The sequence below is a fragment of the Scomber scombrus genome, unplaced genomic scaffold (assembly GCF_963691925.1).
Source record: "Scomber scombrus unplaced genomic scaffold, fScoSco1.1 SCAFFOLD_26, whole genome shotgun sequence".
In the NCBI taxonomy this organism is placed as follows: domain Eukaryota; kingdom Metazoa; phylum Chordata; class Actinopteri; order Scombriformes; family Scombridae; genus Scomber; species Scomber scombrus.
Window position 1 is genome coordinate 376,875 of NW_026910277.1, and position 72,089 is coordinate 448,963.

Consider the following 72,089-nt stretch of genomic DNA (forward strand, 5'->3'; position numbering starts at 1 on the left):
CAAGGGACTCAAACCCATCAACGCACTTGCCCTGCTTTCATGGGGACTGAAAACCCCAAAGGTGTTTAAACCTGTGCGTTGTATACCTATTAACCAACAGTTTTTATTCTATGTTTTAATCATTCACTTTTACTAAGACACTTGCAGTATAATGACAACACTCAATTTGGTATATCCAATTGCAGAACTTTTGATAAAACAGGCGTCTGCTTACCTTATTATTTGCGGCCGCTGATTGATGTCACCACACGTCAGTTGTCTGTTGTCGTTCAATTCTTTGCTGTGGTCCGTCACTTTCTCCTCAAATCATCACGAAGTCAGGGTCACCATTTGTTTCGACTTGAGCTAATTCTACTTGCTAAATCTTACGCTATGTGTTAGCTCAGTCCGTGTGTTCGTTAAATGAAAGGATAGGAGAAGATGAGCGGTCTCACAGGCTATTTTATTTAGCAGTAAATGAATAAAACATACAGAGCTCTGGGTCGAGATCTTCCTGTCCCTGATGAACAACAGTGGTTTGTCAGTTCATGAAGTCTGACTCCTATGCTTTCCCTGACCCATTTATACACAAATACAGAATGTTGATGCAATGTGTGAGGTGCTGTCTTCTCCTGATTGGCTGTTGATCTCACTCCATCCTCCATCGTCTCACAGTCCAGGATATGTGACTTTCCTGTGACCTCCTTAAACAGGCGCAATAGTGACTTCCATGTGACCCCCTTCTTCTGAAACTACACAATCACCAGACATCCTGTGGGGGTTTTTAAGGGTTAGTTCTGCATCGTTTAACACAGGATGGTCAGGGCTCTGACTGAATGTTTGACCCCGATCTCCTGTTAATAATAAACCTTTAACCTATACAAGTGGGACGTGTCAACGCTGGTTTCCTTCTTCATCCACACATCAAGAACCTACCTATTTAATTACACTTCAGGGTAAACTGTCTTCCAGCTGGGATGCATTCTTATTACACAACAAGCTTACTGCTTTCAAATTGTTACACATAGGACCACATATTTATATGAAACAAACAATAAAGTAATTAATCCACTTATCTGATATTTTAGCAGTGGCCAATTCATAGCATATATCTACAATTGTCTGTAATGTAATCTCATATATTTTGAGGTGGAGACAAAGGAAATGAAGGACTTTGCAGTCTCTTGAGGAGAAGAAGCTCAGAGGTGTCAGAGAGGTTGCAAGTGGTCCTTCAAACATACAAGACTGCTTTAGGTCCTGAGGCCTCTCTCAGTTTACATATTGAAGAGGAAGATCAAATGGTCTACAGCAGTCCAGACACCAGTGAGGATGAAGAGGAAAACATAACTTAGGTAAAGTGTGTGTGTGTGTGTGCCTGTGTGCGCATTCACATATCTATACAGATTAGTGTTACTCTTTAATGATTATTTATGTATTTATTTATGCTTGTTCATTCTAAAACAGCTCAACTTTAGCTTTTGATCTTACCTTTTGTTTTTTTCCCCCAGATTGACCCCCTTCCAGTTTCACAGATTATCAATCTTGGTGATGGAGGCACTGGCATTTTGGTGTGTTGTTATTTAGTTAATGTATGTAAAAGATGACTTCCTCAAATGTCTTGTTTTGTTCGGAATTCAAAGATATTCAGTTGACAGTCATAGCAGTATTAAGAAACCAGAAAATATTGCATTTGAGAAGCTGGAATCAGATCATTTTGAATTTTTTAATTTTTTAGAAATGACTCAAAATGATTAATCGTTCATCAAAGCAGTTGGTTATTAATTCAAAGTAAATTGTTGCAGCTCCAACATGTCATGTAAAATGTAAATATAGGTGACATACAGTGTAACTTGATTCTATGTTCTGTTGTCAGTGCTTATGTAAATCTAACCCCACAGTTCATTTTTAAGAAATACAGCCCAATTGTTTGTTGGACAGATATGCATTTGGTGTATTTTCTCCAGTATTGTTGTAAAAGATGAATAAATTATTGCCAAAAATGACCATATTTACTTTTCCATCATGTGACAGTTTTGTGTTTTATAAAAAAGATAGCCTACTAGCAAGAGAAAATATGGGAAACAAACATAAATAATGCATAATTATATTTGGAATTTAGTTCAATTTAACATCACAATACATTATTATTCAAGTGGGATTACATTAATGAACTGATATCCTCGTGATATATTTCACCCAAATCATCTATATACAGTATAATGTAGCCTATGTTTTTTTATTTAGTAAAGATACATTTTTATAAACTTAATTACAACCCTCTTCTTGGTGGAAGAACTACAAGTATCCCTTCTCATTTGTATGCTTCCTAACAAAAAGGAACTATCGTAATGGCCATTGTATTTTTAAATACATTGCATTGATGTATTCCCAATGATTAGAAGTTTGCAGTATTAAACTGATGGAGGGAGTTGGGAAACACATTACAATGTTATTAATATAAATGTAGTATTGTTCACTCTATTATATTGGGTTATATATATATATATATATATATATATATATATATATATATATATATATATATATATATATATATATATATATATGGTACTTAGATAACCTAAAATGTCATGTTAATATCAAATTCAAGTTGGGGTTGACTGACGTCTTGAAAACCTTGGGGTGTGTTCGCTAGCCAGTAAGGCTAGTTATATATTGTCCGGTCAGATCACTGTAGATAGTTGCTCTGACCTTTCTCAGGCCTTGGAACAGTCAATCATGCTACCGTATCAATGTATCCTAACCTCCAAATACTGATGGACAAATCAAGATGGGCTTATAGAGGCAAATTCTCATTAAGTAAACTGAGGGCAGTCAGACAATTTCTGTTGTGTATAAGGAAAAACAATTATTAAAAGCTACTAATTTAACAACTCTGTAGAGCAGTATATGTATTGTATTTTCCTTCAATACAGAGGTACACATTTCAGAAATGCTGATACTTACATTTAGTTCTCTGTAGAAAGACATTGGCAAACCTGAATGAAGTGTATCACTGCTGTGGATGAAACTAGTGGCCCTTTGCATGTAGCAATGACGTAATCAGTAACAACATTCACATAATGTGTTATGATGAAACAATTTTTTAAAAAAGTTATATTTTTTAAACAATCTGAAACAAATAATAATCCACCACAAATATCTAGTCCACTTTTATGTATACAAAATGTAAATACATAAGCATGTAATATATACTGTAGTACAGTATACTGTATACCAGGGGTATAGGCAACCTTTTTTGAAATGAGTGCCAGTTTTAATTTTCTTGTTAATGAGTTTGCCATAACCTTAAGTTAAATTATGATACAATATACAAAAACATCCATATAGGCCACGTGGAAGAACATTTTAAAGATATATTCCCCATTATTTACAACAAGGGTTTAGGAATTATGTATGGATCCCACTTTCAACCTTATTATTACAAAGATGCTGGAACTTTGTTCTCTATAACAGTTGATCAGTAATTAATTGCAGACAGCTGGAGCCCGCAGCTCGTGCCTGACACCGCTGATTTCAGGACGTTATAGTTCAAGTGCAGATGCTCACATCGTTACAGTCATTGTTACAGACATCCCAACTCACCCAATATTGATAGCGGCTCCCTGTCGCCCGCAAAGAAGATCTCCCGGAATCTGGTGTGAGCGAGCAAGAGAGTGCGCTAGAGAATGACTGCGCGTGTCTTTATGACTATAAATGCAGCGCGTGAGAGCAAAGCATCCTTATAGCTCTGTGTTGCCACTTATTAGACCGTACGCATCGCACGCCCGCCCCCGCCCTGGGACACCAAGCGGGGCCCTTTGTGGGAGATGTGTGTAGGACAGCGGCCCGTAGCGCTGTGGGAAATGTGGGTGGGAGGTGTCAGTCAAACTAATGAAGACAGGCCACGCATAGAGCAGGTGCCATGGTTAGCAGGTGATTTTGAATGCTGCCGAGAGGGTACTTCTTTTGCCAGTGTGCCAATGACTATGCTCACGCGTGCCAACCGTGGCACGCTTGCCTAAGGTTGCTGACCCCTGCTGTATACTGTATGATCTGGGTGAAAGAAATAACGGATGTTGATTCATTAAGGTAATCCACTTAAAAAGTGAAATAATGCGATGTAATTGCAAGTAAAAAATAAAATATAAATTGCAAGTATAATCATGGTGTATTTATGGTTATTTTCCTCATCTTCTTTAGCTATTACCTTTCATCAACTAACACTATCACATTGTGTTTTTAAATAAGATGATGTATGGAGAAGTAAAACCAAAAATGTTCATCTTTGACAATTTATTTATCTTTCATAACAACAGAAAACAAAACAATCAAATAATATGTCACTTTATTAGCAAACAACAAAAAAACTAAAAACTATGAATTCATTCATGAAGAATCCTTTGGTTGCCAGGAATGGGCCCACTCCTTACCACTGAAAACAGAAGGGATTTTTGTCTGTTACTGGTCCTTGTTGAGTCTTTCCAATGAACTTTAAACATGAGTCAAGCACACATCAACACAACACAATCAAAACAAAATCTTAAACACACTCTGAAGTAAATCAATTATGCATAAACATATGAGTCGCTTTAACTGAAGCAACAGTGAAAAAAATTAGACTACTGGTGGTAGGTTAGCGTGTAGGTGTGGACATTTGTAATGAATTTGTAAACTCTCGTGTTTGTTCTCCAACATGGGACTAGAAGAAGCAGAAAAATAGCTGAATATATACCATACTGGACAGGGCTCCCAGTCAACCAAGATTTCTTTTTTGCCCTATAAAGAGAAAAAAATCATTAATTCCATTCTTAGGATTAAGCTATTATTTTTAGCAGTTAATCATCGATTTTCATTGATACAGTGGGATGTAGTTGATATTTACAGTGTTTTTTAATTAATTTTTCCAGTATGAAGTTTTCAGAATGAAAACCTCTTGTTTTGGGTGCGCACCCTTGTGGTTTCAACAAAGAGGCCAAACGAAAAAAAGTGAACCACTTTCAAACTCCCCATTTTCAGGCAAGTTTCAACTGAGGACCAACTACAATATACATGTATTAACAAGGAACAATGTGTTTTCCAGGTGATGACTCCTTTAATGTAACTCACAAGGAAGTTTTCACAATTCCTCGTATTATTATTTTATTGCTGTCTTACATTTCTCACTCTTTCTTTTACAATTCGTCTGATGGGGAAAGCCTCTAGACGAGAGTGGTAGGAGCAGTCTGTGAACATCAAAAACATGTACATATATTTTTAGATTAGTAACACAATAATACAACCCTGATGACTTAAAGCAGAAATAAGTGATATATTTTTGTCAATATAAGTGTTAAATAATTCTATAGTCCTACAGTCATCAGTGATTTAGAGTGTTTGGTCATTGACGTGGGTCTACCAGTCCCTCTGCTCTGCAGTAAATGGAAAAGAAATGTGTAGAGTTCTCCCTCCTGATTGGTTGAAAGAGGGAACAGAACACCAGAAAATGTCTTTTCTGTTTACTGCAGAGTGGAGGACCCAATGTTAACTGACCTGTCTGTGCCATGATGATTAAAAACATAAAACATTTAAACTTACTTATCTGTGTCTTTTTCCTCAAAGGCAGATGCTTTGGTGCCTCTGTGGAATAGAAGATTACAGTCCAGTCATATGTCCACACCAAAAAACAAATAACAAAAATACTATCGCACATATCACACAATTCTTAATTCTTTCTCGTTCTTTTTGATTAATTAAATCCCATGAGAGAATCAGCTTGACAAATGAGCTATGGTTATAAATAGTAATCAGAATACCAATTCAATTCAATAAAATATTATAACTACCCTAAAGACAATATTTACGTACCTGACGTTTTCTTTTTTTGTCTGTGATTAAGCGCTGTGCCCGTGTCTGACCCTGTGGAGACAGATATAGGTTTGGAGAGGGAAATTACTCATTTACCAAATGAAACTTTAACTAATCATTTCAAAGACCACAACACAGGCATCACACCACAACTCAAATGCAGCAGTACAAGTAGGTAAATTAGTAGGTGTCCATACTGTATTTGGTTATCCCAATTTGTTTCAACAATTAACAATTTCTTAATTTTCTTTTCTTAATTAATTTCTGGCTTGGTCAGGGAATGCAAGGGGTGAGTAAATGGGTCAAAACAGACAGGGCTGATCCTGTGGTGAGTATACCAGATATACAGATTTTCAGTACTCTACCCACCTCTGCTCTGCTCCTCCTCAACAGTCTGCACCTCCTTAGCAGTCTGCAACTCCTCAGCAGTCTGCAACTCCTCAGCATTCTGCACCTCCTCAGCAGTCTGCACCTCCTCAGCAGTTTGCACCTCAGCATTCTGCACTGGGCTTAGGCTTAGGGCTCGCTCTTCATGAGCCCTGATCAGATCAGAGCTGTAGGCTGCAGCAAAGAGAAAAGACACTTGTAATGCAAACACTGACAATGTTGAACATTTTATTTTATGTGTAAAATAAAAGTTTAATGATTATTCAGTCATTATCTACTGAACCTCAAGCTGTTGAGAAATACAGTGTAGTTTTTTAATACACAAAATCCTTTTACAGGAAAACAGCTTGCAGCCTTTTTCCAAACAACAGAAGTTTACAGAGACCAGCAGTATAACATAATTACTCAACCGCCAAAACCTTAAAATGCCTACGAAATACTTTTATTCCTTCCACCAAGTCTCCTGAAGCTGCCACATGCTGAGATGATTTGACTTTTAACAAAAATTGTCACTGTTGCAGCACAGCTACCTGTAAGAGCTAGCTTAGAGATGCAGTCACATGCGTGTGTGAGGAACACGCACATGACCGTAGCTCTAAGCTAACTCTTCGCACGAAACACAAAGTAAATGATGTTTTTTCAAGTCAGCTCTGCATGAGGCAGCTTCAGGAGACATTTTAACACTAGTCTCACACTGTTGAGTGTATTAAAAAAATACACCGGAAGGAAAATTATGTATTTTTGATGTAGAACTGCCCTTTTAAATCTGTGTGGCTGTAGACAGGGGCCAGGGGGCGGGTTGAGTGAAAAACGGGCAAAATCAAGCACAGTTGGGGCGTTTTGTGAAAATTGTGAAGGATTTTCCAAAGTGGGCAAAAATCGAAAAAACGACAGGGCCAGTAGTGTCGAAAAAGTCAAAAATGGGGATTTTCCCAAAACTTGCTAAAAGGGGCCAGGGGGGCGGACTGAGTGAGAAAGGAGCAAAATCAAGCACAGTTGATGTGTAATGTGAAAATTGTGAAGGATTTTCCAAAGTGGGCAAACATTTTAAAAAACGACAGGGCCAGTAGAGTCGAAAAAGTCAAAAATGGGGAAGGGTGGGCGATTGTCCCAAACCTTGCTAGAAGGGGACAGGGGGGCGGGCTGAGTGAGAAAGGAGCAAAATCAAGCACAGTTTGGGCGTTTTGTTAAAATTGTGAAGGATTTTCCAAAGTGGACAAAAACAGAAAGAATCGACAGGGCCGGTAGTGTCGAAAAAGTCAAAAATGGGGATTTTCCCAAACCTTGCTAAAAGGGGCCAGGGGGCGGGCTGAGTGAAAAACGGGAAAAAATCAAGCACAGCCGGGGCGTTGTGTGAAAATTGTGAAGGATTTTCCAAAGTGGGCAAACATTTTGAAAAACGACAGGGCCGGTAGGTCAGTAAAAAATGGGGATTTTCCCATAACTTGCTGAAAGGGGCAAGGGGGACGGGCTGAGTGAGAAAGGAGCAAAATCAAGTACAGTTGGGGCGTTTTGTGAAAATTGTGAAGGATTTTCCAAAGTGGGCAAAAATTGAAAAAACGACACGGCCGGTAGTGTCGAAAAAGTCAAAAATGGGGATTTTCCCAAACTTTGCTAAAAGGGGCCAGTGGGGCGAGCTGAGTGAGAAAGGAGCAAAATCAAGCACAGTTTGGGCGTTTTGTTAAAATTGTGAATGATTTTCCAAAGTGGACAAAAACAGAAAAAATCGACAGGGCCGGTAGTGTCGAAAAAGTCAAAAATGGGGATTTTCCCAAAACTTGCTAAAAGGGGCCAGGGGGACGGGCTGAGTGAGAAAGGAGAAAAATCAAATACAGTTGGGGCGTTTTGTGAAATTTGTGAAGGATTTTCCAAAGTGGGCAAAAATCGAAAAAACGACAGGGCCGGTAGTGTCGAAAACGTCAAAAATGGGGATTTTCCCAAACCTTGCTAAAAGGGGCCAGGGGACGGGCTGAGTGAAAAAAGGGAAAAATCAAGCAGAGTTGGGGCATTTTGTGAAAATTGTGAAGGATTTTCCAAACTGGGCAAGAATTGAAGAAAACTACAGTGCCGGTAGTGTCTCAAAAATGGGGATTTTCCCAAACTTTGCTAAAAGGGGCCAGGGGGGCGGGCTGAGTGAGAAAGGAGCAAAATCAAGCACAGTTTGGGCGTTTTGTTAAAATTGTGAAGGATTTTCCAAAGTGGACAAAAACAGAAAAAATCGACAGGGCCGGTAGTGTAGAAAAAGTCAAAAATGGGGATTTTCCCAAACCTTGCTAAAAGGGGCCAGGGGGCGAGCTGAGTGAAAAACGGGAAAAATCAAGCACAGCCGGGGCGTTGTGTGAAAATTGTGAAGGATTTTCCAAAGTGGGCAAACATTTTGAAAAACGACAGGGCCGGTAGAGTCGAAAAAGTCAAAAGTGGGGAAGGGTGGGCGATTGTCCCAAACCTTGCTAAAAGGGGCCAGGGGGGCGGGCTGAGTGAGAAAGGAGCAAAATCAAGCACAGTTGGGGCGTTTTGTGAACATTTTGAAGGATTTTCCAAAGTGGGCAAAAATTTAAAAAAAACGACAGGGCCCGTAGTGTCGAAAAAGTCAAAAATGGAGATTTTCCCATAACTGGCTAAAAGGGGACAGGGGGGCGGGCTGAGTGAGAAAGGAGCAAAATCAAGCACAGTTGGGGCTTTTTGTGAAAATTGTGAAGGATTTTCCAAAGTGGGCAAAAATTTTGAAAAAAACAGGGCCGGTAGTGTCGAAAAAGTAAAAAATGGAGATTTTCCCATAACTTGCTAAAAGGGGCAAGGGGGACGGGCTGAGTGAGAAAGGAGCAAAATCAAGCACAGTTGGGGCTTTTTGTGAAAATTGTGAAGGACTTTCCAAACCGGGCAAAAATTGAAAAAAATGAGAGGGCCGGTAGTGTCGAAAAAGTCAAAAATGGGGATTTTCCCAAACCTTGCTAAAAGGGGCCAGGGGGCGGGCTGAGTGAAAAAAGGGAAAAATCAAGCAGAGTTGGGGCATTTTGTGAAAATTGTGAAGGATTTTCCAAACTGGGCAAGAATTGAAGAAAACTACAGTGCCGGTAGTGTCGAAAAAATTCAAAAATGGGGATTTTCCCAAACTTTGCTAAAAGGGGCCAGGGGGGCGGGCTGAGTGAGAAAGGAGCAAAATCAAGCACAGTTTGGGCGTTTTGTTAAAATTGTGAAGGATTTTCCAAAGTGGACAAAAACAGAAAAAATCGAGAGGGCCGGTAGTGTAGAAAAAGTCAAAAATGGGGATTTTCCCAAACCTTGCTAAAAGGGGCCAGGGGGCGAGCTGAGTGAAAAACGGGAAAAATCAAGCACAGCCGGGGCGTTGTGTGAAAATTGTGAAGGATTTTCCAAAGTGGGCAAACATTTTGAAAAACGACAGGGCTGGTAGAGTCGAAAAAGTCAAAAGTGGGGAAGGGTGGGCGATTGTCCCAAACCTTGCTAAAAGGGGCCAGGGGGGCGGGCTGAGTGAGAAAGGAGCAAAATCAAGCACAGTTGGGGCGTTTTGTGAACATTTTGAAGGATTTTCCAAAGTGGGCAAAAATTGAAAAAAACGACAGGGCCCGTAGTGTCGAAAAAGTCAAAAATGGAGATTTTCCCATAACTTGCTAAAAGGGGCAAGGGGGACGGGCTGAGTGAGAAAGGAGCAAAATCAAGCACAGTTGGGGCTTTTTGTGAAAATTGTGAAGGATTTTCCAAAGTGGGCAAACATTTTGAAAAACGACAGGGCCGGTAGAGTCGAAAAAGTCAAAAATGCGGATTTTCCCAAACCTTGCTAAAAGGGGCCAGGGGGGCGGGCTGAGTGAGAAAGGAGCAAAATCAAGCACAGTTGGGGCGTTTTGTGAACATTTTGAAGGATTTTCCAAAGTGGGCAAAAATTGAAAAAAACGACAGGGCCCGTAGTGTCGAAAAAGTTAAAAATTGGGATTTTCCCAAAACTTGCTAAAAGGGGCCAGAGGGACGGGCTGAGTGAGAGAGGAGAAAAATCAAGTACAGTTGGGGCGTTTTGTGAAAATTGTGAAGGATTTTCCAAAGTGGGCAAAAATTTAAAAAACGACAGGGCCGGTAGAGTCGAAAAAGTCAAAAATGGGGAAGGGTGGGCGATTGTCCCAAACCTTGCTAAAAGGGGACAGGGGGGCGGGCTGAGTGAGAAAGGAGCAAAATCAAGCACAGTTTGGGCGTTTTGTTAAAATTGTGAAGGATTTTCCAAAGTGGACAAAAACAGAAAGAATCGACAGGGCCGGTAGTGTCGAAAAAGTCAAAAATGGGGATTTTCCCAAACCTTGCTAAAAGGGGCCAGGGGGCGGGCTGAGTGAAAAAACGGGAAAAAATCAAGCACAGCCGGGGCGTTGTGTGAAAATTGTGAAGGATTTTCCAAAGTGGGCAAACATTTTGAAAAACGACAGGGCCGGTAGGTCAGTAAAAAATGGGGATTTTCCCATAACTTGCTGAAAGGGGCAAGGGGGACGGGCTGAGTGAGAAAGGAGCAAAATCAAGTACAGTTGGGGCGTTTTGTGAAAATTGTGAAGGATTTTCCAAAGTGGGCAAAAATTGAAAAAAACGACACGGCCGGTAGTGTCGAAAAAGTCAAAAATGGGGATTTTCCCAAACTTTGCTAAAAGGGGCCAGGGGGGCGAGCTGAGTGAGAAAGGAGCAAAATCAAGCACAGTTTGGGCGTTTTGTTAAAATTGTGAAGGATTTTCCAAAGTGGACAAAAACAGAAAAAATCGACAGGGCCGGTAGTGTAGAAAAAGTCAAAAATGGGGATTTTCCCAATCCTTGCTAAAAGGGGCCAGGGGGCGAGCTGAGTGAAAAACGGGAAAAATCAAGCACAGCCGGGGCGTTGTGTGAAAATTGTGAAGGATTTTCCAAAGTGGGCAAAAATTGAAAAAAACGACAGGGCCCGTAATGTCGAAAAAGTCAAAAATGGGGATTTTCCCATAACTTGCTAAAAGGGGCAAGGGGGACGGGCTGAGTGAGAAAGAAGCAAAATCAAGCACAGTTGGGGCTTTTTGTGAAAATTGTGAAGGACTTTCCAAACCGGGCAAAAATTGAAAAAAACGACAGGGCCGGTAGAGTCGAAAAAGTCAAAAATGGGGAAGGGTGGGCGATTGTCCCAAACCTTGCTAAAAGGGGCCAGGGGGGCGGGGCTGAGTGAGAAAGGAGCAAAATCAAGCACAGTTGGGGCGTTTTGTGAACATTTCCAAGGATTTTCCAAAGTGGGCAAAAATTGAAAAAAACTACAGGGCCCGTAGTGTCGAAAAAGTCAAAAATGGGGATTTTCCCATAACTTGCTAAAAGGGGCAAGGGGGACGGGCTGAGTGAGAAAGAAGCAAAATCAAGCACAGTTGGGGCTTTTTGTGAAAATTGTGAAGGACTTTCCAAACCGGGCAAAAATTGAAAAAAACGAGAGGGCCGGTAGTGTCGAAAAAGTCAAAAATGGGGAAGGGTGGGCGATTGTCCCCAAACCTTGCTAAAAGGGGCCAGGGGGACGGGCTGAGTGAGAGAGGAGAAAAAATCAAGTACAATTGATGTGTAATGTGAAAATTGTGAAGGATTTTCCAAAGTGGGCCAACATTTTAAAAAACGAAGGGCCGGGTAGAGTCGAAAAAGTCAAAAATGGGGAAGGGTGGGCGATTGTCCCAAACCTTGCTAAAAGGGGACAGGGGGGCGGGCTGAGTGAGAAAGAAGCAAAATCAAGCACAGTTGGGGCATTTTGTGAAAATTGTGAAGGATTTTCCAAACTGGGCAATAATTGAAAAAAACTACAGTGCCGGTAGTGTCGAAAAAATTCAAAAATGGGGATTTTCCCAAACTTTGCTAAAAGGGGCCAGGGGGTCGGGCTGAGTGAGAAAGGAGCAAAATCAAGCACAGTTGGGGCTTTTTGTGAAAATTGTGAAGGACTTTCCAAACCGGGCAAAAATTGAAAAAAACGAGAGGGCCGGTAGTGTCGAAAAAGTCAAAAATGGGGATTTTCCCAAACCTTGCTAAAAGGGGCCAGGGGGCGGGCTGAGTGAAAAACGGGAAAAATCAAGCAGAGTTAGGGCGTTGTGTGAAAATTGTGAAGGATTTTCCAAAGTGGGCAAAAATTGAAAAAAACGACAGGGCCGGTATGGTCGAAAAAGTTAAAAATTGGGATTTTCCCAAAACTTGCTAAAAGGGGCCAGGGGGACGGGCTGAGTGAGAGAGGAGAAAAATCAAGTACAATTGATGTGTAATGTGAAAATTGTGAAGGATTTTCCAAAGTGGGCCAACATTTTAAAAAACGACAGGGCCGGTAGAGTCGAAAAAGTCAAAAATGGGGAATGGTGGGCGATTGTCCCAAACCTTGCTAAAAGGGGACAGGGGGGCGGGCTGAGTGAGAAAGAAGCAAAATCAAGCACAGTTGGGGCATTTTGTGAAAATTGTGAAGGATTTTCCAAACTGGGCAATAATTGAAAAAAACTACAGTGCCGGTAGTGCGAAAAAATTCAAAAATGGGGATTTTCCCAAACTTTGCTAAAAGGGGCCAGGGGGTCGGGCTGAGTGAGAAAGGAGCAAAATCAAGCACAGTTGGGGCTTTTTGTGAAAATTGTGAAGGACTTTCCAAACCGGGCAAAAATTGAAAAAAACGAGAGGGCCGGTAGTGTCGAAAAAGTCAAAAATGGGGATTTTCCCAAACCTTGCTAAAAGGGGCCAGGGGGCGGGCTGAGTGAAAAACGGGAAAAATCAAGCAGAGTTAGGGCGTTGTGTGAAAATTGTGAAGGATTTTCCAAAGTGGGCAAAAATTGAAAAAAACGACAGGGCCGGTATGGTCGAAAAAGTTAAAAATTGGGATTTTCCCAAAACTTGCTAAAAGGGGCCAGGGGGACGGGCTGAGTGAGAGAGGAGAAAAATCAAGTACAATTGATGTGTAATGTGAAAATTGTGAAGGATTTTCCAAAGTGGGCCAACATTTTAAAAAACGACAGGGCCGGTAGAGTCGAAAAAGTCAAAAATGGGGAATGGTGGGCGATTGTCCCAAACCTTGCTAAAAGGGGGACAGGGGGGCGGGCTGAGTGAGAAAGGAGCAAAATCAAGCACAGTTTGGGCGTTTTGTTAAAATTGTGAAGGATTTTCCAAAGTGGACAAAAACAGAAAGAATCGACAGGGCCGGTAGTGTCGAAAAAGTCAAAAATGGGGATTTTCCCAAACCTTGCTAAAAGGGGCCAGGGGGCGGGCTGAGTGAAAAACGGGAAAAAATCAAGCACAGCCGGGGCGTTGTGTGGAAATTGTGAAGGATTTTCCAAAGTGGGCAAACATTTTGAAAAACGACAGGGCCGGTAGGTCAGTAAAAAATGGGGATTTTCCCATAACTTGCTGAAAGGGGCAAGGGGGACGGGCTGAGTGAGAAAGGAGCAAAATCAAGTACAGTTGGGGCGTTTTGTGAAAATTGTGAAGGATTTTCCAAAGTGGGCAAAAATTGAAAAAACGACACGGCCGGTAGTGTCGAAAAAGTCAAAAATGGGGATTTTCCCAAACTTTGCTAAAAGGGGCCAGGGGGGCGAGCTGAGTGAGAAAGGAGCAAAATCAAGCACAGTTTGGGCGTTTTGTTAAAATTGTGAAGGATTTTCCAAAGTGGACAAAAACAGAAAAAATCGACAGGGCCGGTAGTGTAGAAAAAGTCAAAAATGGGGATTTTCCCAATCCTTGCTAAAAGGGGCCAGGGGGCGAGCTGAGTGAAAAACGGGAAAAATCAAGCACAGCCGGGGCGTTGTGTGAAAATTGTGAAGGATTTTCCAAAGTGGGCAAAAATTGAAAAAAACGACAGGGCCGGTAATGTCGAAAAAGTCAAAAATGGGGATTTTCCCATAACTTGCTAAAAGGGGCAAGGGGGACGGGCTGAGTGAGAAAGAAGCAAAATCAAGCACAGTTGGGGCTTTTTGTGAAAATTGTGAAGGACTTTCCAAACCGGGCAAAAATTGAAAAAAACGAGAGGGCCGGTAGTGTCGAAAAAGTCAAAAATGGGGAAGGGTGGGCGATTGTCCCAAACCTTGCTAAAAGGGGCCAGGGGGACGGGCTGAGTGAGAGAGGAGAAAAATCAAGTACAATTGATGTGTAATGTGAAAATTGTGAAGGATTTTCCAAAGTGGGCCAACATTTTAAAAAACGAAGGGCCGGTAGAGTCGAAAAAGTCAAAAATGGGGAAGGGTGGGCGATTGTCCCAAACCTTGCTAAAAGGGGACAGGGGGGCGGGCTGAGTGAGAAAGAAGCAAAATCAAGCACAGTTGGGGCATTTTGTGAAAATTGTGAAGGATTTTCCAAACTGGGCAATAATTGAAAAAAACTACAGTGCCGGTAGTGTCGAAAAAATTCAAAAATGGGGATTTTCCCAAACTTTGCTAAAAGGGGCCAGGGGGTCGGGCTGAGTGAGAAAGGAGCAAAATCAAGCACAGTTGGGGCTTTTTGTGAAAATTGTGAAGGACTTTCCAAACCGGGCAAAAATTGAAAAAAACGAGAGGGCCGGTAGTGTCGAAAAAGTCAAAAATGGGGATTTTCCCAAACCTTGCTAAAAGGGGCCAGGGGGCGGGCTGAGTGAAAAACGGGAAAAATCAAGCAGAGTTAGGGCGTTGTGTGAAAATTGTGAAGGATTTTCCAAAGTGGGCAAAAATTGAAAAAAACGACAGGGCCGGTATGGTCGAAAAAGTTAAAAATTGGGATTTTCCCAAAACTTGCTAAAAGGGGCCAGGGGGACGGGCTGAGTTAGAGAGGAGAAAAATCAAGTACAATTGATGTGTAATGTGAAAATTGTGAAGGATTTTCCAAAGTGGGCCAACATTTTAAAAAACGACAGGGCCGGTAGAGTCGAAAAAGTCAAAAATGGGGAAGGGTGGGCGATTGTCCCAAACCTTGCTAAAAGGGGACAGGGGGGCGGGCTGAGTGAGAAAGAAGCAAAATCAAGCACAGTTGGGGCATTTTGTGAAAATTGTGAAGGATTTTCCAAACTGGGCAATAATTGAAAAAAACTACAGTGCCGGTAGTGCGAAAAAATTCAAAAATGGGGATTTTCCCAAACTTTGCTAAAAGGGGCCAGGGGGTCGGGCTGAGTGAGAAAGGAGCAAAATCAAGCACAGTTGGGGCTTTTTGTGAAAATTGTGAAGGACTTTCCAAACCGGGCAAAAATTGAAAAAAACGAGAGGGCCGGTAGTGTCGAAAAAGTCAAAAATGGGGATTTTCCCAAACCTTGCTAAAAGGGGCCAGGGGGCGGGCTGAGTGAAAAACGGGAAAAATCAAGCAGAGTTAGGGCGTTGTGTGAAAATTGTGAAGGATTTTCCAAAGTGGGCAAAAATTGAAAAAAACGACAGGGCCGGTATGGTCGAAAAAGTTAAAAATTGGGATTTTCCCAAAACTTGCTAAAAGGGGCCAGGGGGACGGGCTGAGTGAGAGAGGAGAAAAATCAAGTACAATTGATGTGTAATGTGAAAATTGTGAAGGATTTTCCAAAGTGGGCCAACATTTTAAAAAACGACAGGGCCGGTAGAGTCGAAAAAGTCAAAAATGGGGAATGGTGGGCGATTGTCCCAAACCTTGCTAAAAGGGGACAGGGGGGCGGGCTGAGTGAGAAAGGAGCAAAATCAAGCACAGTTTGGGCGTTTTGTTAAAATTGTGAAGGATTTTCCAAAGTGGACAAAAACAGAAAGAATCGACAGGGCCGGTAGTGTCGAAAAAGTCAAAAATGGGGATTTTCCCAAACCTTGCTAAAAGGGGCCAGGGGGCGGGCTGAGTGAAAAACGGGAAAAAATCAAGCACAGCCGGGGCGTTGTGTGGAAATTGTGAAGGATTTTCCAAAGTGGGCAAACATTTTGAAAAACGACAGGGCCGGTAGGTCAGTAAAAAATGGGGATTTTCCCATAACTTGCTGAAAGGGGCAAGGGGGACGGGCTGAGTGAGAAAGGAGCAAAATCAAGTACAGTTGGGGCGTTTTGTGAAAATTGTGAAGGATTTTCCAAAGTGGGCAAAAATTGAAAAAACGACACGGCCGGTAGTGTCGAAAAAGTCAAAAATGGGGATTTTCCCAAACTTTGCTAAAAGGGGCCAGTGGGGCGAGCTGAGTGAGAAAGGAGCAAAATCAAGCACAGTTTGGGCGTTTTGTTAAAATTGTGAAGGATTTTCCAAAGTGGACAAAAACAGAAAAAATCGACAGGGCCGGTAGTGTAGAAAAAGTCAAAAATGGGGATTTTCCCAATCCTTGCTAAAAGGGGCCAGGGGGCGAGCTGAGTGAAAAACGGGAAAAATCAAGCACAGCCGGGGCGTTGTGTGAAAATTGTGAAGGATTTTCCAAAGTGGGCAAAAATTGAAAAAAACGACAGGGCCGGTAATGTCGAAAAAGTCAAAAATGGGGATTTTCCCATAACTTGCTAAAAGGGGCAAGGGGGACGGGCTGAGTGAGAAAGAAGCAAAATCAAGCACAGTTGGGGCTTTTTGTGAAAATTGTGAAGGACTTTCCAAACCGGGCAAAAATTGAAAAAAACGAGAGGGCCGGTAGTGTCGAAAAAGTCAAAAATGGGGAAGGGTGGGCGATTGTCCCAAACCTTGCTAAAAGGGGACAGGGGGGCGGGCTGAGTGAGAAAGAAGCAAAATCAAGCACAGTTGGGGCATTTTGTGAAAATTGTGAAGGATTTTCCAAACTGGGCAATAATTGAAAAAAACTACAGTGCCGGTAGTGTCGAAAAAATTCAAAAATGGGGATTTTCCCAAACTTTGCTAAAAGGGGCCAGGGGGTCGGGCTGAGTGAGAAAGGAGCAAAATCAAGCACAGTTGGGGCTTTTTGTGAAAATTGTGAAGGACTTTCCAAACCGGGCAAAAATTGAAAAAAACGAGAGGGCCGGTAGTGTCGAAAAAGTCAAAAATGGGGATTTTCCCAAACCTTGCTAAAAGGGGCCAGGGGGCGGGCTGAGTGAAAAACGGGAAAAATCAAGCAGAGTTAGGGCGTTGTGTGAAAATTGTGAAGGATTTTCCAAAGTGGGCAAAAATTGAAAAAAACGACAGGGCCGGTATGGTCGAAAAAGTTAAAAATTGGGATTTTCCCAAAACTTGCTAAAAGGGGCCAGGGGGACGGGCTGAGTTAGAGAGGAGAAAAATCAAGTACAATTGATGTGTAATGTGAAAATTGTGAAGGATTTTCCAAAGTGGGCCAACATTTTAAAAAACGACAGGGCCGGTAGAGTCGAAAAAGTCAAAAATGGGGAAGGGTGGGCGATTGTCCCAAACCTTGCTAAAAGGGGACAGGGGGGCGGGCTGAGTGAGAAAGAAGCAAAATCAAGCACAGTTGGGGCATTTTGTGAAAATTGTGAAGGATTTTCCAAACTGGGCAATAATTGAAAAAAACTACAGTGCCGGTAGTGCGAAAAAATTCAAAAATGGGGATTTTCCCAAACTTTGCTAAAAGGGGCCAGGGGGTCGGGCTGAGTGAGAAAGGAGCAAAATCAAGCACAGTTGGGGCTTTTTGTGAAAATTGTGAAGGACTTTCCAAACCGGGCAAAAATTGAAAAAAACGAGAGGGCCGGTAGTGTCGAAAAAGTCAAAAATGGGGATTTTCCCAAACCTTGCTAAAAGGGGCCAGGGGGCGGGCTGAGTGAAAAACGGGAAAAATCAAGCAGAGTTAGGGCGTTGTGTGAAAATTGTGAAGGATTTTCCAAAGTGGGCAAAAATTGAAAAAAACGACAGGGCCGGTATGGTCGAAAAAGTTAAAAATTGGGATTTTCCCAAAACTTGCTAAAAGGGGCCAGGGGGACGGGCTGAGTGAGAGAGGAGAAAAATCAAGTACAATTGATGTGTAATGTGAAAATTGTGAAGGATTTTCCAAAGTGGGCCAACATTTTAAAAAACGACAGGGCCGGTAGAGTCGAAAAAGTCAAAAATGGGGAATGGTGGGCGATTGTCCCAAACCTTGCTAAAAGGGGACAGGGGGGCGGGCTGAGTGAGAAAGGAGCAAAATCAAGCACAGTTTGGGCGTTTTGTTAAAATTGTGAAGGATTTTCCAAAGTGGACAAAAACAGAAAGAATCGACAGGGCCGGTAGTGTCGAAAAAGTCAAAAATGGGGATTTTCCCAAACCTTGCTAAAAGGGGCCAGGGGGCGGGCTGAGTGAAAAACGGGAAAAAATCAAGCACAGCCGGGGCGTTGTGTGGAAATTGTGAAGGATTTTCCAAAGTGGGCAAACATTTTGAAAAACGACAGGGCCGGTAGGTCAGTAAAAAATGGGGATTTTCCCATAACTTGCTGAAAGGGGCAAGGGGGACGGGCTGAGTGAGAAAGGAGCAAAATCAAGTACAGTTGGGGCGTTTTGTGAAAATTGTGAAGGATTTTCCAAAGTGGGCAAAAATTGAAAAAACGACACGGCCGGTAGTGTCGAAAAAGTCAAAAATGGGGATTTTCCCAAACTTTGCTAAAAGGGGCCAGTGGGGCGAGCTGAGTGAGAAAGGAGCAAAATCAAGCACAGTTTGGGCGTTTTGTTAAAATTGTGAAGGATTTTCCAAAGTGGACAAAAACAGAAAAAATCGACAGGGCCGGTAGTGTAGAAAAAGTCAAAAATGGGGATTTTCCCAATCCTTGCTAAAAGGGGCCAGGGGGCGAGCTGAGTGAAAAACGGGAAAAATCAAGCACAGCCGGGGCGTTGTGTGAAAATTGTGAAGGATTTTCCAAAGTGGGCAAAAATTGAAAAAAACGACAGGGCCGGTAATGTCGAAAAAGTCAAAAATGGGGATTTTCCCATAACTTGCTAAAAGGGGCAAGGGGGACGGGCTGAGTGAGAAAGAAGCAAAATCAAGCACAGTTGGGGCTTTTTGTGAAAATTGTGAAGGACTTTCCAAACCGGGCAAAAATTGAAAAAAACGAGAGGGCCGGTAGTGTCGAAAAAGTCAAAAATGGGGAAGGGTGGGCGATTGTCCCAAACCTTGCTAAAAGGGGCCAGGGGGACGGGCTGAGTGAGAGAGGAGAAAAATCAAGTACAATTGATGTGTAATGTGAAAATTGTGAAGGATTTTCCAAAGTGGGCCAACATTTTAAAAAACGAAGGGCCGGTAGAGTCGAAAAAGTCAAAAATGGGGAAGGGTGGGCGATTGTCCCAAACCTTGCTAAAAGGGGACAGGGGGGCGGGCTGAGTGAGAAAGAAGCAAAATCAAGCACAGTTGGGGCATTTTGTGAAAATTGTGAAGGATTTTCCAAACTGGGCAATAATTGAAAAAAACTACAGTGCCGGTAGTGTCGAAAAAATTCAAAAATGGGGATTTTCCCAAACTTTGCTAAAAGGGGCCAGGGGGTCGGGCTGAGTGAGAAAGGAGCAAAATCAAGCACAGTTGGGGCTTTTTGTGAAAATTGTGAAGGACTTTCCAAACCGGGCAAAAATTGAAAAAAACGAGAGGGCCGGTAGTGTCGAAAAAGTCAAAAATGGGGATTTTCCCAAACCTTGCTAAAAGGGGCCAGGGGGCGGGCTGAGTGAAAAACGGGAAAAATCAAGCAGAGTTAGGGCGTTGTGTGAAAATTGTGAAGGATTTTCCAAAGTGGGCAAAAATTGAAAAAAACGACAGGGCCGGTATGGTCGAAAAAGTTAAAAATTGGGATTTTCCCAAAACTTGCTAAAAGGGGCCAGGGGGACGGGCTGAGTTAGAGAGGAGAAAAATCAAGTACAATTGATGTGTAATGTGAAAATTGTGAAGGATTTTCCAAAGTGGGCCAACATTTTAAAAAACGACAGGGCCGGTAGAGTCGAAAAAGTCAAAAATGGGGAAGGGTGGGCGATTGTCCCAAACCTTGCTAAAAGGGGACAGGGGGGCGGGCTGAGTGAGAAAGAAGCAAAATCAAGCACAGTTGGGGCATTTTGTGAAAATTGTGAAGGATTTTCCAAACTGGGCAATAATTGAAAAAAACTACAGTGCCGGTAGTGTCGAAAAAATTCAAAAATGGGGATTTTCCCAAACTTTGCTAAAAGGGGCCAGGGGGTCGGGCTGAGTGAGAAAGGAGCAAAATCAAGCACAGTCGGGGCTTTTTGTGAAAATTGTGAAGGACTTTCCAAACCGGGCAAAAATTGAAAAAAACGAGAGGGCCGGTAGTGTCGAAAAAGTCAAAAATGGGGATTTTCCCAAACCTTGCTAAAAGGGGCCAGGGGGCGGGCTGAGTGAAAAACGGGAAAAATCAAGCAGAGTTAGGGCGTTGTGTGAAAATTGTGAAGGATTTTCCAAAGTGGGCAAAAATTGAAAAAAACGACAGGGCCGGTATGGTCGAAAAAGTTAAAAATTGGGATTTTCCCAAAACTTGCTAAAAGGGGCCAGGGGGACGGGCTGAGTGAGAGAGGAGAAAAATCAAGTACAATTGATGTGTAATGTGAAAATTGTGAAGGATTTTCCAAAGTGGGCCAACATTTTAAAAAACGACAGGGCCGGTAGAGTCGAAAAAGTCAAAAATGGGGAAGGGTGGGCGATTGTCCCAAACCTTTCTAAAAGGGGACAGGGGGGCGGGCTGAGTGAGAAAGAAGCAAAATCAAGCACAGTTGGGGCATTTTGTGAAAATTGTGAAGGACTTTCCAAACCGGGCAAAAAGTGAAAAAAACGAGAGGGCCGGTAGTGTCGAAAAAGTCAAAAATGGGGATTTTCCCATAACTTGCTAAAAGGGCAAGGGGGACGGGCTGAGTGAGAAAGGAGCAAAATCAAGCACAGTTGGGGCTTTTTGTGAAAATTGTGAAGGACTTTTCAAACCGGGCAAAAATTGAAAAAAACGAGAGGGCCGGTAGAGTCGAAAAAGTCAAAAGTGGGGAAGGGTGGGCGATTGTCCCAAACCTTGCTAAAAGGGGCCAGGGGGGCGGGCTGAGTGAGAAAGGAGCAAAATCAAGCACAGTTGGGGCGTTTTGTGAACATTTCCAAGGATTTTCCAAAGTGGGCAAAAATTGAAAAAAACTACAGGGCCCGTAGTGTCGAAAAAGTCAAAAATGGGGATTTTCCCAAAACTTGCTGAAAGGGGCAAGGGGAACGGGCTGAGTGAGAAAGGAGCACAGTTTCACTTTCACTTTTTGTGAAATCCTTTTCACAAAAAGTTGTGAAAAGGATTTTCCAAAATGACATAATGCAGAATTCACCACATGTAACTGTTTTTGTTTAAAAAACAACATTTTCAGCAGTTCTGTTAAGAGAATGGCTTACAATTAGGTTTTTATGGCTTAAAACGTCTTTTCTCACCAAGATCATCCAAATGCACACTGAATCACTTATTCTGTCTGGAAATCCACAAAAAAGCCAGATAGTGCAGAATTCACCACATTTAACTGTTCCTGTTGATAAAACGGCTGTTTTAGCAGCTCTGTTAAGAGAATGTATTACAAACATATTTTTATTGCTTTAATCGTATTTTCTCACCAAGATCATCCAAATGCACACTGAATCACTTATTCTGTCTGGAAATCCAGTAAAAAGCCAGATAATGCAGAATTCACCACATTTAACTGTTTCTGTTGATAAAACAGCATTTCTAGCAGTTCTGTTAAGAGAATGGCTTACAAATAGATTTTTATGGCTGAAAACGTCTTTTCTCACCAAGATCATCCAAATGCACACTGAATAACTTATTCTGTCTGGAAATCCAGGAAAAAGCCAGATAATGCAGAATTCACCACATTTAACTGTTTCTGTTGATAAAACGGCTGTTTTAGCAGCTCTGTTAAGAGAATGTATTACAAACATATTTTTATTGTTTTAATCGTCTTTTCTCACCAAGCTCATCCAAATGTACACTGAATAACTTATTCTGTCTGGAAATCCACAAAAACCCAGATAATGCAGAATTCACCACATTGAACTGTCTGTTGATAAAACGGCTGTTTTAGCAGTTCTGTTAAGAGAATGTATTACAAACATATTTTTATTGCTTTAATCGTATTTTCTCACCAAGATCATCCAAATGCACACTGAATCACTTATTCTGTCTGGAAATCCAGGAAAAAGCCAGATAATGCAGAATTCACCACATTTAACTGTTCCTGTTGATAAAACGGCTGTTTTAGCAGCTCTGTTAAGAGAATGTATTACAAATAGGTTTTATGTCTTAAAACGTCTTTTCACAGCAAGCTCATCCAAAGGCACATTGAATCGCTTATTCTGTCTGGAAATCCAGGAAAAAACCAGATAGTGCAGGATTCACCACATTGAACTGTTTCTGTTGATAAAACAGCGTTTTCAGCAGTTTTGTTAAGAGAATGGCTTACAAATAGGTTTTTATGGCTTAAATTGTCTTTTCTCACCAAGATCATCCAATTGCACACTGAATCACTTATTCTGTCTGGAAATCCAGGAAAATGCCAGATAATGCAGAATTCACCACATTTAACTGTTCCTGTCGATAAAACGGCTGTTTTAGCAGCTCTGTTAAGAGAATGTATTACAAACATATTTTTATTGCTTTAATCGTCTTTTCTCACCAAGCTCATCCAAATGTACACTGAATCACTTATTCTGTCTGGAAATCCAGGAAAAAGCCAGATAATGCAGAATTCACCACATTTAACTGTTTCTGTTGATAAAACGGCTGTTTTAGCAGCTCTGTTAAGAGAATGGCTTACAAATAGGTTTTTATGGCTTAAAACGTCGTTTCTCACCAAGATCATCCAAATGCACACTGAATCACTTATTCTGTCTGGAAATCCACAAAAAAGCCAGATAGTGCAGAATTCACCACAATTAACTGTTTCTGTTGATAAAACGGCTGTTTTAGCGGCTCTGTTAAGAGAATGTATTACAAACATATTTTTATTGTTTTAATCGTCTTTTCTCACCAAGGTCATCCAAATGTACACTGAATCACTTATTCTTTCTGGAAATCCAGGAAAAAGCCAGATAATGCAGAATTCACCACATTTAACTGTTTCTGTTGATAAAACTGCTGTTTTAGCAGCTCTGTTAAGAGAATGGCTTACAAATAGGTTTTTATGGCTTAAAACGTCGTTTCTCACCAAGATCATCCAAATGCACACTGAATCACTTATTCTGTCTGGAAATCCACAAAAAAGCCAGATAGTGCAGAATTCACCACATTTAACTGTTTCTGTTGATAAAACGGCTGTTTTAGCAGCTCTGTTAAGAGAATGTATTACAAACATATTTTTATTGTTTTAATCGTCTTTTCTCACCAAGGTCATCCAAATGTACACTGAATCACTTATTCTGTCTGGAAATCCAGGAAAAAGCCAGATAATGCAGAATTCACCACATTTAACTGTTCCTGATGATAAAACGGCTGTTTTAGCAGCTCTGTTAAGAGAATGTATTACAAATAGGTTTTATGTCTTAAAACGTCTTTTCACAGCAAGCTCATCCAAAGGCACATTGAATCGCTTATTCTGTCTGGAAATCCAGGAAAAAACCAGATAGTGCAGGATTCACCACATTGAACTGTTTCTGTTGATAAAACAGCGTTTTCAGCAGTTTTGTTAAGAGAATGGCTTACAAATAGGTTTTTATGGCTTAAATTGTCTTTTCTCACCAAGATCATCCAATTGCACACTGAATCACTTATTCTGTCTGGAAATCCAGGAAAATGCCAGATAATGCAGAATTCACCACATTTAACTGTTCCTGTCGATAAAACGGCTGTTTTAGCAGCTCTGTTAAGAGAATGTATTACAAACATATTTTTATTGCTTTAATCGTCTTTTCTCACCAAGCTCATCCAAATGTACACTGAATCACTTATTCTGTCTGGAAATCCAGTAAAAAGCCAGATAATGCAGAATTCACCACATTTAACTGTTTCTGTTGATAAAACGGCTGTTTTAGCAGCTCTGTTAAGAGAATGGCTTACAAATAGGTTTTTATGGCTTAAAACGTCGTTTCTCACCAAGATCATCCAAATGCACACTGAATCACTTATTCTGTCTGGAAATCCAGGAAAAAGCCAGATAGTGCAGAATTCACCACATTTAACTGTTTCTGTTGATAAAACGGCTGTTTTAGCAGCTCTGTTAAGAGAATGTATTACAAACATATTTTTATTGCTTTAATCGTCTTTTCTCACCAAGCTTATCCAAATGCACACTGAATCACTTATTCTGTCTGGAAATCCAGGAAAATGCCAGATAATGCAGAATTCACCACATTTAACTGTTCCTGTTGATAAAACGGCTGTTTTAGCAGCTCTGTTAAGAGAATGTATTACAAACATATTTTTATTGCTTTAATCGTCTTTTCTCACCAAGCTTATCCAAATGCACACTGAATCACTTATTCTGTCTGGAAATCCAGTAAAAAGCCAGATAATGCAGAATTCACCACATTTAACTGTTCTGTTGATAAAACGGCTGTTTTAGCAGCTCTGTTAAGAGAATGTATTACAAATAGGTTTTATGTCTTAAAACGTCTTTTCTCAGCAAGCTCATCCAAAGGCACACTGAATCACTTATTCTGTCTGGAAATCCAGTAAAAAGCCAGATAATGCAGAATTCACCACATTTAACTGTTTCTGTTGATAAAACGGCTGTTTTAGCAGCTCTGTTAAGAGAATGTATTACAAATAGGTTTTATGTCTTAAAACGTCTTTTCTCAGCAAGCTCATCCAAAGGCACATTGAATCGCTTATTCTGTCTGGAAATCCAGGAAAAAACCAGATAGTGCAGGATTCACCACATTTAACTGTTTCTGTTGATAAAACAGCGTTTTCAGCAGTTTTGTTAAGAGAATGGCTTACAAATAGGTTTTTATGGCTTAAATTGTCTTTTCTTACCAAGATCATCCAATTGCACACTGAATCACTTATTCTGTCTGGGAAATCCAGGAAAATGCCAGATAATGCAGAATTCACCACATTTAACTGTTACTGTTGATAAAACGGCTGTTTTAGCAGCTCTGTTAAGAGAATGGCTTACAAATAGGTTTTTATGGCTTAAATTGTCTTTTCTCACCAATATCATCCAATTGCACACTGAATCACTTATTCTGTCTGGAAATCCAGGAAAATGCCAGATAATGCAGAATTCACCACATTTAACTGTTCCTGTCGATAAAACGGCTGTTTTAGCAGCTCTGTTAAGAGAATGTATTACAAACATATTTTTATTGCTTTAATCGTCTTTTCTCACCAAGCTCATCCAAATGTACACTGAATCACTTATTCTGTCTGGAAATCCAGTAAAAAGCCAGATAATGCAGAATTCACCACATTTAACGTTTTCTGTTCATAAAACAGCATGTCTAGCAGTTATTTAAGTGACAAAACAGCATTTCCAGCAGTTATGTTAAGAGAATGCCTTACAAATGGGTTTTTATGGTTTAAAACGTCTTTTCTCACCAAGATCATCCAAATGCACACTGAATCATTATTCTGTCTGGAATTCCAGTAAGAAGCCAGATAATGCAGAATTCACCTCATTGAAATATTTCTGTTGATAAAACGGCTGTTTTAGCAGCTCTGTTAAATATTACAAATAGATTTTTATTGCTTAAATTGTCTTTTCTCACCAAGATCATCCGATTGCACACTGAATCACTTCTTCTGTCTTGAAATAGAGAAAAAATGTACATAATGCAGAATTCACCACATTGAATTGTTTCTGTTCATAAACAGCCTTTCCAGTAAGTTCAGAGAATGGCTTTACAAATATGTTTTGGCTTAAAACGTCTTTTCTCACCAAGATAACCCTAACCCTAACCATCATCCAGTTGGGGCGTTTGTGAAAATTGTGAAGGATTTTCCAAACCGGGCAAGAATTGAAAAAGAATGACAGTAGTGTCGAAAAAGTCAAAAATGGGGATTGTCCCAAACCTTGCTTAAAGTGGCCGGGGGGCGGACTGAGTGAAAAACGAGCAAAATCAAGCACAGTAGGGGCGTTTTGTAAAAATTGTGAAGGATTTTCCAAAGTGGGCAAAAATTTTAAAAACAACAGGGCCGGTAGTGTCGAAAAAGTCAAAAATGGGGATTTTCCCGAACCTTGCTAAAAGGGGCCAGGGGGGCGTGTTGAGTGAAAAAGGAGCAAAATCAAGCACAGTTGATGTGTAATGTGAAAATTGTGAAGGATTTTCCAAACCGGACAAAAATTGAAAAAACAACAGGGCCGGTAGTGTCGAATGAGTCAAAAATGGGGATTTTCCCAAAACTTGCTAAAGGGGCCAGGGGGTCGGGCTGAGTGAGAAAGGAGCAAAATCAAGCACATTTGGGGCGTTTTGTGAAAATTGTGAAGGATTTTCCAAAGTGGGTAAAAATTGAAAAAAAAAAGACAGGGCCGGTAGTGTCGAAAAAGTCAAAAATGGGGATTTTCCCAAACTTGCTAAAAGGGGCCAGGGGGGCGGGCTGAGTGAGAAAGGATCAAAATCATGCACAGTTGGGGCATTTTGTGAAAATTGTGAAGGATTTTCCAAAGTGGGTAAAAATTGAAAAAAAAGACAGGCCGGTAGTGTCGAAAAAGTCAAAAATGGGGATTTTCCCAAACCTTGCTAAAAGTGGCCGGGGGGGGATGTGCTGAGTGAAAAAGGAGCAAAATCAGCACAGTTGATGTGTAATTTGAAAATTGTGAAGGATTTTCCAAAGTGGTCAAAAATTGAAGAAAACGACAGGGCCGGTAGTGTCGAAAAAGTCAAAAATGGGGATTTTCCCAAAACTTGCTAAAAGGGGCCAGGGGGGCGGGCTGAGTGAGAAAAGAGCAAAATCAAGGCACAGTTGGGGCGTTTTGTGAAAATTGTGAAGGATTTTCCAAAGTGGGCAAAAATTGAAAAAAACGACAGGGCCGGTAGAGTTGAAAAAGTCAAAAATGGGATTTTCCAAAACTTGCTAAAAGGGGCCAGGGGGGCGGGCTGAGTGAAAAGGAGCCAAATAAAGCACAGCTGGGCGTTGTGTGAAAATTGTGAAGGATTTTCCAAACCGGACAAAAATTGAAAAAAACAACAGGGCCGGTAGTGTCGAAAAAGTCAAAATGGGGATTTTCCCAAAACTTGCTAAAAGGGGCCAGGGGGGCGGGCTGAGTGAGAAAGGATCAAAATCATGCACAGTTGGGGCGTTTTGTGAAAATTGGGAAGGATTTTCCAAAGTGGGCAAAAATTTAAAAAAAAAAAGACAGGGCCGGTAGTGTCGAAAAAGTCAAAAATGGGGATTGTCCCAAACCTTGCTTAAAGTGGCCGGGGGGCGGACTGAGTGAAAAACGAGCAAAATCAAGCACAGTAGGGGCGTTTTGTAAAAATTGTGAAGGATTTTCCAAAGTGGGCAAAAATTTTAAAAAAACAACAGGGCCGGTAGTGTCGAAAAAGTCAAAAATGGGGATTTTCCCGAACCTTGCTAAAAGGGGCCAGGGGGGCGTGCTGAGTGAAAAAGGAGCAAAATCAAGCACAGTTTATGTGTAATGTGACAATTGTGAAGGATTTCCCTAAGTGGGCAAAAATTTTAAAAACCGACAGGGCCGGTAGGTGTCGAAAAAGTCAAAAATGGGGATTTTCCCAAAACTTGCTAAAAGTGGCCGGGGGGTGGGCTGAGTGAAAAAGGAGCAAAATCAAGCACAGTTGGGGCGTTTTGCAAAAATTGTGAAGGATTTTCCAAAGTGGGCAAAAATTAAAAAAAAAAAGACAGGGCCGGTAGTGTGGAAAAAGTCAAAAATGGGGATTTTCCCAAAACTTGCTAAAAGTGGCCGGGGGGGCGTGCTGAGTGAAAAAGGAGCAAAATCAAGCACAGTTGATGTGTAATGTGAAAATTGTGAAGGAATTTCCAAAGTGGGCAAAAATTTTAAAAAACCGACAGGGCCGGTAGTGTGGAAAAAGTCAAAAATGGGGATTTTCCCAAAACTTGCTAAAAGTGGCCGGGGGGGCGTGCTGAGTGAAAAACGAGCAAAATCAAGCACAGTTAGGGCGTTTTGCGAAAATTGTGAAGGATTTTCCAAAGTGGGCAAAAATTTTAAAAACCGAAAGGGCCGGTAGTGTGGAAAAAGTCAAAAATGGGGATTTTCCCAAAACTTGCTAAAAGTGGCCGGGGGGCGTGCTGAGTGAAAAAGGAGCAAAATCAAGCACAATTGATGTGTAATGTGAAAATTGTGAAGGATTTTCCAAACCGGACAAAAATTGAAAAAACAACAGGGCCGGTAGTGTCGAAAAAGTCAAAAATGGGGATTTTCCCAAAACTTGCTAAAAGTGGCCAGGGGGTCGGGCTGAGTGAGAAAGGAGCAAAATCAAGCACATTTGGGGCGTTTTGTGAAAATTGTGAAGGATTTTCCAAAGTGGGTAAAATTGAAAAAAAAAGACAGGGCCGGTAGTGTCGAAAAAGTCAAAAATGGGGATTTTCCCAAACCTTGCTAAAAGTGGCCGGGGGGGGGATGTGCTGAGTGAAAAAGGAGCAAAATCAAGCACAGTTGATGTGTAATTTGAAAATTGTGAAGGATTTTCCAAGTGGGCAAAAATTGAAAAAAACAACAGGGCCGGTAGTGTCGAAAAAGTCAAAAATGGGGATTTTCCCAAACCTTGCTAAAAGGGGCCAGGGGGGTGTGCTGAGTGAAAAAGGAGCAAAATCAAGCACAGTTGATGTGTAATTTGAAAATTGTGAAGGATTTTCCAAAGTGGTCAAAAATTGAAGAAAACGACAGGGCCGGTAGTGTCGAAAAAGTCAAAAATGGGGATTTTCCCAAAACTTGCTAAAAGGGGCCAGGGGGGGCGGGCTGAGTGAGAAAAAGAGCAAAATCAAGCACAGTTGGGGCGTTTTGTGAAAATTGTGAAGGATTTTCCAAAGTGGGCAAAAATTGAAAAAAAACGACAGGGCCGGGTAGAGTCGAAAAAGTCAAAAATGGGGATTTTTCCAAAACTTGCTAAAAGGGGCCAGGGGGGCGGGCTGAGTGAAAAAGGAGCCAAATAAAGCACAGCTGGGGCGTTGTGTGAAAATTGTGAAGGATTTTCCAAACGGACAAAAATTGAAAAAAACAACAGGGCCGGTAGTGTCGAAAAAGTCAAAAATGGGGATTTTCCCAAAACTTGCTAAAAGGGGCCAGGGGGGCGGCTGAGTGAGAAAGGATCAAAATCATGCACAGTTGGGGCGTTTTGTGAAAATTGGGAAGGATTTTCCAAAGTGGGCAAAAATTTAAAAAAAAAAGACAGGGGGCCGGTAGTGTCGAAAAAGTCAAAAATGGGGATTGTCCCAAACCTTGCTTAAAGTGGCCGGGGGGCGGACTGAGTGAAAAACGAGCAAAATCATGCACAGTTGGGGCGTTTTGTGAAAATTGGGAAGGATTTTCCAAAGTGGGCAAAAATTTAAAAAAAAAAGACAGGGCCGGTAGTGTCGAAAAAGTCAAAAATGGGGATTTTCCCGAACCTTGCTAAAAGGGGCCAGGGGGGCGTGTTGAGTGAAAAAGGAGCAAAATCAAGCACAGTTGATGTGTAATGTGAAAATTGTGAAGGATTTCCAAACCGGACAAAAATTGAAAAAACAACAGGGCCGGTAGTGTCGAATGAGTCAAAAATGGGGATTTTCCCAAAACTTGCTAAAAGGGGCCAGGGGGTCGGGCTGAGTGAGAAAGGAGCAAAATCAAGCACATTTGGGGCGTTTTGTGAAAATTGTGAAGGATTTTCCAAAGTGGGTAAAAATTGAAAAAAAAAAGACAGGGCCGGTAGTGTCGAAAAAGTCAAAAATGGGGATTTTCCCAAAACTTGCTAAAAGGGGCCAGGGGGGCGGGCTGAGTGAGAAAGGATCAAAATCATGCACAGTTGGGGCATTTTGTGAAAATTGTGAAGGATTTTCCAAAGTGGGTAAAAATTGAAAAAAAAGACAGGGCCGGTAGTGTCGAAAAAGTCAAAAATGGGGATTTTCCCAAACCTTGCTAAAAGTGGCCGGGGGGGGGATGTGCTGAGTGAAAAAGGAGCAAAATCAAGCACAGTTGATGTGTAATTTGAAAATTGTGAAGGATTTTCCAAAGTGGTCAAAAATTGAAGAAAACGACAGGGCCGGTAGTGTCGAAAAAGTCAAAAATGGGGATTTTCCCAAAACTTGCTAAAAGGGGCCAGGGGGGCGGGCTGAGTGAGAAAAGAGCAAAATCAAGCACAGTTGGGGCGTTTTGTGAAAATTGTGAAGGATTTTCCAAAGTGGGCAAAAATTGAAAAAAACGACAGGGCCGGTAGAGTCGAAAAAGTCAAAAATGGGGATTTTTCCAAAACTTGCTAAAAGGGGCCAGGGGGGCGGGCTGAGTGAAAAAGGAGCCAAATAAAGCACAGCTGGGGCGTTGTGTGAAAATTGTGAAGGATTTTCCAAACCGGACAAAAATTGAAAAAAACAACAGGGCCGGTAGTGTCGAAAAAGTCAAAAATGGGGATTTTCCCAAAACTTGCTAAAAGGGGCCAGGGGGGCGGGCTGAGTGAGAAAGGATCAAAATCATGCACAGTTGGGGCGTTTTGTGAAAATTGGGAAGGATTTTCCAAAGTGGGCAAAAATTTAAAAAAAAAAGACAGGGCCGGTAGTGTCGAAAAAGTCAAAAATGGGGATTGTCCCAAACCTTGCTTAAAGTGGCCGGGGGGCGGACTGAGTGAAAAACGAGCAAAATCAAGCACAGTAGGGGCGTTTTGTAAAAATTGTGAAGGATTTTCCAAAGTGGGCAAAAATTTTAAAAAACAACAGGGCCGGTAGTGTCGAAAAAGTCAAAAATGGGGATTTTCCCGAACCTTGCTAAAAGGGGCCAGGGGGGCGTGCTGAGTGAAAAAGGAGCAAAATCAAGCACAGTTTATGTGTAATGTGACAATTGTGAAGGATTTCCCTAAGTGGGCAAAAATTTTAAAAACCGACAGGGCCGGTAGTGTCGAAAAAGTCAAAAATGGGGATTTTCCCAAAACTTGCTAAAAGTGGCCGGGGGGTGGGCTGAGTGAAAAAGGAGCAAAATCAAGCACAGTTGGGGCGTTTTGCAAAAATTGTGAAGGATTTTCCAAAGTGGGCAAAAATTAAAAAAAAAAAGACAGGGCCGGTAGTGTGGAAAAAGTCAAAAATGGGGATTTTCCCAAAACTTGCTAAAAGTGGCCGGGGGGGCGTGCTGAGTGAAAAAGGAGCAAAATCAAGCACAGTTGATGTGTAATGTGAAAATTGTGAAGGAATTTCCAAAGTGGGCAAAAATTTTAAAAACCGACAGGGCCGGTAGTGTGGAAAAAGTCAAAAATGGGGATTTTCCCAAAACTTGCTAAAAGTGGCCGGGGGGGCGTGCTGAGTGAAAAACGAGCAAAATCAAGCACAGTTAGGGCGTTTTGCGAAAATTGTGAAGGATTTTCCAAAGTGGGCAAAAATTTTAAAAACCGAAAGGGCCGGTAGTGTGGAAAAAGTCAAAAATGGGGATTTTCCCAAAACTTGCTAAAAGTGGCCGGGGGGGCGTGCTGAGTGAAAAAGGAGCAAAATCAAGCACAATTGATGTGTAATGTGAAAATTGTGAAGGATTTTCCAAACCGGACAAAAATTGAAAAAACAACAGGGCCGGTAGTGTCGAAAAAGTCAAAAATGGGGATTTTCCCAAAACTTGCTAAAAGTGGCCAGGGGGTCGGGCTGAGTGAGAAAGGAGCAAAATCAAGCACATTTGGGGCGTTTTGTGAAAATTGTGAAGGATTTTCCAAAGTGGGTAAAAATTGAAAAAAAAAGACAGGGCCGGTAGTGTCGAAAAAGTCAAAAATGGGGATTTTCCCAAACCTTGCTAAAAGTGGCCGGGGGGGGGATGTGCTGAGTGAAAAAGGAGCAAAATCAAGCACAGTTGATGTGTAATTTGAAAATTGTGAAGGATTTTCCAAAGTGGGCAAAAATTGAAAAAAACAACAGGGCCGGTAGTGTCGAAAAAGTCAAAAATGGGGATTTTCCCAAACCTTGCTAAAAGGGGCCAGGGGGGTGTGCTGAGTGAAAAAGGAGCAAAATCAAGCACAGTTGATGTGTAATTTGAAAATTGTGAAGGATTTTCCAAAGTGGTCAAAAATTGAAGAAAACGACAGGGCCGGTAGTGTCGAAAAAGTCAAAAATGGGGATTTTCCCAAAACTTGCTAAAAGGGGCCAGGGGGGCGGGCTGAGTGAGAAAGGATCAAAATCATGCACAGTTGGGGCGTTTTGTGAAAATTGGGAAGGATTTTCCAAAGTGGGCAAAAATTTAAAAAAAAAAGACAGGGCCGGTAGTGTCGAAAAAGTCAAAAATGGGGATTTTCCCGAACCTTGCTAAAAGGGGCCAGGGGGGCGTGCTGAGTGAAAAAGGAGCAAAATCAAGCACAGTTTATGTGTAATGTGACAATTGTGAAGGATTTCCCTAAGTGGGCAAAAATTTTAAAAACCGACAGGGCCGGTAGTGTCGAAAAAGTCAAAAATGGGGATTTTCCCAAAACTTGCTAAAAGTGGCCGGGGGGTGGGCTGAGTGAAAAAGGAGCAAAATCAAGCACAGTTGGGGCGTTTTGCAAAAATTGTGAAGGATTTTCCAAAGTGGGCAAAAATTTAAAAAAAAAAGACAGGGCCGGTAGTGTGGAAAAAGTCAAAAATGGGGATTTTCCCAAAACTTGCTAAAAGTGGCCGGGGGGGCGTGCTGAGTGAAAAAGGAGCAAAATCAAGCACAGTTGATGTGTAATGTGAAAATTGTGAAGGAATTTCCAAAGTGGGCAAAAATTTTAAAAACCGACAGGGCCGGTAGTGTCGAAAAAGTCAAATATGGGGATTTTCCCAAAACTTGCTAAAAGGGGCCAGGGGGTCGGGCTGAGTGAGAAAGGAGCAAAATCAAGCACAGTTGGGGCGTTTTGTGAAAATTGTGAAGGATTTTCCAAAGTGGGCAAAAATTGAAAAAAACAACAGGGCCGGTAGTGTCGAAAAAGTCAAAAATGGGGATTTTCCCAAACCTTGCTAAAAGGGGCCAGGGGGGTGTGCTGAGTGAAAAAGGAGCAAAATCAAGCACAGTTGATGTGTAATTTGAAAATTGTGAAGGATTTTCCAAAGTGGTCAAAAATTGAAGAAAACGACAGGGCCGGTAGTGTCGAAAAAGTCAAAAATGGGGATTTTCCCAAAACTTGCTAAAAGGGGCCAGGGGGGCGGGCTGAGTGAGAAAAGAGCAAAATCAAGCACAGTTGGGGCGTTTTGTGAAAATTGTGAAGGATTTTCCAAAGTGGGCAAAAATTGAAAAAAACGACAGGGCCGGTAGAGTCGAAAAAGTCAAAAATGGGGATTTTTCCAAAACTTGCTAAAAGGGGCCAGGGGGGCGGGCTGAGTGAAAAAGGAGCCAAATAAAGCACAGCTGGGGCGTTGTGTGAAAATTGTGAAGGATTTTCCAAACCGGACAAAAATTGAAAAAAACAACAGGGCCGGTAGTGTCGAAAAAGTCAAAAATGGGGATTTTCCCAAAACTTGCTAAAAGGGGCCAGGGGGGCGGGCTGAGTGAGAAAGGATCAAAATCATGCACAGTTGGGGCGTTTTGTGAAAATTGGGAAGGATTTTCCAAAGTGGGCAAAAATTTAAAAAAAAAAGACAGGGCCGGTAGTGTCGAAAAAGTCAAAAATGGGGATTTTCCCAAACCTTGCCAAAAGGGGCCAGACAGGCGGGCTGAGTGAAAAAGGAGCCAAATAAAGCACAGCTGGGGCGTTGTGTGAAAATTGTGAAGGATTTTCTAAACCGGACAAAAATTGAAAAAAACAACAGGGCCGGTAGTGTCGAAAAAGTCAAAAATGGGGATTTTCACAAAACTTGCTAAAAGGGGCCAGGGGGGCGGGCTGAGTGAATAATGAGCAAAATCAAGCACAGTTGGGGCGTTTTGTGAAAATTGTGAAGGATTTTCCAAAGTGGGCAAAAATTGAAAAAAAGACAGGGCCGGTAGTGTCGAAAAAGTCAAAAATGGGGATTTTCCCAAACCTTGCTAAAAGGGGCCAGACAGGCAGGCTGAGTGAAAAAGGATCAAAATCATGCACAGTTGGGGCGTTTTGTGAAAATTGTGAAGGATTTTCCAAAGTGGGCAAAAATTGAAAAAAAAGACAGGGCCGGTAGTATTGAAAAAGTAAAAAATGGGGATTTTCCCAAAACTTGCTAAAAGGGTCCAGGGGGGCGGGCTGAGTGAAAAAGGAGCAAAATCAAGCACAGTTGGGGCGTTTTGCGAAAATTGTGAAGGATTTTCCAAAGTGGGCAAAAATTTTAAAGACCGACAGGGCCGGTAGTGTGGAAAAAGTCAAAAATGGGGATTTTCCCAAACCTTGCTAAAAGTGGCCGGGGGGGGATGTGCTGAGTGAAAAAGGAGCAAAATCAAGCACAGTTGATGTGTAATTTGAAAATTGTGAAGGATTTTCCAAAGTGGGCAAAAATTGAAAAAAACAACAGGGCCGGTAGTGTCGAAAAAGTCAAAAATGGGGATTTTCCCAAACCTTGCTAAAAGGGGCCAGGGGGGTGTGCTGAGTGAAAAAGGAGCAAAATCAAGCACAGTTGATGTGTAATTTGAAAATTGTGAAGGATTTTCCAAAGTGGTCAAAAATTGAAGAAAACGACAGGGCCGGTAGTGTCGAAAAAGTCAAAAATGGGGATTTTCCCAAAACTTGCTAAAAGGGGCCAGGGGGGCGGGCTGAGTGAGAAAAGAGCAAAATCAAGCACAGTTGGGGCGTTTTGTGAAAATTGTGAAGGATTTTCCAAAGTGGGCAAAAATTGAAAAAAACGACAGGGCCGGTAGAGTCGAAAAAGTCAAAAATGGGGATTTTTCCAAAACTTGCTAAAAGGGGCCAGGGGGGCGGGCTGAGTGAAAAAGGAGCCAAATAAAGCACAGCTGGGGCGTTGTGTGAAAATTGTGAAGGATTTTCCAAACCGGACAAAAATTGAAAAAAACAACAGGGCCGGTAGTGTCGAAAAAGTCAAAAATGGGGATTTTCCCAAAACTTGCTAAAAGGGGCCAGGGGGGCGGGCTGAGTGAGAAAGGATCAAAATCATGCACAGTTGGGGCGTTTTGTGAAAATTGGGAAGGATTTTCCAAAGTGGGCAAAAATTTAAAAAAAAAAGACAGGGCCGGTAGTGTCGAAAAAGTCAAAAATGGGGATTGTCCCAAACCTTGCCAAAAGGGGCCAGACAGGCGGGCTGAGTGAAAAAGGAGCCAAATAAAGCACAGCTGGGGCGTTGTGTGAAAATTGTGAAGGATTTTCTAAACCGGACAAAAATTGAAAAAAACAACAGGGCCGGTAGTGTCGAAAAAGTCAAAAATGGGGATTTTCACAAAACTTGCTAAAAGGGGCCAGGGGGGCGGGCTGAGTGAATAATGAGCAAAATCAAGCACAGTTGGGGCGTTTTGTGAAAATTGTGAAGGATTTTCCAAAGTGGGCAAAAATTGAAAAAAAGACAGGGCCGGTAGTGTCGAAAAAGTCAAAAATGGGGATTTTCCCAAACCTTGCTAAAAGGGGCCAGACAGGCAGGCTGAGTGAAAAAGGATCAAAATCATGCACAGTTGGGGCGTTTTGTGAAAATTGTGAAGGATTTTCCAAAGTGGGCAAAAATTGAAAAAAAAGACAGGGCCGGTAGTATTGAAAAAGTAAAAAATGGGGATTTTCCCAAAACTTGCTAAAAGGGTCCAGGGGGGCGGGCTGAGTGAAAAAGGAGCAAAATCAAGCACAGTTGGGGCGTTTTGCGAAAATTGTGAAGGATTTTCCAAAGTGGGCAAAAATTTTAAAGACCGACAGGGCCGGTAGTGTGGAAAAAGTCAAAAATGGGGATTTTCCCAAACCTTGCTAAAAGGGGCCAGGGGGGTGTGCTGAGTGAAAAAGGAGCAAAATCAAGCACAGTTGATGTGTAATTTGAAAATTGTGAAGGATTTTCCAAAGTGGTCAAAAATTGAAGAAAACGACAGGGCCGGTAGTGTCGAAAAAGTCAAAAATGGGGATTTTCCCAAAACTTGCTAAAAGGGGCCAGGGGGGCGGGCTGAGTGAGAAAGGATCAAAATCATGCACAGTTGGGGCATTTTGTGAAAATTGTGAAGGATTTTCCAAAGTGGGTAAAAATTGAAAAAAAAGACAGGGCCGGTAGTGTCGAAAAAGTCAAAAATGGGGATTTTCCCAAACCTTGCTAAAAGTGGCCGGGGGGGGGATGTGCTGAGTGAAAAAGGAGCAAAATCAAGCACAGTTGATGTGTAATTTGAAAATTGTGAAGGATTTTCCAAAGTGGTCAAAAATTGAAGAAAACGACAGGGCCGGTAGTGTCGAAAAAGTCAAAAATGGGGATTTTCCCAAAACTTGCTAAAAGGGGCCAGGGGGGCGGGCTGAGTGAGAAAAGAGCAAAATCAAGCACAGTTGGGGCGTTTTGTGAAAATTGTGAAGGATTTTCCAAAGTGGGCAAAAATTGAAAAAAACGACAGGGCCGGTAGAGTCGAAAAAGTCAAAAATGGGGATTTTTCCAAAACTTGCTAAAAGGGGCCAGGGGGGCGGGCTGAGTGAAAAAGGAGCCAAATAAAGCACAGCTGGGGCGTTGTGTGAAAATTGTGAAGGATTTTCCAAACCGGACAAAAATTGAAAAAAACAACAGGGCCGGTAGTGTCGAAAAAGTCAAAAATGGGGATTTTCCCGAACCTTGCTAAAAGGGGCCAGGGGGGCGTGCTGAGTGAAAAAGGAGCAAAATCAAGCACAGTTTATGTGTAATGTGACAATTGTGAAGGATTTCCCTAAGTGGGCAAAAATTTTAAAAACCGACAGGGCCGGTAGTGTCGAAAAAGTCAAAAATGGGGATTTTCCCAAAACTTGCTAAAAGTGGCCGGGGGGTGGGCTGAGTGAAAAAGGAGCAAAATCAAGCACAGTTGGGGCGTTTTGCAAAAATTGTGAAGGATTTTCCAAAGTGGGCAAAAATTAAAAAAAAAAAGACAGGGCCGGTAGTGTGGAAAAAGTCAAAAATGGGGATTTTCCCAAAACTTGCTAAAAGTGGCCGGGGGGGCGTGCTGAGTGAAAAAGGAGCAAAATCAAGCACAGTTGATGTGTAATGTGAAAATTGTGAAGGAATTTCCAAAGTGGGCAAAAATTTTAAAAACCGACAGGGCCGGTAGTGTGGAAAAAGTCAAAAATGGGGATTTTCCCAAAACTTGCTAAAAGTGGCCGGGGGGGCGTGCTGAGTGAAAAACGAGCAAAATCAAGCACAGTTAGGGCGTTTTGCGAAAATTGTGAAGGATTTTCCAAAGTGGGCAAAAATTTTAAAAACCGAAAGGGCCGGTAGTGTGGAAAAAGTCAAAAATGGGGATTTTCCCAAAACTTGCTAAAAGTGGCCGGGGGGGCGTGCTGAGTGAAAAAGGAGCAAAATCAAGCACAATTGATGTGTAATGTGAAAATTGTGAAGGATTTTCCAAACCGGACAAAAATTGAAAAAACAACAGGGCCGGTAGTGTCGAAAAAGTCAAAAATGGGGATTTTCCCAAAACTTGCTAAAAGTGGCCAGGGGGTCGGGCTGAGTGAGAAAGGAGCAAAATCAAGCACATTTGGGGCGTTTTGTGAAAATTGTGAAGGATTTTCCAAAGTGGGTAAAAATTGAAAAAAAAAGACAGGGCCGGTAGTGTCGAAAAAGTCAAAAATGGGGATTTTCCCAAACCTTGCTAAAAGTGGCCGGGGGGGGATGTGCTGAGTGAAAAAGGAGCAAAATCAAGCACAGTTGATGTGTAATTTGAAAATTGTGAAGGATTTTCCAAAGTGGGCAAAAATTGAAAAAAACAACAGGGCCGGTAGTGTCGAAAAAGTCAAAAATGGGGATTTTCCCAAACCTTGCTAAAAGGGGCCAGGGGGGTGTGCTGAGTGAAAAAGGAGCAAAATCAAGCACAGTTGATGTGTAATTTGAAAATTGTGAAGGATTTTCCAAAGTGGTCAAAAATTGAAGAAAACGACAGGGCCGGTAGTGTCGAAAAAGTCAAAAATGGGGATTTTCCCAAAACTTGCTAAAAGGGGCCAGGGGGGCGGGCTGAGTGAGAAAAGAGCAAAATCAAGCACAGTTGGGGCGTTTTGTGAAAATTGTGAAGGATTTTCCAAAGTGGGCAAAAATTGAAAAAAACGACAGGGCCGGTAGAGTCGAAAAAGTCAAAAATGGGGATTTTTCCAAAACTTGCTAAAAGGGGCCAGGGGGGCGGGCTGAGTGAAAAAGGAGCCAAATAAAGCACAGCTGGGGCGTTGTGTGAAAATTGTGAAGGATTTTCCAAACCGGACAAAAATTGAAAAAACCGACAGGGCCGGTAGTGTCGAAAAAGTCAAAAATGGGGATTTTCCCAAAACTTGCTAAAAGTGGCCGGGGGGTGGGCTGAGTGAAAAAGGAGCAAAATCAAGCACAGTTGGGGCGTTTTGCAAAAATTGTGAAGGATTTTCCAAAGTGGGCAAAAATTTAAAAAAAAAAGACAGGGCCGGTAGTGTGGAAAAAGTCAAAAATGGGGATTTTCCCAAAACTTGCTAAAAGTGGCCGGGGGGGCGTGCTGAGTGAAAAAGGAGCAAAATCAAGCACAGTTGATGTGTAATGTGAAAATTGTGAAGGAATTTCCAAAGTGGGCAAAAATTTTAAAAACCAACAGGGCCGGTAGTGTCGAAAAAGTCAAATATGGGGATTTTCCCAAAACTTGCTAAAAGGGGCCAGGGGGTCGGGCTGAGTGAGAAAGGAGCAAAATCAAGCACAGTTGGGGCGTTTTGTGAAAATTGTGAAGGATTTTCCAAAGTGGGCAAAAATTGAAAAAAACAACAGGGCCGGTAGTGTCGAAAAAGTCAAAAATGGGGATTTTCCCAAACCTTGCTAAAAGGGGCCAGGGGGGTGTGCTGAGTGAAAAAGGAGCAAAATCAAGCACAGTTGATGTGTAATTTGAAAATTGTGAAGGATTTTCCAAAGTGGTCAAAAATTGAAGAAAACGACAGGGCCGGTAGTGTCGAAAAAGTCAAAAATGGGGATTTTCCCAAAACTTGCTAAAAGGGGCCAGGGGGGCGGGCTGAGTGAGAAAAGAGCAAAATCAAGCACAGTTGGGGCGTTTTGTGAAAATTGTGAAGGATTTTCCAAAGTGGGCAAAAATTGAAAAAAACGACAGGGCCGGTAGAGTCGAAAAAGTCAAAAATGGGGATTTTTCCAAAACTTGCTAAAAGGGGCCAGGGGGGCGGGCTGAGTGAAAAAGGAGCCAAATAAAGCACAGCTGGGGCGTTGTGTGAAAATTGTGAAGGATTTTCCAAACCGGACAAAAATTGAAAAAAACAACAGGGCCGGTAGTGTCGAAAAAGTCAAAAATGGGGATTTTCCCAAAACTTGCTAAAAGGGGCCAGGGGGACGGGCTGAGTGAGAAAGGATCAAAATCATGCACAGTTGGGGCGTTTTGTGAAAATTGGGAAGGATTTTCCAAAGTGGGCAAAAATTAAAAAAAAAAAGACAGGGCCGGTAGTGTCGAAAAAGTCAAAAATGGGGATTTTCCCAAACCTTGCCAAAAGGGGCCAGACAGGCGGGCTGAGTGAAAAAGGAGCCAAATAAAGCACAGCTGGGGCGTTGTGTGAAAATTGTGAAGGATTTTCTAAACCGGACAAAAATTGAAAAAAACAACAGGGCCGGTAGTGTCGAAAAAGTCAAAAATGGGGATTTTCACAAAACTTGCTAAAAGGGGCCAGGGGGGCGGGCTGAGTGAATAATGAGCAAAATCAAGCACAGTTGGGGCGTTTTGTGAAAATTGTGAAGGATTTTCCAAAGTGGGCAAAAATTGAAAAAAAGACAGGGCCGGTAGTGTCGAAAAAGTCAAAAATGGGGATTTTCCCAAACCTTGCTAAAAGGGGCCAGACAGGCAGGCTGAGTGAAAAAGGATCAAAATCATGCACAGTTGGGGCGTTTTGTGAAAATTGTGAAGGATTTTCCAAAGTGGGCAAAAATTGAAAAAAAAGACAGGGCCGGTAGTATTGAAAAAGTAAAAAATGGGGATTTTCCCAAAACTTGCTAAAAGGGTCCAGGGGGGCGGGCTGAGTGAAAAAGGAGCAAAATCAAGCACAGTTGGGGCGTTTTGCGAAAATTGTGAAGGATTTTCCAAAGTGGGCAAAAATTTTAAAGACCGACAGGGCCGGTAGTGTGGAAAAAGTCAAAAATGGGGATTTTCCCAAACCTTGCTAAAAGGGGCCAGGGGGGTGTGCTGAGTGAAAAAGGAGCAAAATCAAGCACAGTTGATGTGTAATTTGAAAATTGTGAAGGATTTTCCAAAGTGGTCAAAAATTGAAGAAAACGACAGGGCCGGTAGTGTCGAAAAAGTCAAAAATGGGGATTTTCCCAAAACTTGCTAAAAGGGGCCAGGGGGGCGGGCTGAGTGAGAAAAGAGCAAAATCGAGCACAGTTGGGGCGTTTTGTGAAAATTGTGAAGGATTTTCCAAAGTGGGCAAAAATTGAAAAAAACGACAGGGCCGGTAGAGTCGAAAAAGTCAAAAATGGGGATTTTTCCAAAACTTGCTAAAAGGGGCCAGGGGGGCGGGCTGAGTGAAAAAGGAGCCAAATAAAGCACAGCTGGGGCGTTGTGTGAAAATTGTGAAGGATTTTCCAAACCGGACAAAAATTGAAAAAAACAACAGGGCCGGTAGTGTCGAAAAAGTCAAAAATGGGGATTTTCCCAAAACTTGCTAAAAGGGGCCAGGGGGGCGGGCTGAGTGAGAAAGGATCAAAATCATGCACAGTTGGGGCGTTTTGTGAAAATTGGGAAGGATTTTCCAAAGTGGGCAAAAATTTAAAAAAAAAAGACAGGGCCGGTAGTGTCGAAAAAGTCAAAAATGGGGATTGTCCCAAACCTTGCTTAAAGTGGCCGGGGGGCGGACTGAGTGAAAAACGAGCAAAATCATGCACAGTTGGGGCGTTTTGTGAAAATTGGGAAGGATTTTCCAAAGTGGGCAAAAATTTAAAAAAAAAAGACAGGGCCGGTAGTGTCGAAAAAGTCAAAAATGGGGATTTTCCCGAACCTTGCTAAAAGGGGCCAGGGGGGCGTGCTGAGTGAAAAAGGAGCAAAATCAAGCACAGTTTATGTGTAATGTGACAATTGTGAAGGATTTCCCTAAGTGGGCAAAAATTTTAAAAACCGACAGGGCCGGTAGTGTCGAAAAAGTCAAAAATGGGGATTTTCCCAAAACTTGCTAAAAGTGGCCGGGGGGTGGGCTGAGTGAAAAAGGAGCAAAATCAAGCACAGTTGGGGCGTTTTGCAAAAATTGTGAAGGATTTTCCAAAGTGGGCAAAAATTAAAAAAAAAAAGACAGGGCCGGTAGTGTGGAAAAAGTCAAAAATGGGGATTTTCCCAAAACTTGCTAAAAGTGGCCGGGGGGGCGTGCTGAGTGAAAAAGGAGCAAAATCAAGCACAGTTGATGTGTAATGTGAAAATTGTGAAGGAATTTCCAAAGTGGGCAAAAATTTTAAAAACCGACAGGGCCGGTAGTGTCGAAAAAGTCAAATATGGGGATTTTCCCAAAACTTGCTAAAAGGGGCCAGGGGGTCGGGCTGAGTGAGAAAGGAGCAAAATCAAGCACAGTTGGGGCGTTTTGTGAAAATTGTGAAGGATTTTCCAAAGTGGGCAAAAATTGAAAAAAACAACAGGGCCGGTAGTGTCGAAAAAGTCAAAAATGGGGATTTTCCCAAACCTTGCTAAAAGGGGCCAGGGGGGTGTGCTGAGTGAAAAAGGAGCAAAATCAAGCACAGTTGATGTGTAATTTGAAAATTGTGAAGGATTTTCCAAAGTGGTCAAAAATTGAAGAAAACGACAGGGCCGGTAGTGTCGAAAAAGTCAAAAATGGGGATTTTCCCAAAACTTGCTAAAAGGGGCCAGGGGGGCGGGCTGAGTGAGAAAAGAGCAAAATCAAGCACAGTTGGGGCGTTTTGTGAAAATTGTGAAGGATTTTCCAAAGTGGGCAAAAATTGAAAAAAACGACAGGGCCGGTAGAGTCGAAAAAGTCAAAAATGGGGATTTTTCCAAAACTTGCTAAAAGGGGCCAGGGGGGCGGGCTGAGTGAAAAAGGAGCCAAATAAAGCACAGCTGGGGCGTTGTGTGAAAATTGTGAAGGATTTTCCAAACCGGACAAAAATTGAAAAAAACAACAGGGCCGGTAGTGTCGAAAAAGTCAAAAATGGGGATTTTCCCAAAACTTGCTAAAAGGGGCCAGGGGGGCGGGCTGAGTGAGAAAGGATCAAAATCATGCACAGTTGGGGCGTTTTGTGAAAATTGGGAAGGATTTTCCAAAGTGGGCAAAAATTAAAAAAAAAAAGACAGGGCCGGTAGTGTCGAAAAAGTCAAAAATGGGGATTTTCCCAAACCTTGCCAAAAGGGGCCAGGGGGGCGGACTGAGTGAATAATGAGCAAAATCAAGCACAGTTGGGGCGTTTTGTGAAAATTGTGAAGGATTTTCCAAAGTGGGCAAAAATTGAAAAAAAAGACAGGGCCGGTAGTGTCGAAAAAGTCAAAAATGGGGATTTTCCCAAACCTTGCTAAAAGGGGCCAGGGGGGTGTGCTGAGTGAAAAAGGATCAAAATCATGCACAGTTGGGGCGTTTTGTGAAAATTGTGAAGGATTTTCCAAAGTGGGCAAAAATTGAAAAAAAAGACAGGGCCGGTAGTATTGAAAAAGTAAAAAATGGGGATTTTCCCAAAACTTGCTAAAAGTGGCCGGGGGGCGGGCTGAGTGAAAAAGGAGCAAAATCAAGCACAGTTGGGGCGTTTTGCGAAAATTGTGAAGGATTTTCCAAAGTGGGCAAAAATTTTAAAGACCGACAGGGCCGGTAGTGTGGAAAAAGTCAAAAATGGGGATTTTCCCAAAACTTGCTAAAAGTGGCCGGGGGGGCGTGCTGAGTGAAAAAAGAGCAAAATCAAGCACAGTTGATGTGTAATGTGAAAATTGTGAAGGATTTTCCAAAGTGGGCAAACATTTTAAAAACCGACAGGGCCGGTAGTGTCGAAAAAGTCAAAAATGGGGATTTTTCCAAAACTTGCTAAAAGGGGCCAGGGGGGCGGGCTGAGTGAAAAAGGAGCCAAATAAAGCACAGTTGGGGCGTTGTGTGAAAATTGTGAAGGATTTTCCAAAGTGGGCAAAAATTGAAAAAAAAGACAGGGCCGGTACTGTCGAAAAAGTAAAAAATGGGGATTTTCCCAAAACTTGCTAAAAGGGGCCAGGGGGGCGGGCTGAGTGAAAAAGGAGCAAAATCAAGCACAGTTGGGGCGTTTTGCGAAAATTGTGAAGGATTTTCCAAAGTGGGCAAAAATTTTAAAGACCGACAGGGCCGGTAGTGTCGAAAAAGTCAAAAATGGGGATTTTCCAAAAACTTGCTAAAAGTGGCCGGGGGGCGGGCTGAGTGAGAAAAGAGCAAAATCAAGCACAGTTGGGGCGTTTTGCGAAAATTGTGAAGGATTTTCCAAAGTGGGCAAAAATTTAAAAAAAAAGACAGGGCCGGTAGTGTCGAAAAAGTCAAAAATGGGGATTTTCCCAAAACTTGCTTAAAGTGGCCGGGGGGCGGGCTGAGTGAAAAACGAGCAAAATCAAGCACAGTTGATGTGTAATGTGGCAATTGTGAAGGATTTTCCAAAGTGGGCAAAAATTTTAAAAACCGACAGGGCCGGTAGTGTCGAAAAAGTCAAAAATGGGGATTTTCAAAAAACTTGCTAAAAGTGGCCCAGGGGGGCGGGCTGAGTGAAAAAGGAGCAAAATCATGCACAGTTGGGGCGTTTTGTGAAAATTGGGAAGGATTTTCCAAACCGGACAAAAATTGAAAAAAACAACAGGGCCGGTAGTGTCGAAAAAGTCAAATATGGGGATTTTCCCAAAACTTGCTAAAAGGGGCCAGGGGGTCGGGCTGAGTGAGAAAGGAGCAAAATCAAGCACAGTTGGGGCGTTTTGTGAAAATTGTGAAGGATTTTCCAAAGTGGGCAAAAATTGAAAAAAACAACAGGGCCGGTAGTGTCGAAAAAGTCAAAAATGGGGATTTTCCCAAACCTTGCTAAAAGGGGCCAGGGGGGTGTGCTGAGTGAAAAAGGAGCAAAATCAAGCACAGTTGATGTGTAATTTGAAAATTGTGAAGGATTTTCCAAAGTGGTCAAAAATTGAAGAAAACGACAGGGCCGGTAGTGTCGAAAAAGTCAAAAATGGGGATTTTCCCAAAACTTGCTAAAAGGGGCCAGGGGGGCGGGCTGAGTGAGAAAAGAGCAAAATCAAGCACAGTTGGGGCGTTTTGTGAAAATTGTGAAGGATTTTCCAAAGTGGGCAAAAATTGAAAAAAACGACAGGGCCGGTAGAGTCGAAAAAGTCAAAAATGGGGATTTTTCCAAAACTTGCTAAAAGGGGCCAGGGGGGCGGGCTGAGTGAAAAAGGAGCCAAATAAAGCACAGCTGGGGCGTTGTGTGAAAATTGTGAAGGATTTTCCAAACCGGACAAAAATTGAAAAAAACAACAGGGCCGGTAGTGTCGAAAAAGTCAAAAATGGGGATTTTCCCAAAACTTGCTAAAAGGGGCCAGGGGGGCGGGCTGAGTGAGAAAGGATCAAAATCATGCACAGTTGGGGCGTTTTGTGAAAATTGGGAAGGATTTTCCAAAGTGGGCAAAAATTAAAAAAAAAAAGACAGGGCCGGTAGTGTCGAAAAAGTCAAAAATGGGGATTTTCCCAAACCTTGCCAAAAGGGGCCAGGGGGGCGGACTGAGTGAATAATGAGCAAAATCAAGCACAGTTGGGGCGTTTTGTGAAAATTGTGAAGGATTTTCCAAAGTGGGCAAAAATTGAAAAAAAAGACAGGGCCGGTAGTGTCGAAAAAGTCAAAAATGGGGATTTTCCCAAACCTTGCTAAAAGGGGCCAGGGGGGTGTGCTGAGTGAAAAAGGATCAAAATCATGCACAGTTGGGGCGTTTTGTGAAAATTGTGAAGGATTTTCCAAAGTGGGCAAAAATTGAAAAAAAAGACAGGGCCGGTAGTATTGAAAAAGTAAAAAATGGGGATTTTCCCAAAACTTGCTAAAAGTGGCCGGGGGGCGGGCTGAGTGAAAAAGGAGCAAAATCAAGCACAGTTGGGGCGTTTTGCGAAAATTGTGAAGGATTTTCCAAAGTGGGCAAAAATTTTAAAGACCGACAGGGCCGGTAGTGTGGAAAAAGTCAAAAATGGGGATTTTCCCAAAACTTGCTAAAAGTGGCCGGGGGGGCGTGCTGAGTGAAAAAAGAGCAAAATCAAGCACAGTTGATGTGTAATGTGAAAATTGTGAAGGATTTTCCAAAGTGGGCAAACATTTTAAAAACCGACAGGGCCGGTAGTGTCGAAAAAGTCAAAAATGGGGATTTTTCCAAAACTTGCTAAAAGGGGCCAGGGGGGCGGGCTGAGTGAAAAAGGAGCCAAATAAAGCACAGTTGGGGCGTTGTGTGAAAATTGTGAAGGATTTTCCAAAGTGGGCAAAAATTGAAAAAAAAGACAGGGCCGGTAGTGTCGAAAAAGTAAAAAATGGGGATTTTCCCAAAACTTGCTAAAAGGGGCCAGGGGGGCGGGCTGAGTGAAAAAGGAGCAAAATCAAGCACAGTTGGGGCGTTTTGCGAAAATTGTGAAGGATTTTCCAAAGTGGGCAAAAATTTTAAAGACCGACAGGGCCGGTAGTGTCGAAAAAGTCAAAAATGGGGATTTTCCAAAAACTTGCTAAAAGTGGCCGGGGGGCGGGCTGAGTGAGAAAAGAGCAAAATCAAGCACAGTTGGGGCGTTTTGCGAAAATTGTGAAGGATTTTCCAAAGTGGGCAAAAATTTAAAAAAAAAGACAGGGCCGGTAGTGTCGAAAAAGTCAAAAATGGGGATTTTCCCAAAACTTGCTTAAAGTGGCCGGGGGGCGGGCTGAGTGAAAAACGAGCAAAATCAAGCACAGTTGATGTGTAATGTGGCAATTGTGAAGGATTTTCCAAAGTGGGCAAAAATTTTAAAAACCGACAGGGCCGGTAGTGTCGAAAAAGTCAAAAATGGGGATTTTCAAAAAACTTGCTAAAAGTGGCCCAGGGGGGCGGGCTGAGTGAAAAAGGAGCAAAATCATGCACAGTTGGGGCGTTTTGTGAAAATTGGGAAGGATTTTCCAAACCGGACAAAAATTGAAAAAAACAACAGGGCCGGTAGTGTCGAAAAAGTCAAAAATGGGGATTTTCCCAAAACTTGCTAAAAGGGGCTAGGGGGGCGGGCTGAGTGAAAAAGGATCAAAATCATGCACAGTTGGGGCGTTTTGTGAAAATTGTGAAGGATTTTCCAAAGTGGGCAAAAATTGAAAAAAAGACAGGGCCGGTAGTATTGAAAAAGTAAAAAATGGGGATTTTCCCAAAACTTGCTAAAAGGGTCCAGGGGGGCGGGCTGAGTGAAAAAGGAGCAAAATCAAGCACAGTTGGGGCGTTTTGCGAAAATTGTGAAGGATTTTCCAAAGTGGGCAAAAATTTTAAAGACCGACAGGGCCGGTAGTGTTGAAAAAGTCAAAAATGGGGATTTTCCAAAAACTTGCTAAAAGTGGCCGGGGGGCGGGCTGAGTGAAAAAGGAGCAAAATCAAGCACAGTTGGGGCGTTTTGCGAAAATTGTGAAGGATTTTCCAAATTTGGCAAAAATTTAAAAAAAAAAAAGACAGGGCCGGTAGTGTCGAAAAAGTCAAAAATGGGGATTTTCCCAAAACTTGCTTAAAGTGGCCGGGGGGCGGGCCAAGTGAAAAACGAGCAAAATCAAGCACAGTTGATGTGTAATGTGACAATTGTGAAGGATTTTCCAAAGTGGGCAAAAATTTTAAAAACCGACAGGGCCGGTAGTGTCGAAAAAGTCAAAAATGGGGATTTTCACAAAACTTGCTAAAAGTGGCCCAGGGGGGCGGGCTGAGTGAAAAAGGAGCAAAATCATGCACAGTTGGGGCGTTTTGTGAAAATTGGGAAGGATTTTCCAAACCGGACAAAAATTGAAAAAAACAACAGGGCCGGTAGTGTCGAAAAAGTCAAATATGGGGATTTTCCCAAAACTTGCTAAAAGGGGCCAGGGGGGCGGGCTGAGTGAGAAAGGAGCAAAATCAAGCACAGTTGGGGCGTTTTGTGAAAATTGGGAAGGATTTTCCAAAGTGGGCAAAAATTAAAAAAAAAAAGACAGGGCCGGTAGTGTCGAAAAAGTCAAACATGGGGATTTTCCCAAACCTTGCTAAAAGGGGCCAGACAGGCGGGCTGAGTGAAAAAGGAGCCAAATAAAGCACAGCTGGGGCGTTGTGTGAAAATTGTGAAGGATTTTCCAAACCGGACAAAAATTGAAAAAAACAACAGGGCCGGTAGTGTCGAAAAAGTCAAAAATGGGGATTTTCACAAAACTTGCTAAAAGGGGCCAGGGGGGCGGGCTGAGTGAATAATGAGCAAAATCAAGCACAGTTGGGGCGTTTTGTGAAAATTGTGAAGGATTTTCCAAAGTGGGCAAAAATTGAAAAAAAGACAGGGCCGGTAGTGTCGAAAAAGTCAAAAATGGGGATTTTCCCAAACCTTGCTAAAAGGGGCCAGACAGGCAGGCTGAGTGAAAAAGGATCAAAATCATGCACAGTTGGGGCGTTTTGTGAAAATTGTGAAGGATTTTCCAAAGTGGGCAAAAATTGAAAAAAACAACAGGGCCGGTAGTGTCGAAAAAGTCAAAAATGGGGATTTTCACAAAACTTGCTAAAAGGGGCCAGGGGGGCGTGCTGAGTCAATAATGAGCAAAATCAAGCACAGTTGGGGCGTTTTGTGAAAATTGTGAAGGATTTTCCAAAGTGGGCAAAAATTGAAAAAAAGACAGGGCCGGTAGTGTCGAAAAAGTCAAAAATGGGGATTTTCCCAAACCTTGCTAAAAGGGGCCAGGGGGGGCAGACTGAGTGAAAAAGGAGCAAAATCATGCACAGTTGGGGCGTTTTGTGAAAATTGTGAAGGATTTTCCAAAGTGGGCAAAAATTGAAAAAAAAGACAAGGCCGGTAGTATTGAAAAAGTAAAAAATGGGGATTTTCCCAAAACTTGCTAAAAGGGTCCAGGGGGGCGGGCTGAGTGAAAAAGGAGCAAAATCAAGCACAGTTGGGGCGTTTTGCGAAAATTGTGAAGGATTTTCCAAAGTGGGCAAAAATTTAAAAAAAAAAAAGACAGGGCCGGTAGTGTGGAAAAAGTCAAAAATGGGGATTTTCCCAAAACTTGCTAAAAGGGTCCAGGGGGGCGGGCTGAGTGAGAAAGGATCAAAATCATGCACAGTTGGGGCGTTTTGTGAAAATTGTGAAGGATTTTCCAAAGTGGGCAAAAATTTAAAAAAAATACAGGGCCGGTAGTGTCGAAAAAGTAAAAAATGAGGAAGGGTGGGTGATTTTCCTAAACCTTGTTAAAAGGGGCCAGGGAGGTGAAAATTGTGAAGGAATTTCCAAAATGTAGATAATGCAGATAATGCAGAATTCACCACATTTAACTGTTTCTGTTGATAAAACAGCGTGTCCAACAATTCTCTTAAAAGACTGGCTTACAAAGTTTTTATGGCTTAAAACATCTTTTCTCACCAAGCTAATCCAAATGCACACTGAATCACTTATTCTGTCTGGAAATACAGGAAAAAACCAGATAGTGCAGAATTCACCACATTGAACTGTTTCTGTTGATAAAACGGCTGTTTTAGCAGATCTGTTAAGAGAATACCTTACAAATAGATTTTTATTGCTTAAATCGTCTTTTCTCACCAAGCTCATCCAAATGCACACTGAATCACTTATTCTGTCTGGAAATAGAGAAAAAATGTAGATAATGCAGAATTCCCCACATTGAACTGTTTCTGTTGATAAAACAGCGTTTCCAGCAGTTCTGTTAAGAGAATGGCTTACAAATATGTTTTTATGGCTTAAAACGTCTTTTCTCACCAAGATCATTCAAATGCACACTGAATCGCTTATTCTGTCTGGAAATCCAGTAAAAAGCCAGATAATGCAGAATTCACCGTATTGAACTGTTTCTGTTGATAAAACGGCTGTTTTAGCAGCTCTGTTAAGAGAATGTATTATTGTAGCTGTGGTGTGTGTGTGTGATGCAGTGAAGTTTGGTAAGCTGTGCAGTGGAAACCCCGAAAACCGCCGCAGGACGTCAGACACCTGGGGACAGGGACACTACGGAGCCCGCCGGTAACACAACTACACAACTACACTACTACACAACTACATCACCACGCCCCCTCCCGATCTCTCAGGTCCGTCTCTGCCAACTTGCTGCAAGTCCCCCGGACAAAGCGCCGGACTTGGGGTGATCGGGCCTCCTCAGCTGCTGCCCCCACCCGATGGAAATCACTCCCCCCTCACATCAAAGTCTCCCCAACCCTCCCCCACCTAGCTCCCACTAGCCTTCCCCACCTAGCTCCCACTTGCCTTCCCTACATAGCTCCCACTAGCCTTCCCCACCTAGCTCCCACTAGCCTTCCCCACCTAGCTCCCACCGTACTCTTAATGTTTTAACCTGTTTTGTTTTTAACCCTTGTATTAATAAAGATTTGTTTTCATAGTTTTAATAAGGAAATATGTGAAGCGACTTTGAGTACCACATAAAGCGCTATATACATGTGATTTATTATTATTACATGGTGGTGATGATGGTGATGATGATGGTGGTGATGATGAAGGTGGTGATGATGATGAAGGTGCATTAAATAAAAAACAGTAAAACGGCCACTACGCCTGATAGGAATGTCGTAGAAAGATCAAACCAAAACTCAATTGTTTGTCTTATCAAGACCTACAAATCACGCGCGACACCACTGACCTAAAACCAACAGGAAGTGCCCAGTTTGCCTTTAAATGTATGATTTTGGACGATTTTTCAGGCTTTTTCAAAATATATATATATTATTCCTGCATACTTTCAGCTATAGACTTCATTCAAACGTCGAAATGTAGCCACAAGTCTCATCTATAGATCTGTGTAATTTGGTCTGGCTATGTTTTATACTTTTTGATCTGCGGCCCCACATGTGCACCCTGTTCCTCTCCCATTCAATCCGTACTCTGCCTGCTGTCTGTGCATGCTCTGTTGGCATGCTCTCCAGTCGTTTACTACCATGGCAACGACTGTGTGTGTGTGTATGCAGCTGGCTCAGCCAGGTTCATTTTTGGTCTTAAGCTGCGTTCAGACCAAAAGCGTCTGACGCGAATTGAGCAGCAATTGTACATAGACAATGAATGTAAATGGCGCGATTACACGCAATTTTATATCAGGCGGTGCGAATGAAGCGTCTGAAGCGGTGCGAATAAAGTTGGAAAAATAACTTTTCAGGCGGCATCGCGCCGCGACATCCAATCAGCGGCGAGTATCTCCGGAAGTCACATTCGTGACGGAGGGCACATACGTTTGCACACAAACATGGAGGAGAAACTGATTGTGGCAGTTTGTGGACACCCAGTCTTGTACGGCTGCCGTCTTTTACCGGGATCGGTACAAGAAGGAGGAGGCATGGGCAAAAGTGGGCGCAGAGGTGGGACTCGCTGGTAAGTTCTGAGACTATACGTGGCTTGTTTTACCACGTTACTGACTGTGTTTCTCAATGAATGAAACATTAGCATTGGTTAGCACTAGCACAGCAGACTGTCCCGCTTGGCAGGATACCAGTTTCAGTTTATGTGTGGTTAGATGCTAATTATACAAAGTGTATGTCTCTGTGTGTGCGTTTGCAGTTGAGGTGTGCCGAAAGAAGTGGAAGGGGCTGAGGGACACTTACCTCAAAAAGAAGAGGGAAGGAGAAAGGAGGAGCGGGTCGGCAGGAGGGCCCCTGAAAAAGGTTTTTCTCTGCGGTCCTGTCTTTCCTCGAACCCTTTACCACGCCAAGAGAAACCAGTGGCAACATGGGTGGGGGGTTCGAGGAAGACGGGGCCGCAGAGAACCCACTGAGTTTAGATGATGAGGGAGAAGCAGGGCCATCAGGAGAAGGAGTTTATGACGGTTGTTTAAGTGAAGACAGACACATATGCAGTATCAATGTCACAGTACATGTAAAAACTGTTTCAATTTCAGTAGGCAATAGACCCATTTCTTTATGTATTGTTTCTGTTACATTTGTTTCCATTACATTTCAAATTATATGTACCCCTATTGTATAATAATTTTGGATCATAAAATAATAATTTCTCTTTTATAGATCAATCCTTGAGTGACAGCGAGGGCACAGCTCCTGCTGCTTCAGCCAGTGGTATGTACTGTACAAAAGTTGAATTGTGTTTATTTGTAGGGCTCAAGTCCCAATAGAAAATTAACCTATACAAACTATATCACTGAATGAATGTTGTGATTTTGATTTCATACAGGTGCATGGACAAGGAAGAGGAAGAGAGGGAAGTCCAGGAGAAAGAGCGTGAGAGTTTAATTGAGGGCCTCCTCATAAAGAGTCTCCAGAGGGCACCTGCCCCCCTGCCACCACCACCACCTGCCTGGAGAGAAGAGGAGCATTTCCTAAGCAGTCTGGCTCCTTCCCTCCATAGGCTGCCACCCCAGCAAAGGGAATATATAAAATTTAAAATTCACAAATTAATTTATGAAGCAACCACATTTGATTTAAATTTGGAAAATTTGGAAACTCTTGAGTAGCTGGGGTGACAACCTATGGAGGGAATGAGCCAGGCTGCTTTTTCTTTTTTATTATATTTAGGGCCCGAGCGGCGACTGCAAGTCGCCTGGCGAAAGCCCTATTGAAATTGTAATGTTTATTATTAGGGCCCGAGCGGCGACTGCAAGTCGCCTGGTGAAAGCCCTATTGAAATTGTAATGTTTATTATTATTATTATTATTATTATTCTTCCGACATTTCGTGCCCAAATTACGCCCCTTTCCGAAATGCGAAAATGCTTATACTTTTGCACGGACGTCCGGCCTCATCCGAAATTCGATATTTTTGGGTGGTCGCACATGGTCGACGCAGGTTGGCGGAATAGCGCCCCCTACAAAGTCCAAAATTGCCCATATGGAATTTTGCTAACTTTGTCCTATGCTCACAAAATTCAGTACACATATGTATTATACCCACATATGCAAAAAAGCCTCTTGACCTCATGACCTCAACCCAACAGGAAGTCGGCCATTTTGGTTTTGATTTTTCCCGCCTAAAATTAACTCCTCCCACAGCGTTCGCCCGATCAAGTTCAAATTAGGTACGCAACATCTCCAGACCTAGCTGAGCTTAAGTTGTGCTCTGCGCATCCGTAGGTCAAAGGGCGTGTCTGCCAGGGCTCAACTAACTTTGGCGTGCTCGCCATGTACATACGAGTGGCTCTCATGCCCACATACTTCATCCAATCAGCTTCAAACTTGCTGGACATGATGATGGCTCCGCCCTGAACGTCCCAATATATTAACTTCCCACGTAACTCATAGCGCCCCCCGGTGGTAACAGGAAGTTAACTAAGATTCATTAAAATTACATACTTTGCCCCATCAACTTCATTCAGAACCAGTTGGTGAAGCTACATTATGAAGACTGTGAAGCTACGAGTAATGGCGTCCGTGTGGCGACGCGGCGACCATCAATTCCTCGCCATGAAAATACGTTTGACTTTTTGATGGCTTTATTGAACTCGTATCATCATGAAAATTGGTACACAGGTCCAGGGTGCCGACCTCAACGTCTCCATTCGCTCATAGGCGATCTCACTCGTGTCGCCCCGTAGTGGAAACAGGAAGTGCCATATTTTACATCATCATTGTGCGATTTCCACAAAACTTCACATGTGTAATCACTGTCCTACCCTGAACGCAACCGCTTGTGTTTTGTTACACTCTACTGCCCCCTGGTGGATGAACCATCAACCTCTCATAACTCCTTCATGCTTTGTCCAATTCACTCCAAACTTCACATGACTGATGAGTGGCCGCCCTGAACACACCAGACCACACCAGACCATATGTGTAACTACCTGTGACTGCCCCCTATTGGATGAACGAAACATAGCATTTTTGGCCTCCTTCCAGGTTTTTTCTCACTTTCTGCTTCACGCCACAGCCCCGCCATGCCTCAGGCCCCGTGGTGGCATGGGTGAGCGAGGGCCCGCCATCGCTGATGGCGGATTTAATTTTTGTTGTTGTTTTACTTTTGTATTATATTTTGTATTTTTATATAAACAAATATATTTCATTTTATCGACTTAATATTTCTCATGTCATTCTTTCACATATATTCTTTCAAGTGCAATGAGAGATTGAAGTGTAAACTGGCCAGTTTCTAAATGAAGGTTAAAGTAAAGAAAAGAAAGTTTAATGGTATAATATCAGATATATTGCAGGATTATTGCTCAATGGTTGTATTTGGGTGGCTCTTAAAAGAGCCGTTTTTGGGGTGCTTGCGCACTAGATGATAGGTTGCCACGGGACCACTCCCTCTGCAGAGAAGAAGGCTGTGAAGGTCTCCCGAACCCTGATGGCCTCTCTCGCAGAGTTGTTTGCACCAACTCTTCCCAGACCTGGCAGTGGCTCCACCTCACTCCCTGCGATGCTCCCCCCAACTCCAGGTGTCTGGGCTGTCGTCCGCAGGAAGTTGTGAAGAAGACAGGTCGCCTTCGCACACTTCATTACATCTGCTGCACGGCTGCTACCACAATTATGAAATGGTAAGTTTATTGTCTGTGACTCTCATAAAAGTAATATTTTACAAATCTGCATTATGTAAACTAACGAAATTCGTTAGAGTAAGTCATTTGGCGACTTCTAAGTCATTCAGTTAAACTAAGTCTATTCCTGCGAGCATGAATGATCACTCGAAGTGATCGAATTTTCTTACTTTTACTCGAGTAAAGAGTTGAATCAGTACGTCTGTGTGAGTTCGCCCTAAGGTCTTAATTTGCTGGGGAGAAGGCAAACATCTACAGGTGATATCCAAAATGTTTCAGCTCACACTAAAATTATATACATGGATAAATGTAAAGTATACTGTTTTTGCAGTTTGTCTTATGACAAACAAAAGAAAAGGACAGAATATTGATGTTTTTTTTTTTTTATATCACAATTTTCATGTTTGCTGAGCATTGGTGACCTGTCCCACATTGTTCCACAAAAACATACTCTTTGTCCAATATGTGGTTTGGATGTGGTCACTGTACCTTTTTTATATGTGCTGGCATCAGCCACTTGGCACTTGTCCATTGTGCAGGAGGCTGTGTCCCTCATCCGTCCACCGGCTTCTACAGTAAATAAAATGTAAACATTTATTTATTAACCACAAATGGAAAAAAAGTAATAAGCATTAGTGATTGATTAAAAAAAGTCAAAAGCAACACCACTAACCCTTAAATCACGGTTAACAGTCTAACATTACACAAAGGAGAGACATAGTAGGCAGACATAAATAACTTACCCTGCCATGCAATTGCAATGAGCTGCAATTACTTTTCCGTCTTTCTTTGTTATTATCCACGTCTTTAGAGGCGTTTCACCAGACCTTTGAGAGTGGTTAACCTAGTAACGTAGACAACGGTTACCGTTAAGTTAAGAAAGACAGTGTTAACTGATTGTGGCTAACCGTTAATGATAGTAAACCCATAAAAGAAATAAAATCACTCACCCTGGCGAAAACCAAACAATTATCATCGTGGAGCACCTTGGAGCCGAGGTCGTGGACCCACCCGCTGACAAAAAAAATTACACGCCTACATACTTTTGTAAGGCTTTCATTTGTTCTTTGGAATAAAATGAAGTCTGAAGAACAAGGTAATTAGTGATGTCAACAGCCTCGATCTATGAACAAACACCAGATACACAGAGCACCTGCATAGCAGAGCAATAATGTCTTTGTGCTTGTACAATGTGTTGCGGTCTGAGCTATTCTACTTGCTAAATCTTTCTCTATGTGTGAGCTCAGTCCACGTGTTCGTTTTGATGAAAAAATAGGAGAAGAATATTCGGTCTCAACACGCTATTTATTTAACAGTAAATTTATAAAGCATATACAGAGCTCCGGGTCCATTTACTCTCCCTGACGTCAACAGCATCTCTGTCAGCGTTCGTAAATTTCTGACTCCTATCTCTTTCCCTTGACCTTCTTAAATAGGAAAACAGAATGCAAATTGAATGTGAGTTGCGCCATCTCCCGCTGGGCTGTAGGTCTGGCTTTATCCTTCATCTTCTGACTCCAGGATCTGTGACCTCCCTGTGAAAATCCCTTACAGGTGGTAAGGTGTGATTCCCGTGTTGACCCCTACAGAATCTCCAGAAATTCTGCGGGGGGTCTTTCAAGGGTTCGTTCCCATTGTCCAACAAAAGGTTAAAAGTTACCCATACAAACAATCCATATGTTTTCTGACCCTGTTGTTACCAGCTGATCAACAGATGGAGGCTCAGGACTATGTTAATACAGTCACCCCCTTCCAATCACACCTCCGTGTGATACTGGTTCCCATGCTATTCACATGTCTTGGGTGTATTCCTATCCTTATGACACACATCATGTTTTCACTGTTATACATTGTACCACATTTAACCATTGAAACAAACAATACAGTACTAAATCACATTATCTGATATTTTAGCATTTGACAAGTTATAGCATATATCTACAAATGACAAAGTCCTCTAAGTTATGCAGCTAACATCAGCTAATGTTTGGTTGTACGTTAGCACACTGCTAACGTTAGCTGCCATGTTAACGTGCAGAGTCAGACTGTGTACTACTGTGTAGTAACAACTCTGCTGCTACATCACAATAACGGCATATCTTGACAAACTAGACAGTGAGCTGAATGTCCAGACAGGTAACATTACTGTTTATGTGAAGCATAGCAGAGCTGATGTTACTCACCTGTCCGCTTTCACTCTCCGGTCCGTCTGTCACTCCGCCGGTCCTTGTCTGGTCAAAGTTCTTATATTTCATTTTTTGTCCTTCTGACCTTCTCCTCTCTGGATGTTTCTCTTTCACTCTCTCCTTCTCCGCTTTAATTGTCCGTACCACATTCACTGTTTCTCGCTCTGGCCTCCTCCTTTTGACACGTGCACGCGCATGAAAGCTACCTGTTTCTGATTGGTTACACGGCTATCCGTCTACCGGTATTACCCAATTCCGGGACACAGCTGAGAAGTCATGTAATATTGTTAAAGCTGTGTTCACACCAAGCGCGATGAACGTGACAAAAAACGCACGACAAATGAGAATCTGTCGAGTTTCGACGCGTGACCATAATGTAAAATTTGCGCCATTGCGTGTATGCCCATTTTCGAGCGGGAACGCCATTGCTTCTTCTTTCATCAACAATGGCTGCGATCAGAACCATCGCTGCGCTGTACCTGCTCTGGAAGTCCGAGACACGTCTGAAGGCCAAACAGCGCCGGCGTTTCTGGGTACATGATATCCTCCGGAGGCGCACAGAGCTCGGTGAGTTCCACCGTCTCCTACAGGAGCTCCGTCTGGACAATGGACGTTTCCAGCAGTACTTCAGGCTGACTGTTGCTCAGTTTGAGGACTTGCTAGGTAGGGTTGGCGCCAGGATCTCCAGGCAGGACACCAACTACAGGCGCCCCATTCCAGCTGCGGAGCGCCTGTCCATCTGTCTCCGGTGAGTAGCAGTGTATTGTTGTGTCAAAATCAAGAGATATTCACTATGTCACTGACGGGGGAGATTTAGCTGCTGCTTTGCTGAGAAATGTTGCTTCACAGCCGGTGTTTCGGTTTAACTGGTGACCGTGTTAATAGGTGACTTTCTCATAAAAAAGCCATTGATTGTAGTTTAATCCTTTCACACAGCAAGCAGGGGTGGTCCTCCTTCTTTATTACTAGTTTTGTAGAGATGTGACACTCAATGAGCAGAGATCTGAGAGAGGAAATATAACTTTTATGCGTATATATGATACACACAGGCTCAGAAGAAAAAGCTTCTTCCCTGAGGCTGTGACGCTGCTGGACTCCACACCACCATGTTAATAGCGTCATTGCACTCATTACTGCACTGTTTTCAGTACTTTAATGAACATTTAATTTGCACTATTTTGCACATTTTGCACAATTTGAATCCCTACACTATTCAAATAATGTCACTGTACATGAAATCATGTACATATTGTTAATAGCCAAATTTACATATGCTGCTCATACTGTATGCTTTAAAAAATAAGAAAAAAAAGTAATAAAATGAGGAATATATTACTTAAAATAAGCAAAATTATCTGCCAACAGAACAGGAAGATTTGACTTAGCAAGATTTTTAAAAACAAGTGAATATATCTAGCCTTAAAAACCCAGGGATATCTTAAAACTAGTGTGTTTAGACTAAAAACAAGTAGATTTGTATTGGTTTTAAGGAAAATATTTAAGAATTATTTTCTCAATATGTAGGACAATGTGCTTAAAATCAGCATATGCTAGTGCCATCATCTTCAAATAAGGTTTCATGCAAGTAAATATATCTTAAAGTCAGTACAGCCAAACTTCAAACAAGTACATTTGTCTAGAAAAGAAACCAAATTTAAGAATAGTTTTCTTGATATATAGGAAAATATACCTTTTATTCAACATATGCTAGTATTATCAGCTCCAAACAAGGACTTATGTTAGGCAACATACACTGCAATCAAGTATATTCGCCTAGATAATGAGAACAATTTAAGAATTATTTATTCTAGTATGTAGAACAAAATCACTTAAATTTAGTATCCAATGCTACTGTAAAATTCTTTAAATAAGAGTAAATTCCCTAACACTTAAGGGAGAAAAACATTTATCAGGCTTGGTACTTAGTTAAACAAATACATGAATCTAAATTTTTTTTCAAAGTCTTTATTGCCTTTCAAGTACAACTTTTCCTTTACAGTAGAAACAGTAAAAGCCTGGACTTACTATTACAGGAAAAATCCAACGATTTTTCATATAGTTCTCCGTTTTGAGGTCAGTCGGTACGAAAGCCCCCCAAAAACAATCGGTTTTACCTAGCAAGAGTTGCATCAGCCAGCAGCTAACACAGACAGGCAGCTACAGCTCTTCACTCTGGGGGCATGGCAGCCTCCATGTACATGCAACTCTTGCTGCGTTAGCTGCTGGCTGAGCTAGGTAAAACCAAACAGTTTTTTTCCGTACTGACAGTACTCTTTGACTTGAAATGGGGATATGTAAAAACTCAGCGGATTTTTCCAAATAAACACTCCAGCTCGGCGCATGATCTTCAATGAAGATTTTTAAAACAGCAAACTAAAAAGTGAAAAACATGCATCTATCTACATGAGGAAGTCATGTCCTGGCTGTGGATAGTATCCAAGAGAACTTGCGCAGACAGAAGTGTGCACACTTACAATATCTAAGGTGAAAGATAATGCATGCCATTTTACATTGTGCTAACATCAATATCCTCTTTTGGGAAGGTCATGCAGCTGAACTTAAAAGCAAACTAAAAAGTAAAAAACACGTAAGGCAAAAAAAAAAAAAAAGCCACAGCCTCAAAACAAACCAAAACAAGATTATCCACTCTCATTTCCACTTTAAGCTAAGAATTTCTTCCACTCGCCTATAGCCTTCCTATATGAGGACGTCATGTCCTGGTCGTGGATGGCATCCAGGAGAACCTCGAGCGGACCCAAGATGGCGCCGTAAACACACGTTCTGAATCGAGCTCTGCTACCAAAAGCTAATTCAATGCTGAATAACTTTTTATAGAGAGCCTGCCTCTAGCTAAGAACTGTTACGAACGTGTTCTGTTCCAATTTGTAAAGAACAATCGCGAAAATATGCCGAATTCGGGTATCATGGACAAAAGAAAAGTGCGTGACGAGAAGGCGGGAGAATCGGCTAACAAAGCTAACGTCAACCGTAACATTCTGATAGACAACTACCACGGTTATGCGACGAAGGAAGGAATGAAAATCAGCGTGATGGATGAAGATGACTTTCCCGACTTGCCAGTTACCCCAACTAAACCACCTCCCAGCAAGAAAGGTAAACAAGATACTACCAGCAACGCCATGGAAACTAACTTTGTTGACGCTCCAGAGTTTGTCTCCTCACTTGCTCAGCTAATTAACACTCGGTCCGACAAGCTTGAATCACTGATTCAGGAAAATAAAACGGGGATTGCGGACCTGAAGAAACAAATCCACAACATTTGTGAGGATGTGAACGCAGTGAAAAGTAAAGTTGCTCAAGTTGAACAACTTTACCATGAAGAAAAAAAGCGTACCGGCGTACTGGAAACACGGATCACAGACATGGAAAGATATTCACGGCGCTGGAACCTGCGGCTCAACGGCATTCCGGAGACAGTGGAGAACCAACAGGTACGGTTGGAAGTGATTAAAATCTGTCAGGCCGTCTTGCCAGAAGATAAAAAACGACTACCAGAAGTGATTGACACCGTCCATCGCCTTGGTACAAAGAATCCGAAGGGGCCTAGAAGCGTCATCATTCAGTTTTCGTCCCGGGTTCACAGGGGAGCTGTCTGGGCAGCCGCCAAGAACTCCCGGTACCTGCGCGACCATGGTCTGCGTTTTGCTGAAGACCTCTGCCAGATCGACAGAGAAAATAGGAAGAAGCTGTGGCCAGCGGTGGAAACTGCCCGAAAGGAAGGAAAAGTGGCTTTCTTCGTTGGAGGTCGCTGCTTTATTGAGAACAAGGAAATTTTCCCTCCACCCTGAAAAAATGCATCTGATAAAACTGATATGAAGGTACTGAACACATTAACCAAAAATTAGTCCCTCGTTCTAAAAAAAACCAAGGCACCTTTTTTTTTTTTTAACTCTAAATGCACTTTTCTCGAACTGTTAACTGTGTTAACCTGTGTTTTGTTATCAGACTGTGCATTTGACTTTTTTTTTTAATATGAGAAATGACTACATTGTCCAGATGGACATAGAAGATTCTCTTTTTTTTTTTTCCTCTCTCTTTTCCGGGGGAGGGCAGAGCCTTTGGATTTTGCTCTGCACTGGATGCACATCATTTGAACTGCAGGTGCCTAGGGAGGATCCTGAACGTTCTGCAAACGCTGCATCCCTTCTTGGTTGGATGAAGCCTAGTTGTTGACTTTTCATATTCTTGTTCATTTTTATGTTCACCCACACTAAAGAGGCTTAAAGGCCACTTCATTTGAGCTAAAATTCACACAATTGTGACTGGTTATGGTACAGTTCTCGATGGTACCATAATAGTTTGTGGTAAGTTACTTGCGACTAAACTGTCTACTGCTTGTCTAATTGTTGTTGTTTGTTTTTGTTTTATATCTCAAACTGTCTTTATCTTTTGTCTCGTTAAATGCCAGGGGTCTAAGGGATAGTGGGAAACGCAAAGCTTTGTTTTTATATGCTAAAAAATTTAAAGCAGATTTTCTCTTTCTTCAAGAGACTCACTCTACAGCTAAAGAGGTTAATTTTTGGAGGTCACAATGGGGAAACGATATCTGGCTGTCACACGGATCAGAACATTCAGCAGGTGTGGGCACTTTAAAATGCAACTTTACAGGTAACATTCTGCACTCAGATACTGATTTTAATGGTCATTTTGTATGTCAAGTGATTGATTTCAACAAGATTATTTTGATTGTCACTAATGTTTATGGATATAACACTAAAGTAGGAAATGAGAACCTGTTTGACACCATAGAACAAAAGTTATTAATATTGTTAAACAAGTTCCCTAATGCCTTCCTTTTAATAGGTGGGGATTTTAATGTTGCTCATGATAATGCTTTAGATAGATGGCCATCAAGACAAAACAATAATGAAAGCTGTCATTTAAAGCTCTTCATGCAAAGATTTGATCTGATAGATATTTGGAGAGAAAAATTTCCGACTGACAAAGTATACACATGGTCTAATAAGACGGGATCCTCCCAATCTAGAATTGACTACTGGCTGATGTCCAGGAGCCTTAAAGAGAACACAACAGTTCAAATTATGGCTTCACCATTAACAGATCATAAAGCTATACATATTATCATCCTCCTATTATCCTCTGCTTGTCATAACCGTTCTTCTTATTGGAAACTGAATAGCTCAATTTTAAATTATGAAGATGTAAAGACTGAAGTTAGAAAACTTATTCGAAAATACTGGAGTGAGGCTCAAATTGACAATAAATATTGCAGCAAGTGGGAACTTATGAAATTTGAAATTGCCAAGTACTTAAGAAAATATAGCTCTGATCTAGCCAAACGGAGAAATGCAGAGGAGGACGAGATAATATCCACCATAACCTCCCTCTCTCAGAAACTCCCGGATTGTCTTTCTATGAACGAAAAAGAAATTCTCACTGAATATCAGAATAAGCTTGACAACTTATATAGGCTCAAGGCAAAGGGTGCCTTTATCAGATCGAGACAAAAATGGATGAAGGAAGGGGAGCGAAATTCTGCCTATTTTTTCAGGTTGGAAAAATCTCATTCCAAAACTAACTCTATCCAGCAACTTAAGATTAATAATACTTTATGTGATAACCCCAAGCTTATTGCTACATATTGTTCAAACTTCTATAGCAAGTTATATACTTCTCAATATTGTGAAAAAAATGCATCTGCCTTTTTAGACTCTGTTGAGGTGAATAACATTAATGATGCAGACAGAGATTTATGTGATGCTCCTTTGACATTACAAGAAATAATTGATTCTATCAATAGCCTCAAACACAACAAGTCTCCTGGTGTAGATGGATTTACCTCCGAATTTTACAGAGCATTTGTGGAACAATTAGCCCCGTTCTTACTGAAGGTTTTCACAGAAAGCATAGATAATGAGACACTCCCCCCAACACTAACTCAAGGCCTAATCACACTTATTCCGAAGCCTAAAAAGGATGTAATGCTTATCGATAATTGGCGCCCTATTTGTCTTTTAAACAATGATTATAAGGTGCTAGCAATTGCTTTTGCCAAAAGGCTCAAACTAGTTTTGGATACTGTCATAGATGAATCGCAGTCTGGATTCATGAACAACAGACACATATCTAATAATATAAGACTGGTTTTAGATATGTTAGATTATTCTGATTTAATCTCTGACAGTAGTTATATCCTTTTTTTAGACTTCTATAAAGCCTTTGATTCTGTTGAACACCAATTTATTTTTAGTGCTTTAGAAAAATTTGGTTTTGGACATTTTTTTAGCCAAACAATTCGAACTTTATACGCAAATAGTAACTGCTCTATTAAATTGAGTTCTGGCACAACCCCACGTTTTTGATGTCAAACGGAATTCGACAAGGCTGTCCTATCTCCCCTTATCTTTTCCTCCTTGTCACCCAACTTTTAGCCGTCCATATTAAATCAAGCACTCTGAAAGGCATTACAGTAGCAGAAAGAGAAATCGTTCTTAGTCAGCTAGCAGACGATACAACCATTTTTTTAAAAGACTCTTCTCAAATACCTCATGCTCTAAATATAATTAACGTGTTCTCTAAAGCATCTGGCCTATACTTGAACATAAACAAATGTGAGTTATTGGCAGTGAAAGACTCAGCTACTCACTCAATAGCGAACATCCCTGTCAAAGATACTGTAACATATTTAGGAATTTCAATCACCAAAGATCAGAAAGCCAGGAATGGTTTAAATTTTATCCCGATCATAGAAAAAGCTCAAAAAAGATTTAATCTCTGGCTGCTAAGAGATCTATCTTTAAGAGGCAGAACTGTAATAACAAAAGCAGAAGGAATATCTAGACTTACTTATGCTGCTCTCTCATTACATATCGAAAGTAAAACCATTCAATGCATAGATCAGATGTTGTTCAACTTTTTATGGAAAAATAAAACGCATTACATAAAAAAATCTGTTGTCATTAACACATATGAGAATGGGGGACTTAATTTTTTGGACTTTGTTTCTTTGAACAACACCTTTAAGATCAATTGGATCAAACAATTTCTGAAAAGACCAAATTCAATATGGAACTGTATCTCCAATCATATTTTTTCAAAAATTGGTGGTCTAAAATTCCTCTTAGTATGTAACTATAACATAGAAAAAATCCCTATTCGTCTCTCCAACTTTCATAAACAAGTATTGCTTGCATGGTCAATGATATACAAGCACAATTTTTCACCACACCGTTACTCTATATGGAATAACAAAGATATACTGTATAAGAAAAGATCTATATATTTTGGGGAATGGTTTAGCAATAATATTATTTGGGTAAGACAGCTATTCAACAGCAATGGTGTTTTATTTTCTTATGAGGAGTTTCTTAAATATTATGGAATACCTGTAACTCCTAAACAGTATGCCATAGTTTTTGATGCTATTCCATCTGGTGTACTCATGTTATTCAAAAGTAATATGTCTGTTTCTGTACTTGATGCTCCCTTTACTGATGTAACTGACTCACCAGCTGGTAATGTATGTTTTAACCCATCTGCTAGTAAGAACAATCGTAAAATTCGTGCTCTTTTCCAATGTAATATCACTTCTGTTTCTCCTGTAACATTTCACTGGAATAGTCGTGTAAATAACTTATGTTGGGAAAAAATCTGGTCTCTTCCTCAAAAATTTTTTGTGGTTAATAAGGTGAAAGAAGTGTCATTTAAAATTATTCATAGATGTTACCCAGTTAAATCCTTCTTTATCAAATTCAAAATTGTTGACCTAGATCTGAAGTGTGCCTTTTGTGACTCCCATACTGAGACTGTTATTCATCTGTTTTGGAAATGTCAATATACCCGTAAACTGTGGCAAGATATTTGTAGATTCATTTTAGATAATATCTGCTATGATTTTGAGCTCCTCTGGCAAAATGTCCTTTTTGGATTTATAAAGAGTGACGCTCCAGCTGAAAAAGAATATTTTTTAATTAATCTCATTTTAATTCTTGCAAAGTTTTATATCCACAAGTGTAAATTTGCCAAGGTAAAACCCATTTTTTGTGTTTTCATGAAAGAACTGGAGGTGTATTTCAAGTCAGTTTCCTCTGCTAATAACAAGAAAGCTATCAAAACTATAAATCTGTGCTCCCAATTTAATATCTTTAATTCAAGTTAATTTCCATTGCTCATATCCCCTGGTGTGTCTTACTTTTTTTCTTCTCTTTTTTTATTTTATTTTATTTATTTATTTTACTATTATTTATTTCTATTTATGTATGTTTTTATTTTATTGTCACGTCTATTTGTTATCCAATTGTTACTAATATGATGCTCATATGGTTGTATGCACTGTTATTCTGTAAAGCAAAAATAAAGTTGTTAAAAAAAAAAAAATCCAGGAGAACCTCGGTCTGCAGCACAGACAGGAGTGTGGCAACGCACTTGGGATATGTAAGGTGAAAGATGTAATAGCATGCCATGAGATACATTACGCTAGCATCGATATCCTCTTTTGGGAAAGTCAACACAGGCGTGGTTCCAATAGATAGTATGCAGTTAGTTTCACAGACAACAACGACCGGGCTGGAGAGTGGTCTTGCTCATAGAAAGGTGTTGGGGTCTTCTGTAGGCTGACAAACACAAAAAGAAAAATAAATACCACAATGCACTTTTTGTATTGTATGGTAAAGTAAATGTGAAAATTCTTATGCATATACATTTTCTTACCTTAAGGATGTGAAGCAAAGCCTCACTTGTTAGGGTTACCACAGGTGATGGAAATAAGTCTGGCAATGCCTTCATCAGGGCGATTGAATGCTGTGCTGTTAAAAACAAGACAAAAAAGTAATTTTAAAAAAAGTAGTTTTTCTGCAGCCAGTTATTAAACAAACATTAATACTTCTGTGGGATTCTCAATTGTTATGTTCTGTAATAACCTTTGTCCAACAGTGGAGGCCTCATGACCTTCTTGAAAACGCCATAAAACTGTGCCCTCTCAAAAAAGGTCGCCCGCCGGGTATTTAGTTCAGGTAGGAAGTGGGGGTTCCCTTGATCGAGGATCCGCCGGAGTTCATCCATTAGCTAACACACAGGGAGACAAAGGATAGAGAAGAGATGTTAAATTAAAATTTACATTACAATTCAAATCTAACAGAGTAAAAACTTTATGAGACATTAAACCGAGGTCACGACTCACTGTGGTCATTAAAGATCCCATGGCACTTATTGCAAAGAGTACGGGGTTCCCCAGTGTCCTGGCTAAATTCCCAACCTGGCCCCCTAATCATCCCCTCACTCTAATTGACTCATTCAGATCCTCACTCTCCACCTCAAGCTGGTGTGTGGTGAGTGTTTTGGAACATAATGGTTGCCGCATCACCCAGGTGGGTGCTACACATTGGTGGTGGTTAGCGAGTGTTGTAATTCCTAGGCTTAGGAAGCAGAGGGCTGCATAAAATGAATACATATGCTTACATGGTCCAATTCTCCAAAGCAGGGATACGCCTCAAGGATCTTGACAGGCCTGTCCTGCTCCTTAGTCACATCGGAGTCAATGAAGGCGCGTCTTGACTGGAATTCAAGGTCTAGGAGCTGGGCAACATCCTTCTTGTTTGGCCTGGCCTTGGTTTTATACATGTCCTGCAGAGTTTCATAATGTCTTGCCTGATTCTGCAGGCTGTCCGAAGTGTCTGATGCTAGAAAAACAAACTTCATCAATTAACATTTAAACATAGCCATACCAAACATTAAAGCTGCCGTCGGCAGGCCTTCAAAATTCCGAGTCTAAAGTCGGAAAATTGGAACTGATACAAGTTTCAGGTCCCTCCCCCAACCTCTACCAAGCTCCAAACCGCCCCACAAACCCCTCCCCCTCTGGAGACGAGCACACAAGCTGTGGGCAGACGTACGGTGTCTAAAGCAACTCACGCTCAGCATGGAAGACAGTGACTGTACTGCTTCGATGTCGAATGGCATGTAGGCTATAACAACTAACGTGATAACGTTAGCTTAGTAAGAAGCACTACTTCCAAGCTATTAGCTAATGTTGCTTATAATAGCCTGTCAAGTCTTAGCTATTCGCCACAGCCCACCAATACCGGAGCTCAACATATCTAGACCGAGTGTAACCGTTGTCTACCATAAAACAAGAAAGATTCATATAACAGCTGTAATTACCTGTCGAGACGAAATATGGCCAAGTCTGCATCTAACTTGAAGCCTTTGAGGTCCCGTAACGTTAGTTCCCTCCACCTCTCAAATGCTATTCCAATGTTGACGCGAGTTTTATTCCGCGCTCGGTCAATTTCTTTTCTTATAACGTTCTTTTCCGTTTCAGTTTTCCTCTTTTTCGAAGTTTTGGATGTGTAGGCAGTAGTTGGCAAACGTGGAATGGGAAGTTTTAGGATTTTCGGCTGCTGCGCCATTTTCGCTAAGAAGCAGATATCAATGCTCTCGTCTCTGACTGGGAGAACTTTCGTGCGCATGAATGGGGGGCGGGCTCGATAGCAGCGTGTGCACAAGCTGTGATTGACAGGTAGCAATTCCTCCCCCCTGGTTGGTTAAACAAAACCAGGAGCTCTCGATTTTTGCAAGCTTGATTACAAGCTGATTACAGGCTTTAGAGGGAGCTAGAGCATTCAGGATTTTTTCTAAACAGCCTTTTTAATATTCTACTTCCAGAATCCCATGACAGTTCAAGCTAATATGACTCAAAACATGCTGCCGACGGCAGCTTTAAGACCATAATTTCCATTTCAGACGTTACAGGTTAACTGGGCCATTAACACGCAAATACACACGTCACCATTTTATAAAATTGGATTATTCGCCATCTCCCCTAGAGTTAGATAAGTGAACTAAAACATTTTTGTCTCCGTGCATGCATTGTTGTAGTCCGGCAGCGCCCCCGCTAGGTTAGCTTATGCAAATTTAGACTGGTTGTGAAGACAGAGGCTCACTTTTACTCATGACATACTATCTGGCTACAAAGGATTCCATTCACTATGCTAAGCTAAGCTAACCTAGCAGGTGCGCTGCCAGACTATGACATTGCATGCACTGAGACAAATGCGTTTGCCCACTTATTTACCTCTAGGGGAGACGGTGAATATCCCAATTTTATAAAACGGTGGCGTGTTCCTTTAAAAAAGGACACTAATAGATGAATAATCCAGAACAAAAAAGGTTTGAAATTGCATGATAACATTGCTGAATTTACTTAGACATGGAATTGTCCTTGTTCAAAGTAATAATAGAAGCTCCATTAATACTGAAAAAAATATCCACCATTTCAATTTGTGCACTTACCATACGATTGTTCAATCTCTGGAGTGCTACAGCGTGGTGGTGATCTCTCCAAGATCACAGTAGAGGTGGTGGAGTCATCAGTCTCATCCGTGGACGTCTCCTGTCCGGACTGAAAGCTAAGTCTCCGTGCCTTCTTTCGTGAAGGAGTTGCTCCCTGCTGCTTTTTAGGAGTTGAAACATTTTGGACTCTTTTTAGGAGCTGTTTCTTCAGATATTCCTGACAAGACAGACACAGAACAGGCTGTGTAATAAATAACATTAAATAAAATCGTATACAGTAATGAAGGCGTACAAGCAGACACGACTGATGAATAGTGTCTTACCCACTCAGCCCCACTCTTGGCAGATTGGTCCCAAAGCATTGGGTATTTTCCAAGAGGCGCTTTGCCATAACTGTGAGCTCCCGGTTGCATGGATATTTAAAATCATCCTCTGTTGCTCTTTTGATTGCAATCATGCTCGTGATGGTATTTCTTATTAATCTGCAACGAAGATCTTTGGACAGGCTAAAGTCTCCCTCTTTTCCAGCACGCTGTTGGTCAAAGAAGGCACTCCTTGCAAGCTCTAATTCTGTGTCTGTGTATATGACATACTGTGGGCTGACAAGTTGTACCGTTCTGCCATGTTGGGGTCTTGGGCTTGGAGAGGGGAGGGAGGATGGAGAAGAAATGGGGGATGGAGAGGGGAGAGGGTTGGAGGAAGACAAAGAGGAAGGAAATGGATGTTGGGGAAGAGGAGGTGGGTGGGTGGGGCTGAATTCACTGCTTCCTGGTCTATGCAGCTCTGATTCTTGACCCTGTATAAAAGATACACGTATTTATTGGTAATTATAAAAACAAGGAGCTGACTGACAGCCTGACAGCCACCAAACAAGAAATCTGAAATCTATCATTACCTCATTTTCATCATGACTGAGTCTCCAAATGGTTCTCCTTCTCAGGAAGTGTTCTGGACCAGGAAAAAGGTCACGCAAGTCCTCCTTTGTGAGGCTTGGCAGCATATCTTTGCTTATATTAGCAGCTGAAAAACAAATATTGCCACACATTAAATATTTGTTAATGAATTTGCTAATACGTTGTCCATTGAGAAAATATGTCATATGAATATTGTTAAACTGTTTTTAAAACACCTTGCGTGTTGCGTGAAAAGTAGGCAAACTGTCCCATTTCTAGCATGCACATGTTTTTGTTGCGCGTATCACGCAGGCAGTGTGCAAACACTCAAACCTGCTAACATGGGAGCCGGAAAAAAACTGACACGCCACGCAGCTGACACGCTCATGCCATGCACTCAGTCTGAATTAGCCCTAAAGATTCTTTATTTTGACCAACTGAAAATAAGAACCTGGCAAACTGCATGTAATATGTATTATATAACTATAATAGCTACCGGAGAAATCAACAAACAAATACATCTTACTTTATTCTTACTTTTGTTGCGGTCTGAGCTATACTACTTGCTAAATCTTTCTCTATGTGTGAGCTCAGTCCACGTGTTCGTTTTGATGAAAAAATAGGAGAAGAATATTCGGTCTCAACACGCTATTTATTTAACAGTAAATGTATAAAGCATATACAGAGCTCCGGGTCAATTTACTCTCCCTAACATTCAACAGCGTTTATGTCAGCGTTCGTAAATTTCTGACTTCTCTGTCTCTCCCTGACCCTCTTAAATACAAAAACAGAATGCAAATTGAATGTGCTAGGCGTCGACGTCGTGTCTGTCTGGCTCCATCCTTCATCTTGGCTTCCAGGATGTCTCCTCTCCCTGTGCAATCCCCCCACAGGTGTGATGTCCTTACAGAATCACCAGACGTCCTGTGGGGGGTCTTTAAGGATTCGTTCTGCATTGTCTTAACAAAAGGTTCAAAGTCAGCTGATCCTGGACGAATATGCTAATACAGTCACCCCCTTCAATCACACCCATCTCCTGCTGTGCATTCTTCTGAGATGATACACACATAATGTTTTTCAAACTATCATACATTGTACCACATTATGAAATGAAACAAACAATAAACTAATAATTCTCATTATCTGAAATATGTTAGCTTTGCAATTCATAGCATATATCTACACTTTACTTTAAATCATTAAATATTAGTAGGGGGGAGGAAAGTCTGCATCTTTACAAAGACAGGTTACCTTAATTTCAGAACAGCCACTTAACCTTGAAAACTTAAAATACAGATATCCCAATCATACTAACGTTAGAAAATGTCACCGAAATTAGTTTCACTAGTTCACAGTAACGTTAATAGTATATTTTAAAAGTGATAACGTCAACGTTAGAGGTTGATAATAGAAAGGGCGCCAGAGAGTGCTAACGTTACCTCTAAGCTAAACAGAGATGTCCATTATCGAAGGCTAATTCAAAATAATTTGCACCATAACACTGTTTCTGGCATTAAAACACAATTAATTACGTCAACTAGTATCGTTTGTGCTATTATTAGCAGTTTACAGTGGACATTTAGGGGCATACGTTCTAGCTAGCTAGTTAGTTTGTTCGTTTAAATTAGCAAGTTGACGTGAATGTGTTGACCAATGTTCCAATTCAAATAAATGTTAACTTCCAGAGGACAAGTTTGGATATAAACGAACATACAATACCTTTTAGTATTTCAGCTGCTACTTTATCCATGCCCGCTTCGTCCATAGTGTAGGCTAAAACTGTTGCTGAGTCTCCTTCCAAATCCACGATGCAATCTGCTGAAAGTTCCGTTGTGCACCTGACCTTCTACGTAACGGACCTCTTTCGCGCTTTGATATGGAAGCTACCATTTCATAATGAGGGGTGACTGAAATATGTCAAATGTTATAAATATTGATAGTATGCTTAAATGATGCAGTCATGGGTCAAATATCATACAATTATTCCACAAATATAACGTTACATTTCATTCCACATGTTAATTGCAGATGTTATTGTATACATAAAAACTCTTGATCACAGGCCTTCCCTATAATTAGGTAATATCCTGAACCCACATGAAATTCATGTTACCATCATGTTACGTTCTTTTCCCCGCCGTTTTCGTGATCTTCATTTGCAACCTTACCTCATTGTTTGCTCTCAGTAAATTTCAAGATGCTTTGGAGATGCGTTATCTGCTTGGTTTTTGTTACCTACTCACTAAAACTGTTAATGAGCCAACCCAGTCTCACGGAAATACGTGACACTGTCACGTCTTTTAATCTATTGATTCGTTATCTGGGACACGAAATTTCCACTTTTTTCGTGTCACCAAGAACGATTTCAAAACTCATGTATTTCAATTGGAAGTATTTTTCGTGCCATTAAGCACGACTTTCAAACTAATGTTCTGTCCGGGAGCTTTCTCCCTACTGTCCCTTAAGGTGCTCCGTACAGATAATTTATTGTTTATTTTTCTCATTTGTGTCAACATTTTTCAACACAAAAAAAAGGCCTTGATAACTAACAATATGACAGCTTTTGGCCACTTTCACCTTTGATTCTGAGAAATTGTGACAATTCACGGATATATGTACAGGTGCGCTACTCTGCTGGCAAACCGCGACGGTCAGAAAGGTATGCTTCATCTTTTTCTTTTCTTTCTTATTTATGAACTGTAGCCTATCAATAAACTGGTTGTGCTCAGCAGTAGCCTACGTTTAGAGTGATCATATTGGGCATTTTCCTACATGTGAATTAAGATCAAATATTGGAAAACGAAGGTAACAGGAATTACTTTTTATTGAACATGTTTTGCTTTTACAGCACATCTCAGTTAACGTGCTCTGTAACACATTGTATTCTAAAAGGCTCTCAGAATAAATAAATAAAAAAGTAATATCACTCAGACAGCTGGGTCTGTCTCAATTACAAAAAGCATCACCCTTTACTTTTAATGGTATCTGTAAGTTGACAGCGATTTACTGACTGCGTTACCCATGAGATTTCTCTGCTGTTGCCATGGTGAAGAAGCTATCTGATGATGTCAGTGTTGGCGGCGATTTCGCTCTTTCGCTCCCAAACTACCATTCAGGTAAGTTGTATGACTATACGTCTGCTATATGGTTTGTTTAATATGATTAATTACTTGCATGGTTTAAATATTAGGGCAAATATTAAATCCCCACCAGTGATTTGCCATTGGTCAGCACAAATGAAAAAGGGAAACTCTTGAAATTAACGTAACCTTGCTTGCTGGATAGCTAACGTTCAATATAAGCTAACACAATACAGCATTAACGTTATATCCAATTAATTGTAGGGTTGGGCATTAAGCAGATGTCATAATTATGACTATAATAATGTGTGAGTAAATTAATTGTGTGAGCTCATCTAGACGTCATTTCATCTGTCACTGGATCACTTTTAAAGTTAACTATTTTGGGTTTTACTTTGCTCTGTGTTGAGTATAAAACAAGTAAGGGGCTGTCTTTCAACAATGTATTCAGTACCCATCGGTAAGCTATTCAATGCCTTTCCTGCGTTATGCTCTCATGGTGCTTTCCCGGTCTTATACCGGCAAAAGTCAGCTATAGACAAAGAAAAACCCGCTAAAATAAGTACAACAAAACCCTCCCTACTTCTGGTCTTCCGTGCGGTCCTTCAAAATAAAAGTCTGCTTCAGAGTAAAAATGATTCCAAAACCCTGTCCATTATAGCGCAACATCTTCACACTACTACAGTAATAATGTAAAGTGCACAGAGATTTACATTTGGGTGACCCTTAAGTACCCTTAAGTAGTTATAACAAGACCTGAATTCACAATTTCTCCATTTTAAACCGTTCAATGTAAATATAAACATACCGTATCTAGGGATGAACGTTTAACAGTTTAAAGGTAAACCATGGTAGAATTCCTGACAGTTAATATTAGGCTACTGTTTCAAAACTTAATTATCATTAAAACCGTGATAACTGTGTGATATGACACTTTCACAGTAAATTTGTCCAGAATCAACACCCTCCCAGGCACATTTGCAGTGTGAGT